Source organism: Diadema antillarum, unplaced genomic scaffold (assembly GCF_040938485.1).
Source record: "Diadema antillarum isolate AM-2024a unplaced genomic scaffold, OU_Dant_1.0 scf00000231, whole genome shotgun sequence".
Lineage (NCBI taxonomy): Eukaryota > Metazoa > Echinodermata > Echinoidea > Diadematoida > Diadematidae > Diadema > Diadema antillarum.
This window is the reverse complement of record NW_027271120.1, coordinates 1,048,520-1,120,608: the sequence shown is the minus strand read 5'-3', so window position 1 is coordinate 1,120,608 and position 72,089 is coordinate 1,048,520.

Here is a 72,089-nt window from a genome sequence, read left to right as displayed (position 1 = left end):
ACGATCTGTTACGTATCATTATGACCTCTTGCGTCACGCATTAAAAGTAGCATTTAATTGACCATGCATTAAAGGTCTCATTGTCCCATTTCAAAGCGAGATGAATTTGAACCGGTCAGAGCAACGGCTGTTTATGTCATTACGACAGCACGAGACATGACTAATTGCTACACCAATGAATTGACTCGGTGATTCACATACAGTCAAAGCCACACAAATGACGTAGTTGACAAATCCGCCAATCGCATCGAGTCACTGCAGGCCAGCCCAAAACTGACCTTTGCACCTGACGTGAATTCAGGCTTCTAAACTGAGTTTTTTTTTTTTTTTCAGTAGGATTTATTCCGCTCCGTTCAAGTAATAATGAACACAATAATGTGATATTGTAGCAGAGTACAAAGTAGAAAAGTGCATAATTTGGTCACGACAAGCAAAAACGGTACATGTATTTTACCTTGACACTGCTAAAACAAACACACAAACTCAAACACAAATAGCAAATGAGCGCATATACGTACAAGCATACACACATACCCACACACGTATTATGCATAAAGATGGATAATAATGTATGTAGATAGATAGATGGATAGATAGATAGAGGGATCGATAAATGAGATATCTGACATTATGTTCTACCACAAAAAAAAAGAATACTAAGTATCATTCAAACAATGCCCAGCAACCCTCACCAGAAGGAGACAAGCAAGACGAAACCATTCAGCACATTTCTTGTTTTCTTTCTCTCTTTACGGACACAAATTCAGAGGCACATCCTGCCTCCCTGAGAAAGACCAACAGTGGCGAACAGACGTTAATCTTGGTTACGTGTGGAGTAGTCGATATTACCCTGTGGTACCGGACCAAAAAAAAAAAAAAAAAAATGTAGAGACCCATGTTAAGATAAATCGTGCTACTGTTTCTGAAAAGACAGCACTATTTCCGCTAATTTGTTATAATAAGAGATTTAGAAGAAGGAGAGGATGAAGAAGGGAGAGAGATAGAGGGAAAAAGATTAAGTGAAGCAATATCATTTTCTCTCTTGTAGCTTTATCAGGTCAGAAGGCTTAGTCTTCATCCTATCGATATCAAAAATTAATCGCGCCATTCCCCCGCCACGATTTCCCCCGCGTGTGCACGGTGTATCTCATTCCACGCCGGGGAATTCCGTATAATATTGCTCCGTCAAGCAGAACACGGTGTGAACGGTGACGTGATGACATCGAAGCAAGGTCTGCATGCCTCCCCACGAGTCTGGCGGACTTCTCGTCCGCTTCTTGAGCCGATGACTGGTCGACTCGTTCTGCCAGCGCAGCGGGTCGCTGCTCTCTGTCCGTCCGAAGGCGCGTGCGCAATGTTATGACGTCACATAATTCATAGTTGACGTCTTCGCGTTCACTGGCCCTAAAACGTCCTTATATAGATTCATCAAACAATATTCCAAGGACAAGGTAACCGTAAACGTTTATAGTCATTTTCCCCAATGTGAATATGACAGAATGAAAATTGTGAGTAATAACGCTGATTGAGACTGTTCTCAAATTCATTCATTCCATGGTGTGAAATCACTCGAGATTCACAACTGAGTACAATTTTTATTGATAATGATGCTTTAATGGAAACCAACGTGAGTCGGCTGGTCAGTACTTTAACACGTACATTGATGGTGACTAAAGATCAAAGCGAAAGCTTGGAGCTAAACGTGCTCATTTTTGTGGAACCGCATTGTCGGGATGGCGTCGGGAAAAAACAACAACTGTAGTTATGTCCATGGTGCTAGCAACATCGGCATCACCTTGATAGATAACCTTATGTTGTTTGGTGAATGCAAAATAATGTCTAAGACGTCGATGGCAAATGAAATACTGATTACCTTTTTTTCATTTGTTTTGCTACAACTAAATCACCTTTCGATTTATATGTTATTGCATGCTGCAAGGTATCGTTATGATAGTTGAGTACACACCGTCAAAGGCATTTGTTTTATCATTTTAGAGTAATCTTATATTATCATTTTTATCGATGTAATAAGTTTAAACATCGTCACTGTTATCATCAAAAGTGAGCTTCGATTAACATGAAAATGATATTTTCTTATGAAGACATTATTGAAATGTTTGCTTAACACGAAAAGTGATGAATTATTACAATATATGTTGTATAGATATTGACACAGATATAAATAATTATGTGAAGTTTATACGCCACTTCGGGGTCTTGATTTTAAAGGTCATTTGAACCAACAGAGTACGTTGGTTTTTAAATTCACCCATGTAGAGATTATCTAAGCTTGGGTAAGCTTATTCACTGTGTAGCTTTGAAAACGAGTAATAGTGCAGCCTAAACAAATGAAAAAAGAAAGGTCATTACCAATGTACCCTTACAATAACTAACTCCTGAACGATTAAGAATGATACGAAAAGTACAGACAAAAACAGCATTGGATTGATTGTGACGTTGAAACTTGCTCAACCATGTGGTTGTGAAAGCGGAGAAAGAATTAGATATGACTAGATGGATGGAAAAGCCATGGGTAAAGCGATTTACGTTTGTCCTTTCTTTCATAAGTCAAATAAGTATGTGCATTTTTATTTTTTGCTCCGAAACATTCGCTCGATATTTTATCTCGTCATTTAGGCATGTTACCTATGGACGATCGATCGAATCATTGACCAATCAGCTATCACATTTGTGCATCTTAAAGAAAAAAATCATTGAGCAAGATTTATAGATGGTACATAAATGAACGACATGTCCTTGTCCAATAGATTTATTGTGTCGGTGCCTCTGCTTGACAGTAAAAATACATAATCATGAGAGACACCCATGACATACCCTGCCTGTGACGCAAGAGATTGTGACGTCATTAGTCTTACTCCTCTGTCAATGAAAAAAAAAATTGTCGCATCGTCACCTCTTGCCGCTGAGTATAAGGCTCGTCTCATTGGCTATTCCTCTCCCCTTTTCTCTCTCTCTCCTTTTCTCTCTCTTTTGTCTCCCCTCTCTTGCTGAGTATTCTCTCTATCTCGCTTTGATAAGAGTTTCTATTTTTGTGAGTGTCTAACGCGTTCTCCCCTTGTGCGTGCTTTGCCACTTCATCTATCAAAGTTTTTCTTAGCTCAGAGTCTGTCCTCTCGTTCGCCAGAATTGGTTGAGTCAGTGATCTCCAAGGGTGTTTTACTTTATCCTCTCTTCCCCTCCTCCCCCCCCCCCCCATCCCTCCCTCCCTCTCCCTCTCTTCTCTCTCCTCTTTTCTACCTGTTCTCTTCTCATACTTCTCTGCAAGACGACGAAGAGGGAAAAGGATTAGCGCCCGCTCTTGCCTTTAACGTACACCATAAAACATAAATTTTTCTTGAAGGCATTATTTACCCTTTGCAGATGAAACAAAACAAAAACAGCTTTTGTGCAGCAAAATAGTTCTAAACTGTGAGAGATAGAAACAACCAATATAAAATTGTTTATCAGTATAATCAATGTTAAGTATTGTTAAAATGTACAAAATGTGAGCAATGGTTATTATAGTTAATGGAGAAAAAGAGTCATATCTCCTTATATCTTAGACTTTACTGCGACATTTCTAATATGTGAAAGGATGTTTTGTGATACAACTGACCTACGCATATGTATCAATGTGATAATTCGAATATCTTTTTTTTAAATAACTCCTCCCAATAGTAAGTAGTACCTTTAAATGAGATGGATCTCATCCCCTGCGTCAATTCTTTCCCTTACATTTACCTACCTGCAGTGTACTGTGCTTTAATTGCACACAGAGGTAGGGATAGGAGAATGGGGGGGGGGGTAATACGAGAGAGAGAGAGAGAGAGGTTGGCCACAGTGGCTGAACATAATGCCCACCCCGTCCGCTACACAACCTTCTACAACCAAAAACAAAAACAAAAGCAAGAAAACACACAAACAAACAAAAGACATAAAAAACCCAAAAAATAAGCAAAGCAAAAACAAGAACAAGAAAGAAGAAAGAAACTAGATCGGCAGGATCAATTTCGGCCTATTTCACACATTCCGCGATACTTGAGCTTTTGGGGCATAATGTTTCTCCGCCCCCTGGAGGACAGCTGTCCTTACCATGAGTCAAATGTATGTGCCACGTAATCATGCCCTCTCCCGTGAGATAAAGATTATAGCACTAAGACAATAAAAAAGAGGGGAAACTACACTCCTATCATGTAGCCAGTAACCTTCAGCGTGACTAATGTAACGGAGCGTCTTCTGTCATTATAGGATGAGGAGAGTAAAATGCAATCATTGCACTCGGAGCGAACAGGCATGGAAGCGGGAAGCCGTCAAAAACACAGCGGAATTTCATATGAAACCCATCTTGCGGTGTGTATAATGTTCGGTTTCAACCACTGAATACTTTGACCAAGCAATAGAGAGGGAAATAAAAAAAAAGTTTAATGGCAGTAGTGAAAGGAAAGAATCCAATTTAAAGAGAGAAACTAGAATAGCAGTCGAAAATTGGGATAAAGACAAGAATAAGAGAAGGAAATAAGAATAGTATATAAGGAGGAGAAAAGGACGAAGATGGTGATGAAGAAGAAGACGATGAAGAAGTACAGCAGAAACAAAAAGAAGCAGATGTCCGTAGAACCAAGTAAGTAAATAAGAAGAGGAGGTAGAGTTAGTTCTTAGTTTGCTGACGTTATTCACGCAGTAGGCCTATTCATTTCTTGTATGTAGGTGGCGATTAACGACTTTATTTGACAGTCGTTATGTTGCTCCTATCCATCCGTCATCGTTTGAGAAGAAAGCACGTTGTACATGAATGGCGGGTCTCTGTCATTCATTCCACGATCATTTTTTGAGAACAAAAGCTTCAAACAGCTCGACTCTTCATCGTTGTAACCTCCCGGATGAGCCAACCCGCCAAACGTGTACCGCCAGAGCACTCTCGAAAACCAACTTACCCGCGCAAGCACAGGTTTAGAACGAGAGCGACAAAGCTTGACATTTTCGATAAACTGATCGATTTGTGCAACAACGCGTCCTTGCAATTTTCGCGCTTCCGAGAATGTGGCGCTATTTATTACGAATGATGTCTCTTTCTTTGATTTTGTTTCTTCGTTTCTTCGTTTTCCCTTTTCCGTTTCTGTTTTTATTCATTTCTTTCCTTTTTGCAAGATGGAAAGCCACGTTTTGCCTAGAACAGAACATGTTTCATCGAACAAGGGATATGGCAAGGAAAAAGTCAGCGTTGACTTTAATTATGTGCGCCTGCAATAATGCTACGATATAAATGTCAACGTGCTTTCTTTTATCCTCACTGTCTCCAAGAGGCAAAATGCTGACATTTCGCGCGTGTAAACGTAGCAGTACAAACATCTTTATATTTTGTGCTTGGTTGACGACAACTTCTCATGATACATCAATGAGGTGGGGGTGATGTTCGTTATTCTGAAGGTTCGTTAATCCAAAAGTGAAATAAGGTTCGTTATTCCGGAACACACAAACTCCCTATAGATGTTTGTCAATCGGAAAATGAAATACCTTTTTTTTTTTTTTTTTCATTCAAACATTTTGTATCATTATTCGTTATTTTGAAGGTTTGTTATTCCCAGTTTATTCCGTTCGTTAATAAAAAAAAAATGAAATAAGGTTCGTTGATTCGAAAATGAAAAGAAATTGCTGGCTTTAAACAAACCTTCGGAATAATGAACCGCATTTCATTTTCGGATCGGAATAACGAACCTTCGGTATAACGAATTGTAACCATGTGGTCGTGATACGTCCATTGTGTGCATGCGTTATGATGCTATCGCGACTGATCGGTAGTGACCCTCGAGTAAACCAATACAGTGCAATGAAAAGAAATAAAGTATTGATGTATTCCCGGGATTGACCGGCCACAATTTGACTTCGATAAAAACTCACCTGTTTAAAAGTTGATGCACAGTGTACATGTAATCACCATAGCCACCACTCAAAAGGCGAGATTTCCGTATCACAATAATGATAGATAAAGCTACTTGATAATCATGACTCGAGTATTTCGAAGATGATCTTTTCCTTGAAGTCGCAATGCTATCGTGCTAGGGCTGTAGTATATTGTATGCTTTATGAATAATGGTGCCATGCACTTTTGAAGAGTAGTTAGACAGAAACGATCTTACATTTCATTGAACAGGTACAGCTAATGTAGTATGATCTAATTTAATCTGATCTAATCGAATCGCATCTAACCTAATCTAACAATAAGATTTTCATTTTCCTTTCCTTTCTTTTGCGGCTGTGGTTATATGTGTGAAATCTTGTTTGTATGTTTGTTCCTGATGTTTTAGTTTTTGTTTTTTGTTTTTGGTGGGAGGTAATAATCCCAACAAAAAAAAGAAGAAAAAACCCAAACTTCTGCAATGAAAGCACGATAACACCAGTCAATCATAATACTGGCAATATAGGGGCCTACAGTATCGACCGTTTTCTCCCTTTTTTACTGATTTCCCAGCGGTATCATGTCGTTACAGCTCCCCTTTTCAGTATATTCGAGCGGTTTTCATTACTTAAACAAATGGAGAGCGCAATGATTATATAGCGTCAATTTAGTAAGAAAAATAAACTTTTCGCTGCAAACTTTGTTATCTTATATAAACATACATTGCTGGGTCATAATTTCAAAAACACTGTTGGTATAAAAATTTCGCATGTTTGAAAAATATGAGCTGTATAGAACCGTGCAGACCAATAAATAAACTAGTTATGAGTATGGTGATAATCAGTTCATAATTCTCTAGTCACACCATAATAATAAACACTATAGTGTATGCTTTCTTTTTTTAGTTTTGTTTTTCGCAAACATCTGCTACCTCAGCAAAGTTCAACAACATATTGAGCCACTACAATGCTAAAACATGTCCCTAACAGTGTGTCATTCTTTTATACTTATATTTTCCCATCGAGACACACACACACACACACACACAACACTTTTTTCAATAATCTTTATTTAAGTTCTGTCATTTTACACAACAAACATTCATATTGAATGTAGACAACAATATACAAACAACAGTGATTAATCAAACAAAAAAAAATACTTAATCGATACATAAACCTGAGAATTATAACATGTATAACATAAAATTTTATATACATCTCAGATCAATATACAAACTTTGTCGCATACCCCCCCCCAAAAAAAAAAAACTCCTGACCTTCCCCTCCCCCCTCCTCCGTATCTTAGTTCTAGGGTTCTCTCACACACACACACACACACACACACACACAACACATGCATACAAACAAACAAGTTCACACGTATACTGCCAGGGAATTTTAGTGAGGGAATAGTGAGTTCATATCTTTCGCTGAAAGTATACGTGCAGTAATCCATTCATCCTTGTTGTCACCTGACTGCTTTGTGATTGGCCAGAATTCCCGGGGGGGGGGGGGGGGGAGGGGGGTCACGCGGTGTTTTCCACCTTAGAATTGGCACCGCGCACTCACTGTTAATTCTCACATCGCGTGAGCAATTGATACCGAGATCCATTCATTTAGCTGACTGGACTGTGGATGGCCGCTGCATAAGGGCCTAACCAGTATAGGTCCTTTAATATATTCAATATTGCCAAGTGTTTGGTTACTTCGGTTACGCATTCGAATCGGATGACTGCCCTTACGAAAAAGTCCTGTGGTACTCCTGTGGTAATTACCACAGGACGGTACCACAGGACAGTACCACAGGAAAGTACCACAGGGCAGTACCACAGGAATTGTCCTGTGGTATTTTGGGACATACCACAGGACGGTACCACAGGAATTCCTGTGGTATTTTGGGACGTACCACAGGGCAGTACCACAGGAAAGTACCACAGAACCGGTACCACAGAACAGTACCACAGGAATTCCTGTGGTATTTTTGGACGTACCACAGGGCAGTACCACAGGAATTCCTGTGGTATTTTGGGACGTACCACAGGGCAGTACCACAGGACTAGTACCACAGAACAGTACCACAGGAACTGTCCTGTGGTATTTTGGGACAGTTCCACAGGTCGATCATTACCACACAGCATTACCACAGGGCAGTACCACACAGCCTTTCCATGGTACCACAGGAGAGTACCACACAGGATAGATCGAAAAAAAAAATCTGGGAGAATTTTAGCCACATATTAAGAAATATTCCTGATAGGTGAGTGATGGATTTCAGGACAAACATGGCCCTACTTAATAACCTGTCCTACTCCTAACATATAACCTCAAACGAGAGTCTAATGGCCAAGTGCCAATCTAGTCCTATAATAGATCTATATAGTCATATTCTACTCCTAGGTAGCCATCGACAGTATCAATACATATATATATGGCCGTCTATCCGTAAAGCATTAAGGCATGGTTACTAACTCGATTATACTAAATCAAGATATGAAATTACACTTAATAACAATATCTATGATATTGGGAATAACATAACATAATTAGACAATCTTTCATAAAGTTCAAAGTAAGTTCCATCATTAATATTTTGACTTTTTAAGTCATATATGTATTTTCTAAAATCTAGAGTGGTTTTTATGAATATTCATGAGCTATGTAAAAATTTGTACCACAGGAGTACCACAGGAGTACCACAGGAGTACCACAGAAGTCCTTATGAAATTTCTCATGCTTTACATCAGCACTTTCACTAAATAGGTAATACTGTAGGAGTATAGGACAGGATAAGTAATGGCAAATCAATTGCTATAATTCACAGCATAACTCATCTATCAATTAATTGAGGAATATTAATATGTGCTTTTTTGTTTGTATTTTTGTTATAAGTTTCAGTTGATTCTGCCTTACAATTTTCCTGTGTGGTACTCCTGTGTGGTAATGCTGTTTGATATTCTCCTGATGTGATAGTCCTCTAGTACAAAATGTTCAGAAAAAAAAAATATCCTGTAGCATTTTTCTATGGCACTTACGAATTTAATTTGCTGTGTGGTACTTCTGTGCGGAATAGCACCATATTATGATTTTCCTGTGGGATTTTGGACAGTTCCTATGGTACTCTCCTGTGGTATACATCGAAAATAACCACAGGAATTCCTGTCGTACTGTCCTGTGGTACGTCCCAAAATTCCACAGGAGAATTCGTGTGGTACTGTCCTGTGCTATGTCCCAAAATACCACAGGACAAGTCATGTGGTACTGTCCTGTGGTAATATCCTGTGGTACTTTCCTGTGGTACTGTCCTGTGGTACTGCCATGTGGTACTGTCCTGTGGTACTGCCCTGTGGTACTGTCCTGTGGTACTATCCTGTGGTACTGTCCTGTGGTACTGCCCTGTGGTACGTCCCAAAATACCACAGGACAAGTCGTTTGGTACTGTCCTGTGGTACTGCCCTGTGGTATTGTCCTGTGGTACTGCCCTGTGGTACTGTCCTGTGGTACGTCCCAAAATACCACAGGACAAGTCGTGAGGTACTGTCCTGTGGTAATATCCTGTGGTACTGTCCTGTGGTACATCCCAAAATACCGCAGGACAATTCCTGTGGTACTGTCCTGTGGTACTTTTCTGTGGTACTGCATTGTGGTACTGTCCTGTGGTACTTCCCAAAATACCACAGGACACGTCGTGTGGTACTTTCCTGTGGTACTATCCTGTGGTACTTTCCTGTGGTACTGCCCTGTGGTACGTCCCAAAATACCACAGGACAAGTCGTGTGGTACTGTCCTGTGGTACTGCCCTGTGGTACGTCCCAAAATACCACAGGACGAGTCGTGTGGTACTGTCCTGTGGTACTGCCCTGTGGTACTGTCCTGTGGTACGTCCCAAAATACCACAGGACAAGTCGTGTGGTACTTTCCTGTGGTACTATCCTGTGGTACTTTCCTGTGGTACTGCCCTGTGGTACGTCCCAAAATACCACAGGACAAGTCGTGTGGTACTGTCCTGTGGTACTGCACTGTGGTACGTCCCAAAATACCACAGGACAAGTCGTGTGGTACTGTCCTGTTGTACTATCCTGTGGTACTTTCCTGTGGTACTGTCCTGTGGTACTGCTCTGTGGTACTGTCCTGTGGTACTGTCCTGTGGTACTGTCCTATGGTATGTCCCAAAATACCACAGGACAATTCCTGTGGTACTGTCATGTGGTACTATCCTGTGGTACTTTCATGTGGTACTGTCCTGTGGAACTGCCCTGTGGTACTGTCCTGTGGTACGTCCTAAAATACCACAGAACAAGTCGTGTGGTACTGTTCTGTGGTACTATCGTGTGGTACTTTCCTGTTGTACTCTCCTGTGGTACGTCCCAAAATACCACAGGACAATTCATGTGGTACTGTCCTGTGGTACTGTCGTGTGGTATACGTCCCAAAATACCACAGGACAATTTGTGTGTATACTGTCTTGTGGTACTGTCCTGTGGTACTTTCCTGTGGCAATGTCCTGTGGTACTGGCCTGTGGTACATCCCCGAGTACCACACGAGCCTGTGACACAGTACCACACAGTTACTGTGTTAACATATATTTGTGTGGTACATTGTGTGGTACCAACCAGTACCACAGGGAGTACCACATGAGCCTGTAAAACAGTACCACACAGTTCCTGTGGTAACATTTATTTATGTGGTACATTGTGTGGTACTGACAAGTACTACAGGGAGTACCCTACAAGCCTGTGGTACAGTACCACACAGTTCCTGTGGTAACATTACAAGTGTGTGGTACATTGTGTGGTACCGACAAGTACCACAGGGAGTACCACAGGACTTTTTTGTTAGGGTGATCACGCAGACAGCTTTATTTATTACAAACAAAAACCACACTTACGGTTTCCTTCCTCCGTCTGTCTGGACGTTGTATCCGTCTAATGTCCAAATAATATTATCTCTGTATTCTGTCATTGACCTATCAAGCTAATCCTTGATTTTTACCTTTTTCCTTCTCCACTTCCTCAAAACATCATTTGTACAAAACGAGTTTTGTGCCAGCCCCGCTTTTCTTTGAATGTTCAAAAAATCTACGTGTATTTCCCCTCCCCCTCTCTCTATCTCTTTCAACCTCTCTTTCTTTCTCAATACCTATAAACAATCCTTTAATATTCTTTTGTATTAAAAAAAGAATAAATCATTACATTCATTTGTTACATTTTTTTCTTCGTACGACCAAGTCCCCGTGATATGAGACTGCGTCATAGCTATCATGGCTGTTGCTTATTAGAATAAAGAGTTGAATAAGTTGAATAATTCACTCCAATTCTAATTCAGTTTTTCCTTGTTTCCATCTAAGATTAAATGTATACATTTGAAAACTTGAAATGTTTTATCAATTTGTGAGAATTACAAGTCATAGAGTATGATACGAAATATAATTATACGAATAATATATAAGAGAAACAATGATATTTTGAAGGGATTACAAAGAGAGAGAGAATAGCACAAATGTCATTTAAAATCTTGTCTAAGATAAGAAAGACATGGATTTCTTAAAAGTTTTTTTTTTTCATTTTCACGAAACAGTCATTTCTCATTTTCGCGAATCGGTGATATAAGTTGTTACGACAATATGCTACTTAAGATGACGTAATACATTTTAACATAATGGTCTTCCAAGTCGCCAGTTAGCTCACACAAAATTCTACACTGAACTTCCCTTTTCACGTGCAACTAAAGGGGGAAAAGAGTTTCCTTTTCACTATTTTATTTTTCTGTGTTGCAATAATCTTGCAATTATCAATTTTTGGGGAAAGGTCGTATGTGGAATAGATTATATCAACCCCATAATACGGTTGTTATCAAATTCTTTTTCTTCGTGTATTTACGACAAGCTTTGGCAAATAAAGGGGACGTAATGCGGAATGTATTTGAACTTGTACAATTTCGAAATTTCCCTAAGAGTATATCTTTATGCCTTTATGCACCATTCATTTTATTCGGTAAAAGACTTTCAAGACAACTTTGTCCTTTAGAGGACATTATACGTCCTATATGGTAGTAATTGCAAAACGTGTGATAGCGGAGAAGTCAGTCTCTAGATATTACGCCATTTGGTCAGCGTATGGTCAGCAAAGCTCTGAATGAGACCCGTCTGGCCCGGCCGACTGGCCAGTCTGTTTTCATTAAACTAGCACTACATTCCAGCCACTCTCCGTTTGTAGATAGAATAATTATTCCAAAGTTTTGCTACGGTTGAACATTACAGAATCGTTCCTCTCTTACATTTCTCTGGCGCAGTCGCCCTATGCAAATGAACTATACTTCAACAGTTTATCCAACATGGCGTTTTTAGATGATGCGAAAAAGGAGAGGGTTAAAACGAGCCGACTACTATACTTTTTCCCCTTGAATACCCTCAACACTGGTTGCGACGTAGTGATTGATTGGACGTATTTATTCCACAAACGCCTGCCCTGCTGACTTCGACTCCTCATTGTCTAGACTGAAGGTAATTATCCCATGCAGGTCATTAATAATATCTTTATGACAAGCATATTAATACGGTCAACCACCCAAATCGTCTTGGGCGTTCCCCATAATCATCTTCGCATGTCTAATTAACTCATAAACACACTACAGTCAATTTTGTCTGTCACGTTGAGTGTTACCCGCGCTTAAAGCATGTGCCACGCCGCCTGACTGTTCAGTGACCCGCCAAATCTGTTTATGCGTGTCACGTGATTCCAAATTAAGTTTCGTTTTGGGTGTTGTAGGTTTCTTATTGTTTGTTTAAAGTGAGCAGTGATGACGTCACTCGCATGGGAATGCATCCCACGTGCCTCTGAATAATGTGCCTTAGCATTTTGACCTTCAATAATTTCATGTTTGCAATATGTAGTGTCGAGATGCTCGTCAAGATATACTTGTCAATACTTAGAAACGTCACTTAAGTTCCCGGATAAGAGAGACTTTTGGAGTAAGTAACACGAATGGTAAACGATGTCTAAGGACTAAACGATGATTATTTTTCCCCTTTTTTCAGCTCAACCGATAGAAATAAAAGTCATGTTCTGTGCAGTCTGCGCATAGTTTCTCCAGCATGCCTTTCCCATGCAGGCTTGAGTTGTCAATGATCAACTTAACCATTTGGGCATCTTATTGGTGTATACCAGTTGTTCCGACTTTTTCTTATTAGGTGATACGCTATCAGCGTATCACCTATTGTGATTGTCAAAATCTCTCTTTATTTAGGTGATACGCTATCAGCGTATCACCTATTGTGATTGTCAAAATCTCTCTTTATTAGGTGATACGCTATCAGCGTATCACCTATTGTGATTGTCAAAATCTCTCTTTATTAGGTGATACGCTATCAGCGTATCACCTATTGTGATTGTCAAAATCTCTCTTTATTTCTTTTTATTCTTCTTTCTTTCTGGACAATTTTGTGTCATCAATATCTCAAGAATGACATTACGGAATAACATGACATTTTCAGGGAACATGTCTCATGACAATATCTAGCCACAATAAGGTTTTCATGACAGTAACATATCTATGACGTCGTCTAGGCGCCATTTTGTGATTTTTGGACCATGTTACATGATCGATCATAACTTCATAACTAAAGGTCATTTCTGTATCATTTTTTGTGGACATAAAGTTCAGGTCACGTTCTATCTTACTTCTTTTGATGCTAATTACCTAGGACATCATTAAGTGCGCGTAAGCGCGCGTCAAAATTTTAAAAGGCTCAAAACAACTTTCCAATGGGAAATCTCGAAGTTTCAGACAATTTTATGCGTTTCAAACAATTTTGCGCGTGCGCGTCCGTCCGCGCATTTTCGCGCGCACAGCGCGTCAGCAACATGAAAATACACTTTTTTTGACAGATTTGGATTCCTGATACTTTGAGCAACAATATCCATTGATTTCTAATCGATTCCTACAAATAACAAAGCAATGCACTTGCGTCAAAGTTCAAATTTCGCCTGCGCGTCTATGTGCAAATATAGTGAAAAAACATGTCTTTGTTTATTTCGCCATAGCTCTTTAAAACGTCAGGTGACCCTATGTTTTTATTGCATATTACAAAAGCATATAAATTGGACATGACGTTTCAAGTATCATTATTTCCATAATTACATTATGACGTCATCATATCGTCATCTGAAATCAAAAAAGTGGAATTAATTTTTTTGAGGTACTGTTTCTGACATTCATTTGCTCGTATCTCTGTTGTTTAAGCTCAATATTATCCCAAATTCAGATATGTTGTACTTTGAACATTTGCCTTTCAAGTCCATGTCATGGTTTTGAAATTTGATGACGTCATCATGCTTTAAATTGTGTTTAAAGGTAAAGACGCAAAATCGGACAAGTTTACGTGTTATGTCTATGGGAGGTGATTTTTTTAGAAACCATGCATTGACTTGACAACGTTTAAGCACCTTTATCTCAGCTGATTTTGCTTCATTTCCTCTGAAACTTATTTATGTTGTAGCTGTGACAATAAGCTGCAGTAATCATGCATTTTATTCTTTGAAATCTCCTCATGAGGTTGACAATTTTGCAATTTAAAACTGAAAATGAGAATGGAATGCGGACCAAACGATTCGTGATTCATCTTTCACGTACATAAGCTTACGTTCCTCTAATTTTCTCGTCGAGACGTATGGCCGAGTGGTTAGAGGCGTCGTCTTAGAAACGTGAGGTTGCACACGTACGGGTTCGATCCTCACAAGAGCACGAAAGAAAATAATAATTTTTTTTTAACTTTTTGTCTTCAATGGAGTACTACACCTTCGTCCATGTAGAAATCACGTTTGCATGTAAACACACCTATACGCACACACTCACACAGTATACCTTTGTTTTGCGTTGGAGACTGCATTACTTCGTCTGCTGCAAAATTATAGTTTTGCAGGTTGGGCTTTTCAAACTGATACAGTATACTGTAACAAAATGAAATTTGTTCATATCAATTCAGTAACACAATGTAGTCGTGGTTACTTTGTGCTGATTTATACATGTAACAAGCTATACATTGTAAAAAAGGTATTCAGTCTTCTGTATTGATGATTATTTGTCAATTAGTGGTTTTTGTGGAGTTTCAGATAGTGATAAAAAGTATGGATGATAAGTGCAGCGATAATTCCTATAGTTAGTTCAAAGCTGTGTTACAGATGTTTGATACATACATTTAGCATTGTGTGTGTGTATATACGTGTGTATACAGGTTGGCCATATGACACATTCTAGACAATTACTCTTAATTGATTAGCAAACGTGATCAGCTATGGAACTGAATATGGTACTAATGTATGATGTTAATGATTCTAATTAAACTGTGACGAGTTTAAAGGGATAGCGTAACTGTGTGTAAAAATAAGGCAATTATAAGGATATTTTAGGGCAATTTGATAACCATGCCTATAATAATTTCATACAGGTACTAATGCCTCCCTCATATTCATGTGATAGATCGTCATGTCAATAGCAAACTGACAACGTATGATGAATGTGTTATATATCGAACAACTGTCTTTCAAGTCCATAACGTTCCCCATATTTTCCCGTCGAGACGTGTCGCCGAGTGGTTAAAGGCGACGTCTCAGAGACGTGAGGTTGCGGGTTCGAACCTCACAAGATCACGAAACAAAATACTTAGCTACTTTACTGTTTTTTTTTTCTTCAATTTTGTATTACATATTCGTCCATGTAGAAATCACGTTCGTATATAAACGCACCTATACACACACACAGACACACACACACGCCATATCCCTCTTTTTTGTGTGTTGGAGACCACATTGCTTCGACTGCAGCAAAATTTTGCAGGTTGACTTTGTCAAACCGATCATAGTATGTAATGACGACGACTGAGGTGTTGTACTTTGAACAATTTTCTTTCAAGACCATGTCATTGTTTTGTAATTTGATGACGTCATTACACTGAAAATTGTGATTAAAGGCAAGGTATCAAAACCAGCCGATTATAGGTTTTATGTCTGCGGGACGTATTTTTCCCAAGTTGCCAGAAATGGTATAGCGACCTCAGTCGTTACAAGGCCGCTTTTCCGTCTAGCAATGCAATAGATGTTCACACGGCCGCGTTAGTTGAGTGGGCATTGACTTTCCCCCCGTTATATCTATACATTGTTGTTGTTTTTCTGTCTTACCATTTCCGTGGATGACCCGTGGCCGAGTGGTTACAGAAACGGTTTCGCATGCACGCTCAATATAACTTCAAGGTGCCTATATCACATTCTTTTCTTTGTCGATCACAGATGACTGTCATCTGATGACCACAAGCGTATCACCTAACTCGTCCTCAATGTGACGAGTTTTCATGTCTCGTTATTAGGTGATACGCTTTTAGCGTATCACCTATTGTGTTTGTCAAAATCTTCCTTTCTTTTTTTTTATTCTTCTTTCTTTCTGGCACATTTTGTGTCGTGAATATCTCAACATTGACATGACGGAATAACATGACATTTTCAGTCAACATGTCTCATGACAATATCTAGCCACAATAAGGTTTTCATGACAGTAACATATCTATGACGTCATCTAGGCGCCATTTTGTGATTTTCGGACCATGTTACATGATCGATCATAACTTCATAACTAAAGGTCATTTCTGTATCATTTTCGTTGGACATAAAGTTCAGGTCACGCTCTATATTACTTTTTAATGTTAATTACCTAGGACATCATTACGCGCGCATTAGCGCGCGTCAAAGTTTTTAAATGCTTAAAACGACTTCCCAATGGGAAATCTCGAAGTTTCAGACAATTTTAAGCGTTTCGCGCGTTCACGTCCGTCCGCGCATTTCCGCGCGCAGTGCGCGTATGCAACATGAAAATGCACATTTTTTGACAGATTTGGATTCCTGATACATTAAGTAACAATATCCATTGATTTCCGATCAATTTGACCTATAACAAAGGAATGCACTGGCGTCAAAGTTGAAATTTCGTGTGCGCGTCTATGTGGAAATATAGCGAAAAACATGTCTTTGTTTATTTCGCCATAGCTCTCTAAAACGTCAGGTGACCCTATGTTTTTATTTCATATTGCAAAAGCATATGAATTGAAAATAACGTTTCAAGTATCAATATTTCCCTAAATACATTATGACGTCATCATATCATCATCTGAAATCAAAAAAGTGGAATTAATTTTTTTGAGGTACTGTTTCTGACATTCATTTGCTCGTATCTCTGTTGTTTAAGCTCAATATTATCCCAAATTCAGATATGTTGTACTTTGAACATTTGCCTTTGAAGTCAAAGTCATGGTTTTGAAATATGATGACGTCATCATACCTTAAATTGTGATTAAAGGTAAAGATGCAAAATCGGACAAGTTTACGTGTTATGTCTATGGGAGGTGATTTTTTTTTAAACGATGCATTGACTTGACAACGTTTAAGCACCTTTATCTCAGCTGATTTTGCTTCATTTCCTCTGAAACTTAAGTATGTTGTAGCTGAGACAATAAGCGTCAGTAATCATGCATTTTATTTTTTGAAATCTCATCATCAGGTTGACAATTTTGCAGTTTAAAACTGAAAATGAGAATGGAATGTGGACAAAACGATTCCCGATTCAGCTTTTACATACATAAGTTTACGTTCCTCATATTTTCTCGCCGAGACGTATGGCCGAGTGGTTAAAGGCGACGTCTCAGAGACGTGAGGTTGCGGGTTCGAACCCCATAAGATCACGAAACAAAATACTTAGCTATTTTACTTTTTTTCTTCAATTTTGTATTACATATTCGTCCATGTAGAAATCACGTTCGTATATAAACGCACCTATACACACACACAGACACACAGACACACACCATATCCCTCTTTTTTGTGTTGGAGACCATATTGCTTCGACTGCTGCAAAATTTTGCAGGGTGACTTTGTCAAACCGATCATAGTATGTAATGACGACGACGGAGGTGTTGTACTTTGAACAATTGTCTTTCAAGACCATGTCATTGTTTTGTACTTTGATGACGTCATCACACTGAAAACTGTGATTAAAGGCAAGGTATCAAAACCAGCCGATTATAGGCTTTATGTCTACGGCGCGTATTTTTCCCAAGTTGCCAGAAATGGCATAGCGACATCAGTCGTTACAAGGCCGCATTTCCGTCTAGCAATGCAATACATGTTCACGCGGCCAGGATTGAGTGGGCATTGACTTTTTCCCCCTGTAATATCTATACATTTCTTTTTTGCCTTACCATTTCCGGGGATGTCCCGTGGCCGAGTGGTTAGAGAAACGGTTTTGCATGCACGCTCAATACAACTTCAAGGTGCCTATATCACATTCTTTTCTTTGTCGATCACAGATGACCGACACCTGATGACCCCAAGCGTATCACCTAACTCGTCAGCGTGACGAGTTTCATATCTCGTTAGGTGATACGCTATCAGCGTATCACCTATTGTGATTGTCAAAATCTCTCTTTATTAGGTGATACGCTATCAGCGTATCACCTATTGTGATTGTCAAAATCTCTCTTTATTTCTTTTTATTCTTCTTTCTTTCTGGACAATTTTGTGTCATCAATATCTCAAGAATGACATTACGGAATAACATGACATTTTCAGGGAACATGTCTCATGACAAAATCTAGCCACAATAAGGTTTTCATGACAGTAACATATCTATGACGTCATCTAGGCGCCATTTTGTGATTTTCGGACCATGTTACATGATCGATCATAACTTCATATCTAAAGGTCATGTCTGTATCATTTTCGGCGGACATTAAGTTCAGGTCACGCTCTATCATACATTTTAATGCTAATTACCTAAGACATTATTACGCGCGCGTACGCGCGCGTCAAACTTTTAAAAGGCTCAAAACAACTTACCAATGGGAAATCTCGAAGTTTCAGACAATTTTAAGCGTTTCGCGCGTTCGCGTCCGTCCGCACATTTCCGCGCGTAGTGCGCGTAAGCAAACTGAAAATGCACATTTTTTGACAGATTTGGATTCCTGATACATTAAGTAACAATATCCATTGATTTCCGATCAATTTCGACCTATAACAAAGGAATGCGCTGGCGTCAAAGTTGAAATTTCGTGTTCGCGTCTATGTGGAAATATAGCGAAAAACATGTCTTTGTTTATTTCGCCATAGCTCTTTAAAACGTCAGGTGACCCTATGTTTTTATTGCATATTACAAAAGCATATGAATTGAAAATAACGTCTCAAGTATCAATATTTCCCTAAATACATTATGACGTCATCATATCATCATCTGAAATCAAAAAAGTGGAATTAATTTTTTTGAGGTACTGTTTCTGACATTCATTTGCTCGTATCTCTGTTGTTTAAGCTCAATATTATCCCAAATTCAGATATGTTGTACTTTGAACATTTGCCTTTTAAGTCCAAGTCATGGTTTTGAAATTTGATGACGTCATCATACCTTAAATTGTGATTAAAGGTAAAGATGCAAAATCGGACAAGTTTACGTGTATTGTCTATGGGAGGTGATTTTTTTTAAAACCATGCATTGACTTGACAACGTTTAAGCACCTTTATCTCAGCTGATTTTGCTTCATTTCCTCTGAAACTTAAGTATGTTGTAGCTGAGACAATAAGCTTCAGTAATCATGCATTTTATTTTTTGAAATCTCATCATCAGGTTGACAATTTTGCAGTTTAAAACTGAAAATGAGAATGGAATGTGGACAAAACGATTCCCGATTCAGCTTTCACATACATAAGTTTACGTTCCTCATATTTTCTCGCCGAGACGTATGGCCGAGTGGTTAAAGGCGACGTCTCAGAGACTTGAGGTTGCGGGTTCGAACCCCACAAGATCACGAAACAAAATACTTAGCTATTTTACTTTTTTTCTTCAATTTTGTATTACATATTCGTCCATGTAGAAATCACGTTCGTATATAAACGCACCTATACACACACACAGACACACAGACACACGCCATATCCCTCTTTTTTGTGTGTTGGAGACCACATTGCTTCGACTGCAGCAACATTTTGCAGGTTGACTTTGTCAAACCGATCATAGTATGTAATGACGACGACTGAGGTGTTGTACTTTGAACATTTGTCTTTCAAGACCATGTCATTGTTTTGTACTTTGATGACGTCATCACACTGAAAATTGTGATTAAAGGCAAGGTATCAAAACCAGCCGATTATAGGCTTTATGTCTACGGCGCGTATTTTTCCCAAGTTGCCAGAAATGGCATAGCGACATCAGTCGTTACAAGGCCGCATTTCCGTCTAGCAATGCAATACATGTTCACGCGGCCACGATTGTTGAGTGGGCATTGACTTTTTCCCCCTGTAATATCCATACATTTCTTTTTTGCCTTACCATTTCCGGGGATGTCCCGTGGCCGATTGGTTAGAGAAACGGTTTTGCATGCACGCTCAATATAACTTCAAGGTGCCTATATCACATTCTTTTCTTTGTCGATCACAGATGACCGACACCTGATGACCCCAAGCGTATCACCTAACTCGTCAGCGTGACGAGTTTCATATCTCGTTTCTTTTTATTCTTCTTTCTTTCTGGACAATTTTGTGTCATCAATATCTCAAGAATGACATTACGGAATAACATGACATTTTCAGGGAACATGTCTCATGACAATATCTAGCCACAATAAGGTTTTCATGACAGTAACATATCTATGACGTCGTCTAGGCGCCATTTTGTGATTTTTGGACCATGTTACATGATCGATCATAACTTCATAACTAAAGGTCATTTCTGTATCATTTTTTGTGGACATAAAGTTCAGGTCACGTTCTATCTTACTTCTTTTGATGCTAATTACCTAGGACATCATTAAGTGCGCGTAAGCGCGCGTCAAAATTTTAAAAGGCTCAAAACAACTTTCCAATGGGAAATCTCGAAGTTTCAGACAATTTTATGCGTTTCAAACAATTTTGCGCGTGCGCGTCCGTCCGCGCATTTTCGCGCGCACAGCGCGTCAGCAACATGAAAATACACTTTTTTTTGACAGATTTGGATTCCTGATACTTTGAGCAACAATATCCATTGATTTCTAATCGATTCCTACAAATAACAAAGCAATGCACTTGCGTCAAAGTTCAAATTTCGCGTGCGCGTCTATGTGCAAATATAGTGAAAAAACATGTCTTTGTTTATTTCGCCATAGCTCTTTAAAACGTCAGGTGACCCTATGTTTTTATTGCATATTACAAAAGCATATAAATTGGACATGACGTTTCAAGTATCAATATTTCCATAATTACATTATGACGTCATCATATCGTCATCTGAAATCAAAAAAGTGGAATTAATTTTTTTGAGGTACTGTTTCTGACATTCATTTGCTCGTATCTCTGTTGTTTAAGCTCAATATTATCCCAAATTCAGATATGTTGTACTTTGAACATTTGCCTTTCAAGTCCATGTCATGGTTTTGAAATTTGATGACGTCATCATGCTTTAAATTGTGTTTAAAGGTAAAGACGCAAAATCGGACAAGTTTACGTGTTATGTCTATGGGAGGTGATTTTTTTAGAAACCATGCATTGACTTGACAACGTTTAAGCACCTTTATCTCAGCTGATTTTGCTTCATTTCCTCTGAAACTTATTTATGTTGTAGCTGTGACAATAAGCTGCAGTAATCATGCATTTTATTCTTTGAAATCTCCTCATGAGGTTGACAATTTTGCAATTTAAAACTGAAAATGAGAATGGAATGCGGACCAAACGATTCCTGATTCATCTTTCACGTACATAAGCTTACGTTCCTCTAATTTTCTCGTCGAGACGTATGGTCGAGTGGTTAGAGGCGTCGTCTTAGAAACGTGAGGTTGCACACGTACGGGTTCGATCCTCACAAGAGCACGAAAGAAAATAATATATTTTTTTTACTTTTTTTCTTCAATAGAGTACTACACCTTCGTCCATGTAGAAATCACGTTTGCATGTAAACACACCTATACGCACACACTCACACAGTATACCTTTGTTTTGCGTTGGAGACTGCATTACTTCGACTGCTGCAAAATTATAGTTTTGCAGGTTGGGCTTTTCAAACTGATATAGTATACTGTCACAACATGAAATTTGTTCATATTAATTCAGTAACACAATGTAGTCGTGGTTACTTTGTGCTGATTTATACATGTAACAAGCTATACATTGTAAAAAAGGTATTCAGTCTTCTGTATTGATGATTATTTGTCAATTAGTGGTTTTTGTGGAGTTTCAGATAGTGATAAAAAGTATGGATGATAAGTGCAGCGATAATTCCTATAGTTAGTTCAAAGCTGTGTTACAGATGTTTGATACATACATTTAGCATTGTGTGTGTGTATATACGTGTGTATACAGGTTGGCCATATGACACATGCTAGACAATTACTCTTAATTGATTAGCAAACGTGATCAGCTATGGAACTGAATATGGTACTAATGTATGATGTTAATGATTCTGATTAAACTGTGACGAGTTTAAAGGGATAGCGTAACTGTGTGTAAAAATAAGGCAATTATAAGGATATTTTAGGGCAATTTGATAACCATGCCTATAATAATTTCATACAGGTACTAATGCCTGCCTCATATTCAAATGATAGATCGTCATGTCAATAGCAAACTGACAACGTACGATGAATGTGTTATATATTGAACAACTGTCTTTCAAGTCCATAACGTTCCCCATATTTTCCCGTCGAGACGTGTCGCCGAGTGGTTAAAGGCGACGTCTCAGAGACGTGAGGTTGCGGGTTCGAACCCCACAAGATCACGAAACAAAATAATTAGCTACTTTACTGTTTTTTTTTCTTCAATTTTGTATTACATATTCGTCCATGTAGAAATCACGTTCGTATATAAACGCACCTATACACACACACAGACACACACACACGCCATATCCCTCTTTTTTGTGTGTTGGAGACCACATTGCTTCGACTGCAGCAACATTTTGCAGGTTGACTTTGTCAAACCGATCATAGTATGTAATGACGACGACTGAGGTGTTGTACTTTGAACAATTTTCTTTCAAGACCATGTCATTGTTTTGTAATTTGATGACGTCATTACACTGAAAATTGTGATTAAAGGCAAGGTATCAAAACCAGCCGATTATAGGTTTTATGTCTGCGGGACGTATTTTTCCCAAGTTGCCAGAAATGGCATAGCGACCTCAGTCGTTACAAGGCCGCTTTTCCGTCTAGCAATGCAATAGATGTTCACACGGCCACGTTAGTTGAGTGGGCATTGACTTTCCCCCCGTTATATCTATACATTGTTGTTGTTTTTTTGTCTTACCATTTCCGTGGATGACCCGTGGTCGAGTGGTTACAGATACGGTTTCGCATGCACGCTCAATATAACTTCAAGGTGCCTATATCACATTCTTTTCTTTGTCGATCACAGATGACTGTCATCTCATGACCACAAGCGTATCACCTAACTCGTCCTCAATGTGACGAGTTTTCATGTCTCGTTCTTCTTTCTTTCTGGACAATTTTGTGTCATCAATATCTCAAGAATGACATTACGGAATAACATGACATTTTCAGGGAACATGTCTCATGACAATATCTAGCCACAATAAGGTTTTCATGACAGTAACATATCTATGACGTCGTCTAGGCGCCATTTTGTGATTTTTGGACCATGTTACATGATCGATCATAACTTCATAACTAAAGGTCATTTCTGTATCATTTTTTGTGGACATAAAGTTCAGGTCACGTTCTATCTTACTTCTTTTGATGCTAATTACCTAGGACATCATTAAGTGCGCGTAAGCGCGCGTCAAAATTTTAAAAGGCTCAAAACAACTTTCCAATGGGAAATCTCGAAGTTTCAGACAATTTTATGCGTTTCAAACAATTTTGCGCGTGCGCGTCCGTCCGCGCATTTTCGCGCGCACAGCGCGTCAGCAACATGAAAATACACTTTTTTTGACAGATTTGGATTCCTGATACTTTGAGCAACAATATCCATTGATTTCTAATCGATTCCTACAAATAACAAAGCAATGCACTTGCGTCAAAGTTCAAATTTCGCCTGCGCGTCTATGTGCAAATATAGTGAAAAAACATGTCTTTGTTTATTTCGCCATAGCTCTTTAAAACGTCAGGTGACCCTATGTTTTTATTGCATATTACAAAAGCATATAAATTGGACATGACGTTTCAAGTATCATTATTTCCATAATTACATTATGACGTCATCATATCGTCATCTGAAATCAAAAAAGTGGAATTAATTTTTTTGAGGTACTGTTTCTGACATTCATTTGCTCGTATCTCTGTTGTTTAAGCTCAATATTATCCCAAATTCAGATATGTTGTACTTTGAACATTTGCCTTTCAAGTCCATGTCATGGTTTTGAAATTTGATGACGTCATCATGCTTTAAATTGTGTTTAAAGGTAAAGACGCAAAATCGGACAAGTTTACGTGTTATGTCTATGGGAGGTGATTTTTTTAGAAACCATGCATTGACTTGACAACGTTTAAGCACCTTTATCTCAGCTGATTTTGCTTCATTTCCTCTGAAACTTATTTATGTTGTAGCTGTGACAATAAGCTGCAGTAATCATGCATTTTATTCTTTGAAATCTCCTCATGAGGTTGACAATTTTGCAATTTAAAACTGAAAATGAGAATGGAATGCGGACCAAACGATTCCTGATTCATCTTTCACGTACATAAGCTTACGTTCCTCTAATTTTCTCGTCGAGACGTATGGTCGAGTGGTTAGAGGCGTCGTCTTAGAAACGTGAGGTTGCACACGTACGGGTTCGATCCTCACAAGAGCACGAAAGAAAATAATATATTTTTTTTACTTTTTTTCTTCAATAGAGTACTACACCTTCGTCCATGTAGAAATCACGTTTGCATGTAAACACACCTATACGCACACACTCACACAGTATACCTTTGTTTTGCGTTGGAGACTGCATTACTTCGACTGCTGCAAAATTATAGTTTTGCAGGTTGGGCTTTTCAAACTGATATAGTATACTGTCACAACATGAAATTTGTTCATATTAATTCAGTAACACAATGTAGTCGTGGTTACTTTGTGCTGATTTATACATGTAACAAGCTATACATTGTAAAAAAGGTATTCAGTCTTCTGTATTGATGATTATTTGTCAATTAGTGGTTTTTGTGGAGTTTCAGATAGTGATAAAAAGTATGGATGATAAGTGCAGCGATAATTCCTATAGTTAGTTCAAAGCTGTGTTACAGATGTTTGATACATACATTTAGCATTGTGTGTGTGTATATACGTGTGTATACAGGTTGGCCATATGACACATTCTAGACAATTACTCTTAATTGATTAGCAAACGTGATCAGCTATGGAACTGAATATGGTACTAATGTATGATGTTAATGATTCTAATTAAACTGTGACGAGTTTAAAGGGATAGCGTAACTGTGTGTAAAAATAAGGCAATTATAAGGATATTTTAGGGCAATTTGATAACCATGCCTATAATAATTTCATACAGGTACTAATGCCTCCCTCATATTCATGTGATAGATCGTCATGTCAATAGCAAACTGACAACGTATGATGAATGTGTTATATATCGAACAACTGTCTTTCAAGTCCATAACGTTCCCCATATTTTCCCGTCGAGACGTGTCGCCGAGTGGTTAAAGGCGACGTCTCAGAGACGTGAGGTTGCGGGTTCGAACCTCACAAGATCACGAAACAAAATACTTAGCTACTTTACTGTTTTTTTTTTCTTCAATTTTGTATTACATATTCGTCCATGTAGAAATCACGTTCGTATATAAACGCACCTATACACACACACAGACACACACACACGCCATATCCCTCTTTTTTGTGTGTTGGAGACCACATTGCTTCGACTGCAGCAAAATTTTGCAGGTTGACTTTGTCAAACCGATCATAGTATGTAATGACGACGACTGAGGTGTTGTACTTTGAACAATTTTCTTTCAAGACCATGTCATTGTTTTGTAATTTGATGACGTCATTACACTGAAAATTGTGATTAAAGGCAAGGTATCAAAACCAGCCGATTATAGGTTTTATGTCTGCGGGACGTATTTTTCCCAAGTTGCCAGAAATGGTATAGCGACCTCAGTCGTTACAAGGCCGCTTTTCCGTCTAGCAATGCAATAGATGTTCACACGGCCGCGTTAGTTGAGTGGGCATTGACTTTCCCCCCGTTATATCTATACATTGTTGTTGTTTTTCTGTCTTACCATTTCCGTGGATGACCCGTGGCCGAGTGGTTACAGAAACGGTTTCGCATGCACGCTCAATATAACTTCAAGGTGCCTATATCACATTCTTTTCTTTGTCGATCACAGATGACTGTCATCTGATGACCACAAGCGTATCACCTAACTCGTCCTCAATGTGACGAGTTTTCATGTCTCGTTTCTTTTTATTCTTCTTTCTTTCTGGACAATTTTGTGTCATCAATATCTCAAGAATGACATTACGGAATAACATGACATTTTCAGGGAACATGTCTCATGACAATATCTAGCCACAATAAGGTTTTCATGACAGTAACATATCTATGACGTCATCTAGGCGCCATTTTGTGATTTTCGGACCATGTTACATGATCGATCATAACTTCATAACTAAAGGTCATTTCTGTATCATTTTTTGTGAACATAAAGTTCAGGTCACGCTCTATCTTTCTTTCTATGATGCTAATTACCTAGGACGTCATCTAGGACGCGTAAGCGCGCGTCAAACTTTTAAAAGGCTCAAAACAACTTTCCAATGGGAAATCTCGAAGTTTCAGACAATTTTAAGCGTTTCAAACGATTTTGCGCGTGCGCGTCCGTCCGCGCGTTTTCGCGCGCACAGCGCGTCAGTAACATGAAAATGCACTTTTTTTGACTGATTTGGATTCCTGATACTTTGAGTAACAATATCCATTGATTTCTGATCGATTCTGACAAATAACAAAGCATTGCACTTGCGTCAAAGTTCAAATTTCGCCTGCGCGTCTATGTGCAAATATAGTGAAAAAACATGTCTTTGTTTATTTTGCCATAGCTCTTTAAATCGTCTGGTTACCCTATGTTTTTATTGCATATTACAAAAGCATATAGATTGGACATAACGTTTCAAGTATCATTATTTCCATAAAACATTATGACGTCATCATATCGTCATCTGAAATCAAAAAAGTGGAATTAATTTTTTTAAGGTACTGTTTCTGAGATTCATTTGCTCGTATCTCTGTTGTTTAAGCTCAATATTATCCCAAATTCAGATATGTTGTACTTTGAACATTTGCCTTTCAAGTCCATGTCATAGTTTTGAAATTTGATGACGTCACCATGCTTTAAATTGTGTTTAAAGGTAAAGACGCAAAATCGGACAATTTTACGTGTTATGTCTATGGGAGGTGATTTTTTTAGAAACCATGCATTGACTTGACAACGTTTAAGCACCTTTATCTCAGCTGATTTTGCTTCATTTCCTTTGAAACTTAAGTATGTTGTAGCTGTGACAATAAGCTGCAGTAATCATGCATTTTATTCTTTGAAATCTCCTCATGAGGTTGACAATTTTGCAATTTAAAACTGAAAATGAGAATGGAATGCGGACCAAACGATTCCTGATTCATCTTTCACGTACATAAGTTTACGTTCCTCTAATTTTCTCGTCGAGACGTATGGCCGAGTGGTTAGAGGCGTCGTCTAAGAAACGTGAGGTTGCACACGTACGGGTTCGATCCTCACAAGAGCACGAAAGAATATAATTTTTATTTTTACTTTTTTTCTTCGATGGAGTACCACACCTTCGTCCATGTAGAAACCACGTTTGCATGTAAACACACCTATACGCACACACTCACACAGTATACCTTTGTTTTGCGTTGGAGACTGCATTACTTCGACTGCTGCAAAACTTAGTAGGCTGGGCTTTCAAACTGATATAGTATATTGTAACAAAATGAAATTTGTTCATATCAATTCAGTAACACAATGTAGTCGTGGTTACTTTGTGCTGATTTATACATGTAACAAGCTATACATTGTAAAAAAGGTATTCAGTCTTCTGTATTGATGATTATTTGTCAATTAGTGGTTTTTGTGGAGTTTCAGATAGTGATAAAAAGTATGGATGATAAGTGCAGCGATACTTCCCACAGTTAGTTCAAAGTTGTGTTACAGATGTTTGATACATACATTTAGCATTGTGTGTGTATATATACGTGTGTATACAGGTTGGCCATATGACACATTCTAGACAATTAATCTTAATTGATTAGCAAACGTTATCAGCTATGGAATTGAATATGGTACTAATGTATGATGCTAATGATTCTAATTAAACTGTGACGAGTTTAAAGGGATAGCATAACTGTGTGTAAAAACAAGGCAATTATAAGGAAATTTTAGGGAATTTGATAACCATGCCTATAATAATTTCATACAGGTACTAATGCCTGCCTCATATTCGTGTGATAGATTGTCATGTCAATAGCAAACTGACAACGTACGATGAATGTGTTATACATTGAACAACTGTCTTTCAAGTCCATAACGTTCCTCATATTTTCTCGTCGAGACGTGTGGCCGAGTAGTTAAAGGCGACATCTCAGAGACGTGAGGTTGTAGGTTCGAACCCCACAAGATCACGAAACAAAATACTTAGCTACTTCACTGTTTTTTTTTTCTTCAATTTTGTATTACATATTCGTCCATGTAGAAATCACGTTCGTATATAAACGCACCTATACACACACACAGACACACACACACGCCATATCCCTCTTTTTTGTGTGTTGGAGACCACATTGCTTCGACTGCAGCAAATTTTGCAGGTTGACTTTGTCAAACCGATCATAGTATGTAATGACGACGACTGAGGTGTTGTACTTTGAACAATTGTCTTTCAAGACGATGTCATTGTTTTGTAATTTGATGACGTCATTACACTGAAAATTGTGATTAAAGGCAAGGTATCAAAACCAGCCGATTATAGGTTTTATGTCTGCGGGACGTATTTTTCCCAAGTTGCCAGAAATGGCATAGCGACCTCAGTCGTTACAAGGCCGCTTTCCGTCTAGCAATGCAATACATGTTCACGCGGCCACGATTGTTGAGTGGGCATTGACTGTTTCCCCCTGTAATATCCATACATTTCTTTTTTGCCTTACCATTTCCGGGGATGTCCCGTGGCCGAGTGGTTAGAGAAACGGTTTTGCATGCACGCTCAATATAACTTCAAGGTGCCTATATCACATTCTTTTCTTTGTCGATCACAGATGACCGACACCTGATGACCCCAAGCGTATCACCTAACTCGTCAGCGTGACGAGTTTCATATCTCGTTTCTTTTTATTCTTCTTTCTTTCTGGACAATTTTGTGTCATCAATATCTCAAGAATGACATTACGGAATAACATGACATTTTCAGGGAACATGTCTCATGACAATATCTAGCCACAATAAGGTTTTCATGACAGTAACATATCTATGACGTCGTCTAGGCGCCATTTTGTGATTTTTGGACCATGTTACATGATCGATCATAACTTCATAACTAAAGGTCATTTCTGTATCATTTTTTGTGGACATAAAGTTCAGGTCACGTTCTATCTTACTTCTTTTGATGCTAATTACCTAGGACATCATTAAGTGCGCGTAAGCGCGCGTCAAAATTTTAAAAGGCTCAAAACAACTTTCCAATGGGAAATCTCGAAGTTTCAGACAATTTTATGCGTTTCAAACAATTTTGCGCGTGCGCGTCCGTCCGCGCATTTTCGCGCGCACAGCGCGTCAGCAACATGAAAATACACTTTTTTTGACAGATTTGGATTCCTGATACTTTGAGCAACAATATCCATTGATTTCTAATCGATTCCTACAAATAACAAAGCAATGCACTTGCGTCAAAGTTCAAATTTCGCGTGCGCGTCTATGTGCAAATATAGTGAAAAAACATGTCTTTGTTTATTTCGCCATAGCTCTTTAAAACGTCAGGTGACCCTATGTTTTTATTGCATATTACAAAAGCATATAAATTGGACATGACGTTTCAAGTATCATTATTTCCATAATTACATTATGACGTCATCATATCGTCATCTGAAATCAAAAAAGTGGAATTAATTTTTTTGAGGTACTGTTTCTGACATTCATTTGCTCGTATCTCTGTTGTTTAAGCTCAATATTATCCCAAATTCAGATATGTTGTACTTTGAACATTTGCCTTTCAAGTCCATGTCATGGTTTTGAAATTTGATGACGTCATCATGCTTTAAATTGTGTTTAAAGGTAAAGACGCAAAATCGGACAAGTTTACGTGTTATGTCTATGGGAGGTGATTTTTTTAGAAACCATGCATTGACTTGACAACGTTTAAGCACCTTTATCTCAGCTGATTTTGCTTCATTTCCTCTGAAACTTATTTATGTTGTAGCTGTGACAATAAGCTGCAGTAATCATGCATTTTATTCTTTGAAATCTCCTCATGAGGTTGACAATTTTGCAATTTAAAACTGAAAATGAGAATGGAATGCGGACCAAACGATTCCTGATTCATCTTTCACGTACATAAGCTTACGTTCCTCTAATTTTCTCGTCGAGACGTATGGTCGAGTGGTTAGAGGCGTCGTCTTAGAAACGTGAGGTTGCACACGTACGGGTTCGATCCTCACAAGAGCACGAAAGAAAATAATATATTTTTTTTACTTTTTTTCTTCAATAGAGTACTACACCTTCGTCCATGTAGAAATCACGTTTGCATGTAAACACACCTATACGCACACACTCACACAGTATACCTTTGTTTTGCGTTGGAGACTGCATTACTTCGACTGCTGCAAAATTATAGTTTTGCAGGTTGGGCTTTTCAAACTGATATAGTATACTGTCACAACATGAAATTTGTTCATATTAATTCAGTAACACAATGTAGTCGTGGTTACTTTGTGCTGATTTATACATGTAACAAGCTATACATTGTAAAAAAGGTATTCAGTCTTCTGTATTGATGATTATTTGTCAATTAGTGGTTTTTGTGGAGTTTCAGATAGTGATAAAAAGTATGGATGATAAGTGCAGCGATAATTCCTATAGTTAGTTCAAAGCTGTGTTACAGATGTTTGATACATACATTTAGCATTGTGTGTGTGTATATACGTGTGTATACAGGTTGGCCATATGACACATGCTAGACAATTACTCTTAATTGATTAGCAAACGTGATCAGCTATGGAACTGAATATGGTACTAATGTATGATGTTAATGATTCTGATTAAACTGTGACGAGTTTAAAGGGATAGCGTAACTGTGTGTAAAAATAAGGCAATTATAAGGATATTTTAGGGCAATTTGATAACCATGCCTATAATAATTTCATACAGGTACTAATGCCTGCCTCATATTCAAATGATAGATCGTCATGTCAATAGCAAACTGACAACGTACGATGAATGTGTTATATATTGAACAACTGTCTTTCAAGTCCATAACGTTCCCCATATTTTCCCGTCGAGACGTGTCGCCGAGTGGTTAAAGGCGACGTCTCAGAGACGTGAGGTTGCGGGTTCGAACCCCACAAGATCACGAAACAAAATAATTAGCTACTTTACTGTTTTTTTTTCTTCAATTTTGTATTACATATTCGTCCATGTAGAAATCACGTTCGTATATAAACGCACCTATACACACACACAGACACACACACACGCCATATCCCTCTTTTTTGTGTGTTGGAGACCACATTGCTTCGACTGCAGCAACATTTTGCAGGTTGACTTTGTCAAACCGATCATAGTATGTAATGACGACGACTGAGGTGTTGTACTTTGAACAATTTTCTTTCAAGACCATGTCATTGTTTTGTAATTTGATGACGTCATTACACTGAAAATTGTGATTAAAGGCAAGGTATCAAAACCAGCCGATTATAGGTTTTATGTCTGCGGGACGTATTTTTCCCAAGTTGCCAGAAATGGCATAGCGACCTCAGTCGTTACAAGGCCGCTTTTCCGTCTAGCAATGCAATAGATGTTCACACGGCCACGTTAGTTGAGTGGGCATTGACTTTCCCCCCGTTATATCTATACATTGTTGTTGTTTTTTTGTCTTACCATTTCCGTGGATGACCCGTGGTCGAGTGGTTACAGATACGGTTTCGCATGCACGCTCAATATAACTTCAAGGTGCCTATATCACATTCTTTTCTTTGTCGATCACAGATGACTGTCATCTCATGACCACAAGCGTATCACCTAACTCGTCCTCAATGTGACGAGTTTTCATGTCTCGTTTCTTTTTAGGTGATCCGAGAATCCTCTCGGATCACCTTCTGTATCTGTACTGATTCTTTGTTCTTCTTCTTCTTCTTCTTCTTCTTCTTTATTTCTCCGCAAAAGTTGTGTAGAGATGAGCTCAGAAAGTGCATTGCCTATGAATGTCAAACTTATACCATATGTGTATCATGTCCCAAAGACGACATGTCAAGTAAAATCGTAGTGATCAGTCGACCGTGACGTCACTATGACGTCATTATATGAAAACACATTTTCAATCATATCTCATTAATGGAGTGGAATTTCTCAATGAAATTTACGTCACATAAATTTCAATTCAAGGGAATTCTACCCATATTTTCAAAATTCCTCGCATCGTAAAGACGTGCGCGTACGCGCGCGTTGAAATATTTGTATGCTCCAATCAAGCTCAAATTTTTTTTGCATACGTTTCAGACCATTTGGAGCATTTTTTGAAAAATTGAAAAAATCGGACGGACGCGTACGCGCGCGCACATATACGCACGCACAGCTCATATGCAATGAAAATTTCCCGTTTTTTCACTTTGATCGGATGTGTGAAATGTCAAGGAATATTTCTACCAAGTTTCAAGTCAATCCGACTCAAGATGACGTCATACGGGTCCGTCAAAGTTGAAATTCCGCGCGCGCGTCAATGGCGATATACAGTGCAACAATGCCAAAAAACTGCCAATTTTAAATCCAATTTTACTCGTCAGGATGGACGGTGACCCCCCATTTTTTTTACATATTCTGAAAGCTGATGAGTTGTACATGTCATTTCATGGGTTGGCAATGCTGGAAAAATGATTAAAATATATCAAATTTCTTAATAAAATTAAAAAAGTAAATTTTCAAAATGACGTCATCAAATTTCAAGTTCATTCAAGCATATCTCACTTATTCTTTAGTTGATTTTCGTCCAAATTTCAATATGTTGTAGCTTATTAAATGGTCTTTCAGATATATAATAACAACAATTTGATTGGATGACGGCATCACCTCGTAAAAAGGGATTAAAAGTAACATTGTTAAATTTGACCAGTTTACGTGTTATCTCTATGGGAGTGCAGTTTTTCTGGAAATGAAAACTGACATGACTATCTTTATCGAGCACTAGCTCACTTATGCTTCGGTGAATTTCTCCCATATTTTAGTATGTTGTAGCTGAGACTTTGGGCTATCGTAAATGTGCCCTTTGTTTTTTCATACGGAGTCGGCATCATGCCCAAAAACTTGGTTGAAATTAAAGCTTATCTTCCATGTATTTTCATATTCCTTTCTTTCTGCAACTTTCTTTGCAATAACTCAAGAAAAACAAGCTCTATCAGCCCAATATTTTGCACATGTTTAGTTTATGTCACGTACATTATTTCATAAAATAACAACTACTTGATCGGGTACCTTCTTGGGTATGTAAATTAGGGTCAAAGGTCAAAAATGTTTCATCCTGTATCTTGGTGAATACATGTCTTATCTTTCCCATATTTTGCATACTTAAAGACCATGTTACAAGAATCATTTCACAAAGTAACTACTTTTTGCTCAGACGCCATCTTGTCTGTGCAAAGTAGGGTCAAAGGTCATATGTACTTCTTTCTTTATCTTCATTATGACGTGTTATCTCTATGGGAGGGAATTTGTCTAGATGTGAAAATTGACATGATTGTCTTTATCGACGACTAGCTCAATTACCCTTCGGTGAATTTCTTCCAGATTTCAGTATGTTGTAGCCAATGTAATACTCTTTAAGTTTTGTTCAATCAAAGTTTTAATCGGATGATGTCTTCACCTCGTGAAAATAGATATAATGTAACCTTGTCAAATTTAACCAGTTTACGTGTTATCTCTACGGGAGGGAATTTTTCTGGAAATGAAAATTGACATGACGGTCTTTATCGAACACTAGCTCACTTACTCTTTCGTGAATTTCTCCCAGATTTTAATATGTTGTAGCTCAGACTTTGGGCTATCGCGACTATACCCTCCATTTTTTCATACGGCGCCGATATCACGTCAAAAAACTTGGTTGAAATTATACTTATCTTCGATGTATTGAGATATTTCTTTCTTTATGCCACTTTCTTTGCAATAAGTTAAAAAAACCAGCCCCTATCACGCCCATATTTTGCACATGTTTAGGTCATGTCACGTACTTTATTTCATAAAATAACAACTACTTGATCAGACACCATCTTGGGTATGTAAATTAGGGTCAAAGGTCATAAATGTTTCAACCTGTATCTTGGTGAATACATGTCCTATCTTTCCCGTATTTTCCACACGCAAAGACCATGTTACAAGAATCATTTCACAAAATAACCACTTTTTGCTCAGATGCCATCTTGGCTGCGCAAAGTTGGGTCAATGGTCAAATATACTTCATTCTGTATCTTCGTTATAGTGTATACCGAATTTGGTACCAAAGATGGCAGACCTGACTCTCTTTTCTAAATGGGAATCCAAACATCACACGGCCAATGTCTCTAAACACAGATGAAACCTATATGGTCATGCCTATTGCGATCAGGACTCGAATCATCGATTAAAACAAATCGGATCACCTAATTTGTCAGTCTTGACAAATTCCAAGTCTAGTTATTCTTCTTTCTTTCTGGACAATTTTGTGTCATCAATATCTCAAGAATGACATTACGGAATAACATGACATTTTCAGGGAACATGTCTCATGACAATATCTAGCCACAATAAGGTTTTCATGACAGTAACATATCTATGACGTCGTCTAGGCGCCATTTTGTGATTTTTGGACCATGTTACATGATCGATCATAACTTCATAACTAAAGGTCATTTCTGTATCATTTTTTGTGGACATAAAGTTCAGGTCACGTTCTATCTTACTTCTTTTGATGCTAATTACCTAGGACATCATTAAGTGCGCGTAAGCGCGCGTCAAAATTTTAAAAGGCTCAAAACAACTTTCCAATGGGAAATCTCGAAGTTTCAGACAATTTTATGCGTTTCAAACAATTTTGCGCGTGCGCGTCCGTCCGCGCATTTTCGCGCGCACAGCGCGTCAGCAACATGAAAATACACTTTTTTTGACAGATTTGGATTCCTGATACTTTGAGCAACAATATCCATTGATTTCTAATCGATTCCTACAAATAACAAAGCAATGCACTTGCGTCAAAGTTCAAATTTCGCGTGCGCGTCTATGTGCAAATATAGTGAAAAAACATGTCTTTGTTTATTTCGCCATAGCTCTTTAAAACGTCAGGTGACCCTATGTTTTTATTGCATATTACAAAAGCATATAAATTGGACATGACGTTTCAAGTATCATTATTTCCATAATTACATTATGACGTCATCATATCGTCATCTGAAATCAAAAAAGTGGAATTAATTTTTTTGAGGTACTGTTTCTGACATTCATTTGCTCGTATCTCTGTTGTTTAAGCTCAATATTATCCCAAATTCAGATATGTTGTACTTTGAACATTTGCCTTTCAAGTCCATGTCATGGTTTTGAAATTTGATGACGTCATCATGCTTTAAATTGTGTTTAAAGGTAAAGACGCAAAATCGGACAAGTTTACGTGTTATGTCTATGGGAGGTGATTTTTTTAGAAACCATGCATTGACTTGACAACGTTTAAGCACCTTTATCTCAGCTGATTTTGCTTCATTTCCTCTGAAACTTATTTATGTTGTAGCTGTGACAATAAGCTGCAGTAATCATGCATTTTATTCTTTGAAATCTCCTCATGAGGTTGACAATTTTGCAATTTAAAACTGAAAATGAGAATGGAATGCGGACCAAACGATTCCTGATTCATCTTTCACGTACATAAGCTTACGTTCCTCTAATTTTCTCGTCGAGACGTATGGTCGAGTGGTTAGAGGCGTCGTCTTAGAAACGTGAGGTTGCACACGTACGGGTTCGATCCTCACAAGAGCACGAAAGAAAATAATATATTTTTTTTACTTTTTTTCTTCAATAGAGTACTACACCTTCGTCCATGTAGAAATCACGTTTGCATGTAAACACACCTATACGCACACACTCACACAGTATACCTTTGTTTTGCGTTGGAGACTGCATTACTTCGACTGCTGCAAAATTATAGTTTTGCAGGTTGGGCTTTTCAAACTGATATAGTATACTGTCACAACATGAAATTTGTTCATATTAATTCAGTAACACAATGTAGTCGTGGTTACTTTGTGCTGATTTATACATGTAACAAGCTATACATTGTAAAAAAGGTATTCAGTCTTCTGTATTGATGATTATTTGTCAATTAGTGGTTTTTGTGGAGTTTCAGATAGTGATAAAAAGTATGGATGATAAGTGCAGCGATAATTCCTATAGTTAGTTCAAAGCTGTGTTACAGATGTTTGATACATACATTTAGCATTGTGTGTGTGTATATACGTGTGTATACAGGTTGGCCATATGACACATGCTAGACAATTACTCTTAATTGATTAGCAAACGTGATCAGCTATGGAACTGAATATGGTACTAATGTATGATGTTAATGATTCTGATTAAACTGTGACGAGTTTAAAGGGATAGCGTAACTGTGTGTAAAAATAAGGCAATTATAAGGATATTTTAGGGCAATTTGATAACCATGCCTATAATAATTTCATACAGGTACTAATGCCTGCCTCATATTCAAATGATAGATCGTCATGTCAATAGCAAACTGACAACGTACGATGAATGTGTTATATATTGAACAACTGTCTTTCAAGTCCATAACGTTCCCCATATTTTCCCGTCGAGACGTGTCGCCGAGTGGTTAAAGGCGACGTCTCAGAGACGTGAGGTTGCGGGTTCGAACCCCACAAGATCACGAAACAAAATAATTAGCTACTTTACTGTTTTTTTTTCTTCAATTTTGTATTACATATTCGTCCATGTAGAAATCACGTTCGTATATAAACGCACCTATACACACACACAGACACACACACACGCCATATCCCTCTTTTTTGTGTGTTGGAGACCACATTGCTTCGACTGCAGCAACATTTTGCAGGTTGACTTTGTCAAACCGATCATAGTATGTAATGACGACGACTGAGGTGTTGTACTTTGAACAATTTTCTTTCAAGACCATGTCATTGTTTTGTAATTTGATGACGTCATTACACTGAAAATTGTGATTAAAGGCAAGGTATCAAAACCAGCCGATTATAGGTTTTATGTCTGCGGGACGTATTTTTCCCAAGTTGCCAGAAATGGCATAGCGACCTCAGTCGTTACAAGGCCGCTTTTCCGTCTAGCAATGCAATAGATGTTCACACGGCCACGTTAGTTGAGTGGGCATTGACTTTCCCCCCGTTATATCTATACATTGTTGTTGTTTTTTTGTCTTACCATTTCCGTGGATGACCCGTGGTCGAGTGGTTACAGATACGGTTTCGCATGCACGCTCAATATAACTTCAAGGTGCCTATATCACATTCTTTTCTTTGTCGATCACAGATGACTGTCATCTCATGACCACAAGCGTATCACCTAACTCGTCCTCAATGTGACGAGTTTTCATGTCTCGTTATTAGGTGATACGCTATCAGCGTATCACCTATTGTGATTGTCAAAATCTCTCTTTATTTAGGTGATACGCTTTTAGCGTATCACCTATTGTGTTTGTCAAAATCTTCCTTTCTTTCTTTTTATTCTTCTTTCTTTCTGGCACATTTTGTGTCGTGAATATCTCAACATTGACATGACGGAATAACATGACATTTTCAGTCAACATGTCTCATGACAATATCTAGCCACAATAAGGTTTTCATGACAGTAACATATCTATGACGTCATCTAGGCGCCATTTTGTGATTTTCGGACCATGTTACATGATCGATCATAACTTCATAACTAAAGGTTATTTCTGTATCATTTTCGTTGGACATAAAGTTCAGGTCACGCTCTATCTTACTTTTTAATGCTAATTACCCAGGACATCATTACGCGCGCATTAGCGCGCGTCAAAGTTTTTAAATGCTTAAAACGACTTCCCAATGGGAAATCTCGAAGTTTCAGACAATTTTAAGAGTTCCGCGCGTTCGCGTCCGTCCGCGCATTTCCACGCGCAGTGCGCGTAAGCAACATGAAAATGCACATTTTTTGACAGATTTGGATTCCTGATACATTCAGTAACAATATCCATTGATTTCCGATCAATTTCGACCTATAACAAAGGAATGCGCTGGCGTCAAAGTTGAAATTTCGTGTGCGCGTCTATGTGGAAATATAGCGAAAAACATGTCTTTGTTTATTTCGCCATAGCTCTTTAAAACGTCAGGTGACCCTATGTTTTTATTGCATATTACAAAAGCATATGAATTGAAAATGACGTTTCAAGTATCAATATTTCCTTAAATACATTATGACGTCATCATATCATCATCTGAAATCAAAAAAGTGGAATTAATTTTTTTGAGGTACTGTTTCTGACATTCATTTGCTCGTATCTCTGTTGTTTAAGCTCAATATTATTCCAAATTCAGATATGTTATACTTTGAACATTTGCCTTTTAAGTCCAAGTCATGGTTTAGAAATTTGATGACGTCATCATACCTTAAATTGTGATTAAAGGTAAAGATGCAAAATCGGACAAGTTTACGTGTTATGTCTATGGGAGGTGATTTTTTTAAAAACCATGCATTGACTTGACAACGTTTAAGCACATTTATCTCAGCTGATTTTGCTTCATTTCCTCTGAAACTTAAGTATGTTGTAGCTGAGACAATAAGCTTCAGTAATCATGCATTTTATTTTTTGAAATCTCATCATCAGGTTGACAATTTTGCAGTTTAAAACTGAAAATGAGAATGGAATGTGGACAAAACGATTCCCGATTCAGCTTTCACATACATAAGTTTACGTTCCTCATATTTTCTCGCCGAGACGTATGGCCGAGTGGTTAAAGGCGACGTCTCAGAGACGTGAGGTTGCGGGTTCGAACCCCACAAGATCACGAAACAAAATACTTAGCTATTTTACTTTTTTCTTCAATTTTGTATTACATATTCGTCCATGTAGAAATCATGTTCGTATATAAACGCACCTATACACACACACAGACACACAGACACACACCATATCCCTCTTTTTTGTGTTGGAGACCACATTGCTTCGACTGCTGCAAAATTTTGCAGGCTCACTTTGTCTAACCGATCATAGTATGTAATGACGACGACGGAGGTGTTGTACTTTGAACATTTGTCTTTCAAGACCATGTCATTGTTTTGTACTTTGATGACGTCATCACACTGAAAATTGTGATTAAAGGCAAGGTATCAAAACCAGCCGATTATAGGCTTTATGTCTACGGCGCGTATTTTTCCCAAGTTGCCAGAAATGGCATAGCGACATCAGTCGTTACAAGGCCGCATTTCCGTCTAGCAATGCAATACATGTTCACGCGGCCACGATTGTTGAGTGGGCATTGACTTTTTCCCCCTGGAATATCCATACATTTCTTTTTTGCCTTACCATTTCCGGGGATGTCCCGTGGCCGAGTGGTTAGAGAAACGGTTTTGCATGCACGCTCAATATAACTTCAAGGTGCCTATATCACATTCTTTTCTTTGTCGATCACAGATGACCGACACCTGATGACCCCAAGCGTATCACCTAACTCGTCAGCGTGACGAGTTTCATATCTCGTTCTTTTTATTCTTCTTTCTTTCTGGACAATTTTGTGTCATCAATATCTCAAGAATGACATTACGGAATAACATGACATTTTCAGGGAACATGTCTCATGACAAAATCTAGCCACAATAAGGTTTTCATGACAGTAACATATCTATGACGTCATCTAGGCGCCATTTTGTGATTTTCGGACCATGTTACATGATCGATCATAACTTCATATCTAAAGGTCATGTCTGTATCATTTTCGGCGGACATTAAGTTCAGGTCACGCTCTATCATACATTTTAATGCTAATTACCTAAGACATTATTACGCGCGCGTACGCGCGCGTCAAACTTTTAAAAGGCTCAAAACAACTTACCAATGGGAAATCTCGAAGTTTCAGACAATTTTAAGCGTTTCGCGCGTTCGCGTCCGTCCGCACATTTTCGCGCGTAGTGCGCGTAAGCAAACTGAAAATGCACATTTTTTGACAGATTTGGATTCCTGATACATTAAGTAACAATATCCATTGATTTCCGATCAATTTTGACCTATAACAAAGGAATGCGTTGGCGTCAAAGTTGAAATTTCGTGTGCGCGTCTTTGTGCAAATATAGCGAAAAACATGTCTTTGTTTATTTCGCCATAGCTCTTTAAAACGTCTGGTTACCCTATGTTTTTATTGCATATTACAAAAACATATGAATTGGAAATAACGTTTCAAGTATTAATATTTCCATAATTACATTATGACGTCATCATATCATCATCTGAAATCAAAAAAGTGGAATTAATTTTTTTGAGGTACTGTTTCTGACATTCATTTGCTCGTATCTCTGTTGTTTAAGCTCAATATTATCCCAAATTCAGATATGTTGTACTTTGAACATTTGCCTTTCAGGTCCATGTCATGGTTTTGAAATTTAATGACGTCATCATACTTTAAATTGTGATTAAAGGTAAAGACGCAAAATCGGACAAGTTTACGTGTTATGTCTATGGGAGGGGATCTTTTTTAAAACCATGCATTGACTTGACAACGTTTAAGCACCTTTATCTCAGCTGATTTTGCTTCATTTCCTCTGAAACTTTAGTATGTTGTAGCTGAGACAATAAGCTGCAGTAATCATGCATTTTATTTTTTGAAATCTCATCATCAGGTTGACAATTTTGCAGTTTAAAACTGAAAATGAGAATGGAATGTGGACAAAACGATTCCCGATTCAGCTTTCACATACATAAGTTTACGTTCCTCATATTTTCTCGCCGAGACGTATGGCCGAGCGGTTAAAGGCGACGTCTCAGAGACGTGAGGTTGCGGGTTCGAACCCCGCAAGATCACGAAACAAAATACTTAGCTATTTTACTTTTTTTCTTCAATTTTGTATTACATATTCGTCCATGTAGAAATCACGTTCGTATATAAACGCACCTATACACACACACAGACACACAGACACACACCATATCCCTCTTTTTTGTGTTGGAGACCACATTGCTTCGACTGCTGCAAAACTTTGCAGGCTGACTTTGTCAAACCGATCATAGTATGTAATGACGACGACTGAGGTGTTGTACTTTGAAAAAATGTCTTTCAAGACCATGTCATTGTTTTGTACTTTGATGACGTCATCACACTGAAAATTGTGATTAAAGACAAGGTATCAAAACCAGCCGATTATAGGCTTTATGTCTACGGCGCGTATTTTTCCCAAGTTGCCAGAAATGGCATAGCGACATCAGTCGTTACAAGGCCTCATTTCCGTCTAGCAATGCAATACATGTTCACGCGGCCACGATTGTTGAGTGGGCATTGACTTTTTCTCCCTGTCATATCTATACATTTCTTTTTTGCCTTACCATTTCCGGGGATGTCCCGTGGCCGAGTGGTTAGAGAAACGGTTTTGCATGCACGCTCAATATAACTTCAAGGTGCCTATATCACATTCTTTTCTTTGTCGATCACAGATGACCGACACCTGATGACCCCAAGCGTATCACCTAACTCGTCAGCGTGACGAGTTTCATATCTCGTTCTTCTTTCTTTCTGGACAATTTTGTGTCATCAATATCTCAAGAATGACATTACGGAATAACATGACATTTTCAGGGAACATGTCTCATGACAATATCTAGCCACAATAAGGTTTTCATGACAGTAACATATCTATGACGTCGTCTAGGCGCCATTTTGTGATTTTTGGACCATGTTACATGATCGATCATAACTTCATAACTAAAGGTCATTTCTGTATCATTTTTTGTGGACATAAAGTTCAGGTCACGTTCTATCTTACTTCTTTTGATGCTAATTACCTAGGACATCATTAAGTGCGCGTAAGCGCGCGTCAAAATTTTAAAAGGCTCAAAACAACTTTCCAATGGGAAATCTCGAAGTTTCAGACAATTTTATGCGTTTCAAACAATTTTGCGCGTGCGCGTCCGTCCGCGCATTTTCGCGCGCACAGCGCGTCAGCAACATGAAAATACACTTTTTTTGACAGATTTGGATTCCTGATACTTTGAGCAACAATATCCATTGATTTCTAATCGATTCCTACAAATAACAAAGCAATGCACTTGCGTCAAAGTTCAAATTTCGCCTGCGCGTCTATGTGCAAATATAGTGAAAAAACATGTCTTTGTTTATTTCGCCATAGCTCTTTAAAACGTCAGGTGACCCTATGTTTTTATTGCATATTACAAAAGCATATAAATTGGACTTGACGTTTCAAGTATCATTATTTCCATAATTACATTATGACGTCATCATATCGTCATCTGAAATCAAAAAAGTGGAATTAATTTTTTTGAGGTACTGTTTCTGACATTCATTTGCTCGTATCTCTGTTGTTTAAGCTCAATATTATCCCAAATTCAGATATGTTGTACTTTGAACATTTGCCTTTCAAGTCCATGTCATGGTTTTGAAATTTGATGACGTCATCATGCTTTAAATTGTGTTTAAAGGTAAAGACGCAAAATCGGACAAGTTTACGTGTATTGTCTATGGGAGGTGATTTTTTTAGAAACCATGCATTGACTTGACAACGTTTAAGCACCTTTATCTCAGCTGATTTTGCTTCATTTCCTCTGAAACTTATTTATGTTGTAGATGTGACAATAAGCTGCAGTAATCATGCATTTTATTCTTTGAAATCTCCTCATGAGGTTGACAATTTTGCAATTTAAAACTGAAAACGAGATATGAAACTCGTCACGCTGACGAGTTAGGTGATACGCTTGGGGTCATCAGGTGTCGGTCATCTGTGATCGACAAAGAAAAGAATGCGATATAGGCACCTTGAAGTTATATTGAGCGTGCATGCAAAACCGTTTCTCTAACCACTCGGCCACGGGACATCCCCGGAAATGGTAAGGGAAAAAAGAAATGTATAGATATTACAGGGGGAAAAGTCAATGCCCACTCAACAATCGTGGCCGCGTGAACATGTATTGCATTGCTAGACGGAAATGCGGCCTTGTAACGACTGATGTCGCTATGCCATTTCTGGCAACTTGGGAAAAATACGCGCCGTAGACATAAAGCCTATAATCGGCTGGTTTTGATACCTTGCCTTTAATCACAATTTTCAATGTGATGACGTCATCAAAGTACAAAACAATGACATGGTCTTGAAAGACAATTGTTCAAAGTACAACACCTCAGTCGTCGTCATTACATACTATGATCGGTTTGACAAAGTCAGCCTGCAAAATTTTGCAGCAGTCGAAGCAATGTGGTCTCCAACACAAAAAAGAGGGATATGGTGTGTGTCTGTGTGTCTGTGTGTGTGTATAGGTGCGTTTATATACGAACGTGATTTCTACATGGACGAATATGTAATACAAAATTGAAAAAAAAAGTAAAATAGCTAAGTATTTTGTTTCGTGATCTTGTGGGGTTCGAACCCGCAACTTCACGTCTCTGAGACGTCGCCTTTAACCACTCGGCCATACGTCTCGGCGAGAAAATATGAGGAACGTAAACTTATGTATGTGAAAGCTGAATCGGGAATCGTTTTGTCCACATTCCATTCTCATTTTCAGTTTTAAACTGCAAAATTGTCAACCTGATGATGAGATTTCAAAAAATAAAATGCATGATTACTGAAGCTTATTGTCTCAGCTACAACATACTTAAGTTTCAGAGGAAATGAAGCAAAATCAGCTGAGATAAATGTGCTTAAACGTTGTCAAGTCAATGCATGGTTTAAAAAAAATCACCTCCCATAGACATTACACGTAAACTTGTCCGATTTTGCATCTTTACCTTTAATCACAATTTAAGGTATGATGACGTCATCAAATTTCAAAACCATGACTTGGACTTGAAAGGCAATTGTTCAAAGTACAACATATCTGAATTTGGGATAATATTGAGCTTAAACAACAGAGATACGAGCAAATGAATGTCAGAAACAGTACCTCAAAAAAATTAATTCCACTTTTTTGATTTCAGATGATGATATGATGACGTCATAATGTAATTATGGAAATATTAATACTTGAAACGTTATTTCCAATTCATATGTTTTTGTAATATGCAATAAAAACATAGGGTAACCAGACGTTTTAAAGAGCTATGGCGAAATAAACAAAGACATGTTTTTCGCTATATTTGCACAAAGACGCGCACACGAAATTTCAACTTTGACGCCAACGCATTCCTTTGTTATAGGTCAAAATTGATCGGAAATCAATGGATATTGTTACTTAATGTATCAGGAATCCAAATCTGTCAAAAAATGTGCATTTTCAGTTTGCTTACGCGCACTACGCGCGAAAATGTGCGGACGGACGCGAACGCGCGAAACGCTTAAAATTGTCTGAAACTTCGAGATTTCCCATTGGTAAGTTGTTTTGAGCCTTTTAAAAGTTTGACGCGCGCGTACGCGCGCGTAATAATGTCTTAGGTAATTAGCATTAAAATGTATGATAGAGCGTGACCTGAACTTAATGTCCGCCGAAAATGATACAGACATGACCTTTAGATATGAAGTTATGATCGATCATGTAACATGGTCCGAAAATCACAAAATGGCGCCTAGATGACGTCATAGATATGTTACTGTCATGAAAACCTTATTGTGGCTAGATTTTGTCATGAGACATGTTCCCTGAAAATGTCATGTTATTCCGTAATGTCATTCTTGAGATATTGATGACACAAAATTGTCCAGAAAGAAAGAAGAATAAAAAGAAACGAGACATGAAAACTCGTCACATTGAGGACGAGTTAGGTGATACGCTTGTGGTCATCAGATGACAGTCATCTGTGATCGACAAAGAAAAGAATGTGATATAGGCACCTTGAAGTTATATTGAGCGTGCATGCGAAACCGTTTCTGTAACCACTCGGCCACGGGTCATCCACGGAAATGGTAAGACAAAAAAAAAAAAACAATGTATAGATATAACAGGGGGAAAGTCAATGCCCACTCAACTAACGTGGCCGTGTGAACATCTATTGCATTGCTAGACGGAAAAGCGGCCATGTAACGACTGAGGTCGCTATGCCATTTCTGGCAACTTGGGAAAAATACGTCCCGCAGACATAAAACCTATAATCGGCTGGTTTTGATACCTTGCCTTTAATCACAATTTTCAGTGTAATGACGTCATCAAATTACAAAACAATGACATCGTCTTGAAAGACAATTGTTCAAAGTACAACACCTCAGTCGTCGTCATTACATACTATGATCGGTTTGACAAAGTCAACCTGCAAAATGTTGCTGCAGTCGAAGCAATGTGGTCTCCAACACACAAAAAAGAGGGATATGGCGTGTGTGTGTGTCTGTGTGTGTGTATAGGTGCGTTTATATACGAACGTGATTTCTACATGGACGAATATATAATACAAATTGAAGAAAAAAAAGTAAAATAAAAAAAAATTGTTTCGTGATCTTGTGGGGTTCGAACCCGCAACCTCACGTCTCTGAGACGGCGCCTTTAACCACTCGGCCATACGTCTCGACGAGAAAATATGGGGAACGTAAACTTATGTATATGAAAGATACATGAGGAATCGTTTTGTCCACATTCCATTTTCATTTTCAGTTTTAAACTGCAAAATTGTCAATCTGATGAGGAGATTTCAAAGAATAAAATGCATGATTACTGCAGCTTATTGTCTCAGCTACAACATACTAAAGTTTCAGAGGAAATGAAGCAAAATCAGCTGAGATAAAGGTGCTTAAACGTTGTTAAGTCAATGCATGCTTTTAAAAAAAATCACCTCCCATAGACATAACACGTAAACTTGTCCGATTTTGCATCTTTACTTTTAATCACAATTTAAAGTATGATGACGTCATCAAATTTCAAAACCATGACATGGACTTGAAAGGCAAATGTTTAAAGGACAACATATGTGAATTTGGGATAATATTGAGCTTAAACAACAGAGATACGAGCAAATGAATGTCAGAAACAGTACCTCAAAAAAATCAATTCCACTTTTTTTATTCAAAATGACGATATGATCACTTCATCGCGTTTTCCTGGCAATATTGATACTAGGAATGTTATTTACAATTCATATGCTTTTGTAATATGCAATAGAAATATCGGGTCAACGGACGATTTAAAGAGCTATGGCGAAATAAACAAAGACATGTTTTTTCACTATATTTGCAGAAAGACGCGCGCGCGGAATTTCAACTTTGACGCCAGTGCATTCCTTTGTTATAGGTCAACATCGATCGGAAATCAGTGGATATTGTTACTCAAAGTATCAGGAATCCAAATCAGTCAAAAAAATTGCATTTTCATGTTGGTTACGCCCTCTGCGCGTGAAATTGCGCGGACGGACGCGCACGCGAGAAAATGTTTGAAACGCTTAAAATTGTCTGAAACTTCGAGATTTCCCATTGGGAAGTCGTTTTGAGCCTTTTAAAATTTTGACGCGCGCGTAGGCGCGCGTAATGAAGACCTGGGTAACTAGCGTTAAAAAGTAAGATAGAGCGTGACCTGAACTTTATGTCCACCGAAAATGATGCAGAAATGACATCTAGTTATGAAGTTATGATCGATCATGTGACAAGGTCCGAAAATCACAAAATGGCGCCTAGATGACGTCATAGATATGTTACTGTCATGAAAACCTTATTGTGGCTAGATATTGTTATGAGACATGTTGACTGAAAATTTCATGTCATTCCGTAATGTCATTGTTGAGATATTGACGACACAAAATTGTCCAGAAAGAAAGAAGAATAAAAAAAAATAAAGAGAGATTTTGACAATCACAATAGGTGATACGCTGATAGCGTATCACCTAATAAAGAGAGATTTTGACAATCACAATAGGTGATACGCTGATAGCGTATCACCTAATAAAGAGAGATTTTGACAATCACAATAGGTGATACGCTGATAGCGTATCACCTAATAAAGAGAGATTTTGACAATCACAATAGGTGATACGCTGATAGCGTATCACCTAATAAAAAGAAATAAAGAGAGATTTTGACAATCACAATAGGTGATACGCTGATAGCGTATCACCTAAAAAGTAAAAAAAAAAAATTGTTTCGTGATCTTGTGGGGTTCGAACCTGCAACCTCACGTCTCTGAGACGGCGCCTTTAACCACTCGGCCATACGTCTCGACGAGAAAATATGGGGAACGTAAACTTATGTATGTGAAAGATACATGAGGAATCGTTTTGTCCACATTCCATTTTCATTTTCAGTTTTAAACTGCAAAATTGTCAATCTGATGAGATTTCAAAAAATAAAATGCATGATTACTGCAGCTTATTGTCTCAGCTACAACATACTAAAGTTTCAGAGGAAATGAAGCAAAATCAGCTGAGATAAAGGTGCTTAAACGTTGTCAAGTCAATGCATGGTTTCTAAAAAAATCACCTCCCATAGACATAACACGTAAACTTGTCCGATTTTGCGTCTTTACCTTTAAACACAATTTAAAGCATGATGACGTCATCAAATTTCAAAACCATGACATGGACTTGAAAGGCAAATGTTCAAAGTACAACATATCTGGATTTGGGATAATATTGAGCTTAAACAACAGAGATACGAGCAAATGAATGTCACAAACAGTACCTTAAAAAAATTAATTCCACTTTTTTGATTTCAGATGATGATATGATGACGTCATAATGTATTTATGGAGATATTGATACTTGACACGTTATTTCCAATTCATATGTTTTTGTAATATGCAATAAAAACATAGGGTAACCAGACGTTTTAAAGAGCTATGGCGAAATAAACAAAGACATGTTTTTCGCTATATTTGCACATAGACGCGCACACGAAATTTCAACTTTGACGCCAACGCATTCCTTTGATATAGGTCAAAATTGATCAGAAATCAATGGATATTGTTACTTAATGTATCAGGAATCCAAATCAGTCAAAAAATGTGCATTTTCATTTTGCTTACGCGCACTACGCGCGAAAATGTGCGGACGGACGCGAATGCGCGAAACGCTTAAAATTGTCTGAAACTTCGAGATTTCCCATTGGTAAGTTGTTTTGAGCCTTTTAAAAGTTTGACGCGCGCGTACGCGCGCGTAATAATGTCCTAGGTAATTAGCATTAAAATGTAAGATAGAGCGTGACCTGAACTTAATGTCCACCGAAAATGATACAGAAATGACCTTTATTTATGAAGTTATGATCGATCATGTAACATGGTCCGAAAATCACAAAATGGCGCCTAGATGACGTCATAGATATGTTACTGTCATGAAAACCTTATTGTGGCTAGATATTGTCATGAGACATGTTCCCTGAAAATGTCATGTTATTCCGTAATGTCATTCTTGAGATATTGATGACACAAAATTGTCCAGAAAGAAAGAAGAATAACGAGACATGAAAACTCGTCACATTGAGGACGAGTTAGGTGATACGCTTGTGGTCATCAGATGACAGTCATCTGTGATCGACAAAGAAAAGAATGTGATATAGGCACCTTGAAGTTATATTGAGCGTGCATGCGAAACCGTTTCTGTAACCACTCGGCCACGGATCATCCACGGAAATGGTAAGACAGAAAAACAACAACAATGTATAGATATAACGGGGGGAAAGTCAATGCCCACTCAACTAACGCGGCCGTGTGAACATCTATTGCATTGCTAGACGGAAAAGCGGCCTTGTAACGACTGAGGTCGCTATACCATTTCTGGCAACTTGGGAAAAATACGTCCCGCAGACATAAAACCTATAATCGGCTGGTTTTGATACCTTGCCTTTAATCACAATTTTCAGTGTAATGACGTCATCAAATTACAAAACAATGACATGGTCTTGAAAGAAAATTGTTCAAAGTACAACACCTCAGTCGTCGTCATTACATACTATGATCGGTTTGACAAAGTCAACCTGCAAAATTTTGCTGCAGTCGAAGCAATGTGGTCTCCAACACACAAAAAAGAGGGATATGGCGTGTGTGTGTGTCTGTGTGTGTGTATAGGTGCGTTTATATACGAACGTGATTTCTACATGGACGAATATGTAATACAAAATTGAAGAAAAAAAAACAGTAAAGTAGCTAAGTATTTTGTTTCGTGATCTTGTGAGGTTCGAACCCGCAACCTCACGTCTCTGAGACGTCGCCTTTAACCACTCGGCGACACGTCTCGACGGGAAAATATGGGGAACGTTATGGACTTGAAAGACAGTTGTTCAATATATAACACATTCATCATACGTTGTCAGTTTGCTATTGACATGACGATCTATCACATGAATATGAGGGAGGCATTAGTACCTGTATGAAATTATTATAGGCATGGTTATCAAATTGCCCTAAAATATCCTTATAATTGCCTTATTTTTACACACAGTTACGCTATCCCTTTAAACTCGTCACAGTTTAATTAGAATCATTAACATCATACATTAGTACCATATTCAGTTCCATAGCTGATCACGTTTGCTAATCAATTAAGAGTAATTGTCTAGAATGTGTCATATGGCCAACCTGTATACACACGTATATACACACACACAATGCTAAATGTATGTATCAAACATCTGTAACACAGCTTTGAACTAACTATAGGAATTATCGCTGCACTTATCATCCATACTTTTTATCACTATCTGAAACTCCACAAAAACCACTAATTGACAAATAATCATCAATACAGAAGACTGAATACCTTTTTTACAATGTATAGCTTGTTACATGTATAAATCAGCACAAAGTAACCACGACTACATTGTGTTACTGAATTGATATGAACAAATTTCATTTTGTTACAGTATACTGTATCAGTTTGAAAAGCCCAACCTGCAAAACTATAATTTTGCAGCAGACGAAGTAATGCAGTCTCCAACGCAAAACAAAGGTATACTGTGTGAGTGTGTGCGTATAGGTGTGTTTACATGCAAACGTGATTTCTACATGGACGAAGGTGTAGTACTCCATTGAAGAAAAAAAGTTAAAAAAAAAATTATTATTTTCTTTCGTGCTCTTGTGAGGATCGAACCCGTACGTGTGCAACCTCACGTTTCTAAGACGACGCCTCTAACCACTCGGCCATACGTCTCGACGAGAAAATTAGAGGAACGTAAGCTTATGTACGTGAAAGATGAATCACGAATCGTTTGGTCCGCATTCCATTCTCATTTTCAGTTTTAAATTGCAAAATTGTCAACCTCATGAGGAGATTTCAAAGAATAAAATGCATGATTACTGCAGCTTATTGTCACATCTACAACATAAATAAGTTTCAGAGGAAATGAAGCAAAATCAGCTGAGATAAAGGTGCTTAAACGTTGTCAAGTCAATGCATGGTTTCTAAAAAAATCACCTCCCATAGACAATACACGTAAACTTGTCCGATTTTGCGTCTTTACCTTTAAACACAATTTAAAGCATGATGACGTCATCAAATTTCAAAACCATGACATGGACTTGAAAGGCAAATGTTCAAAGTACAACATATCTGAATTTGGGATAATATTGAGCTTAAACAACAGAGATACGAGCAAATGAATGTCAGAAACAGTACCTCAAAAAAATTAATTCCACTTTTTTGATTTCAGATGACGATATGATGACGTCATAATGTAATTATGGAAATAATGATACTTGAAACGTCAAGTCCAATTTATATGCTTTTGTAATATGCAATAAAAACATAGGGTCACCTGACGTTTTAAAGAGCTATGGCGAAATAAACAAAGACATGTTTTTTCACTATATTTGCACATAGACGCGCAGGCGAAATTTGAACTTTGACGCAAGTGCATTGCTTTGTTATTTGTAGGAATCGATTAGAAATCAATGGATATTGTTGCTCAAAGTATCAGGAATCCAAATCTGTCAAAAAAAGTGTATTTTCATGTTGCTGACGCGCTGTGCGCGCGAAAATGCGCGGACGGACGCGCACGCGCAAAATTGTTTGAAACGCATAAAATTGTCTGAAACTTCGAGATTTCCCATTGGAAAGTTGTTTTGAGCCTTTTAAAATTTTGACGCGCGCTTACGCGCACTTAATGATGTCCTAGGTAATTAGCATCAAAAGAAGTAAGATAGAACGTGACCTGGACTTTATGTCCACAAAAAATGATACAGAAATGACCTTTAGTTATGAAGTTATGATCGATCATGTAACATGGTCCAAAAATCACAAAATGGCGCCTAGACGACGTCATAGATATGTTACTGTCATGAAAACCTTATTGTGGCTAGATATTGTCATGAGACATGTTCCCTGAAAATGTCATGTTATTCCGTAATGTCATTCTTGAGATATTGATGACACAAAATTGTCCAGAAAGAAAGAAGAATAAAAAGAAACGAGATATGAAACTCGTCACGCTGACGAGTTAGGTGATACGCTTGGGGTCATCAGGTGTCGGTCATCAGAGTCTGTGATCGACAAAGAAAAGAATGTGATATAGGCACCTTGAAGTTATATTGAGCGTGCATGCAAAACCGTTTCTCTAACCACTCGGCCACGGGACATCCCCGGAAATGGTAAGGGAAAAAAGAAATGTATAGATATTACAGGGGGAAAAGTCAATGCCCACTCAACAATCGTGGCCGCGTGAACATGTATTGCATTGCTAGACAGAAATGCGGCCTTGTAACGACTGATGTCGCTATGCCATTTCTGGCAACTTGGGAAAAATACGCGCCGTAGACATAAAGCCTATAATCGGCTGGTTTTGATACCTTGCCTTTAATCACAATTTTCAATGTGATGACGTCATCAAAGTACAAAACAATGACATGGTCTTGAAAGACAATTGTTCAAAGTACAACACCTCCGTCGTCGTCATTACATACTATGATCGGTTTGACAAAGTCAGCCTGCAAAATTTTGCAGCAGTCGAAGCAATGTGGTCTCCAACACAAAAAAGAGGGATATGGTGTGTGTCTGTGTGTCTGTGTGTGTGTATAGGTGCGTTTATATACGAACGTGATTTCTACATGGACGAATATGTGATACAAAATTGAAAAAAAAAAGTAAAATAGGTAAGTATTTTGTTTCGTGATCTTGTGGGGTTCGAACCCGCAACTTCACGTCTCTGAGACGTCGCCTTTAACCACTCGGCCATACGTCTCGGCGAGAAAATATGAGGAACGTAAACTTATGTATGTGAAAGCTGAATCGGGAATCGTTTTGTCCACATTCCATTCTCATTTTCAGTTTTAAACTGCAAAATTGTCAACCTGATGATGAGATTTCAAAAAATAAAATGCATGATTACTGAAGCTTATTGTCTCAGCTACAACATACTTAAGTTTCAGAGGAAATGAAGCAAAATCAGCTGAGATAAATGTGCTTAAACGTCGTCAAGTCAATGCATGGTTTAAAAAAAAAATCACCTCCCATAGACATTACACGTAAACTTGTCCGATTTTGCATCTTTACCTTTAATCACAATTTAAGGTATGATGACGTCATCAAATTTCAAAACCATGACTTGGACTTGAAAGGCAATTGTTCAAAGTACAACATATCTGAATTTGGGATAATATTGAGCTTAAACAACAGAGATACGAGCAAATGAATGTCAGAAACAGTACCTCAAAAAAATCAATTCCACTTTTTTGATTTCAGATGATGATATGATGACGTCATAATGTATTTAGGGAAATATTGATACTTGAAACGTTATTTTCAATTCATATGCTTTTGTAATATGCAATAAAAACATAGGGTCACCTGACGTTTTAAAGAGCTATGGCGAAATAAACAAAGACATGTTTTTCGCTATATTTCCACATAGACGCGCACAAGAAATTTCAACTTTGACGCCAGCGCATTCCTTTGTTATAGGTCGAATTTGATCGGAAATCAATGGATATTGTTACTTAATGTATCAGGAATCCAAATCTGTCAAAAAATGTGCATTTTCATGTTGCTTACGCGCACTGCGCGCGGAAATGCGCGGACGGACGCGAACGCGCGGAACGCTTAAAATTGTCTGAAACTTCGAGATTTCCCATTGGGAAGTCGTTTTAAGCATTTAAAAACTTTGACGCGCGCTTACGCGCGCGTAATGATGTCCTAGGTAATTAGCATTAAAAAGTAAGATAGAGCGTGACCTGAACTTTATGTCCACCGAATATGATACAGAAATGTCCTTTAGTTATGAAGTTATGATCGATCATGTAACATGTCCGAAAATCACAAAATGGCGCCTAGATGACGTCATAGATACGTTACTGTCATGAAAACCTTATTGTGGCTAGATATTGACATGAGACATGTTGACTGAAAATGTCATGTTATTCCGTCATGTCAATGTTGAGATATTCACGACACAAAATGTGCCAGAAAGAAAGAAGAATAAAAAGAAAGAAAGGAAGATTTTGACAAACACAATAGGTGATACGCTAAAAGCGTATCACCTAATAAAGAGAGATTTTGACAATCACAATAGGTGATACGCTGATAGCGTATCACCTAATAAAGAGAGATTTTGACAATCACAATAGGTGATACGCTGATAGCGTATCACCTAAAAAGAAATAAAGAGAGATTTTGACAATCACAATAGGTGATACGCTGATAGCGTATCACCTAAAAAGAGAAATTTTGGCAATCACAATAGGTGATACGCTGATAGCGTATCACCTAATAAAAAAAAAGAGAAATTTTGGCAATCACAATAGGTGATACGCTGATAGCGTATCACCTAATAAGAAACTCGTCACGCTGACGAGTTAGGTGATACGCTTGGGGTCATCAGGTGTCGGTCATCTGTGATCGACAAAGAAAAGAATGTGATATGGGCACCTTGAAGTTATATTGAGCGTGCATGCAAAACCGTTTCTCTAACCACTCGGCCACGGGACATCCCCGGAAATGGTAAGGCAAAAAAGAAATGTATGGATATTACAGGGGGAAAAAGTCAATGCCCACTCAAGAATCGTGGCCGCGTGTACATGTATTGCATTGCTAGACGGAAATGCGGCCTTGTAACGACTGATGTCGCTATGCCATTTCTGGCAACTTGGGAAAAATACGCGCCGTAGACATAAAGCCTATAATCGGCTGGTTTTGATACCTTGCCTTTAATCACAATTTTCAGTGTGATGACGTCATCAAATTACAAAACAATGACATCGTCTTGAAAGACAATTGTTCAAAGTACAACACCTCCGTCGTCGTCATTACATACTATGATCGGTTTGACAAAGTCAGCCTGCAAAATTTTGCAGCAGTCGAAGCAATGTGGTCTCCAACACAAAAAAGAGGGATATGGTGTGTGTCTGTGTGTATAGGTGCGTTTATATACGAACGTGATTTCTACATGGACGAATATGTAATACAAAATTGAAGAAAAAAAGTAAAATAATTAAGTATTTTGTTTCGTGATCTTGTGGGGTTCGAACCCGCAACCTCACGTCTCCGAGACGTCGCCTTTAACCACTCGGCCATACGTCTCGGCAAGAAAATATGAGGAACGTAAACTTATGTATGTGAAAGCTGAATCGGGAATCGTTTTGTCCACATTCCATTCTCATTTTCAGTTTTAAACTGCAAAATTGTCAACCTGATGATGCGATTCCAAAACATAAAATGCATGATTACTGAAGCTTATTGTCTCAGCTACAACATACTTAAGTTTCAGAGGAAATGAAGCAAAATCAGCTGAGATAAAGGTGCTTAAACGTTGTCAAGTCAATGCATGGTTTAAACAAAAATCACCTCCCGTAGACATAACACGTAAACTTGTCCGATTTTGCATCTTTACCTTTAATCACAATTTAAGGTATGATGACATCATCAAATTTCAAAAGCATGACATGGACTTAAAAGGCAAATGTTCAAAGTACAACATATTTGAATTTGGGATAATATTGATCTTAAACAACAGAGATACGAGCAAATGAATGTCAGAAACAGTACCTCAAAAAATTAATTCCACTTTTTTGATTTCAGATGATGATATGATGACGTCATAATGTATTTAGGGAAATATTGATACTTGAAACGTTATTTTCAATTCATATGCTTTTGTAATATGCAATAAAAACATAGGGTCACCTGACGTTTTAAAGAGCTATGGCGAAATAAACAAAGACATCTTTTTCGCTATATTTCCACACAGACGCGCACACGAAATTTCAACTTTGACGCCAGCGCATTCCTTTGTTATAGGTCGAAATTGATCGGAAATCAATGGATATTGTTACGTAATGTATCAGGAATCCAAATCTGTCAAAAAATGTGCATTTTCATGTTGCTTACGCGCACTACGCGCGAAAATACGCGGACAGACGCCTACGCGCGGAACGCTTAAAATTGTCTGAAACTTCGAGATTTCCCATTGGGAAGTTGTTTTGAGCCTTTAAAAAGTTTGACGCGCTCGTACTCTCGCGTAAAGATGTCCTTGGTAATTAGCATTACAAAGTAAGATAGAGCGTGACCTGAACTATATGTCCACCGAAAATGATACAGAAATGTCCTTTAGTTATGAAGTTATGATCGATCATGTAACATGTCCGAAAATCACAAAATGGCGCCTAGATGACGTCATAGATACGTTACTGTCATGAAAACCTTATTGTGGCTAGATATTGTCATGAGACATGTTGACTGAAAATGTCATGTTATCCCGTCATGTCAATGTTGAGATATTCACGACACAAAATGTGCCAGAAAGAAAGAAGAATAAAAAGAAAGAAAGGAAGATTTTGACAAACACAATAGGTGATACGCTAAAAGCGTATCACCTAATAAAGAGAGATTTTGACAATCACAATAGGTGATACGCTGATAGCGTATCACCTAATGAGAATGGAATGCGGACCAAACGATTCGTGATTCATCTTTCACGTACATAAGCTTACGTTCCTCTAATTTTCTCGTCGAGACGTATGGCCGAGTGGTTAGAGGCGTCGTCTTAGAAACGTGAGGTTGCACACGTACGGGTTCGATCCTCACAAGAGCACGAAAGAAAATAATATTTTTTTTTAAACTTTTTTTCTTCAATGGAGTACTACACCTTCGTCCATGTAGAAATCACGTTTGCATGTAAACACACCTATACGCACACACTCACACAGTATACCTTTGTTTTGCGTTGGAGACTGCATTACTTCGTCTGCTGCAAAATTATAGTTTTGCAGGTTGGGCTTTTCAAACTGATACAGTATACTGTAACAAAATGAAATTTGTTCATATCAATTCAGTAACACAATGTAGTCGTGGTTACTTTGTGCTGATTTATACATGTAACAAGCTATACATTGTAAAAAAGGTATTCAGTCTTCTGTATTGATGATTATTTGTCAATTAGTGGTTTTTGTGGAGTTTCAGATAGTGATAAAAAGTATGGATGATAAGTGCAGCGATAATTCCTATAGTTAGTTCAAAGCTGTGTTACAGATGTTTGATACATACATTTAGCATTGTGTGTGTGTATATACGTGTGTATACAGGTTGGCCATATGACACATTCTAGACAATTACTCTTAATTGATTAGCAAACGTGATCAGCTATGGAACTGAATATGGTACTAATGTATGATGTTAATGATTCTAATTAAACTGTGACGAGTTTAAAGGGATAGCGTAACTGTGTGTAAAAATAAGGCAATTATAAGGATATTTTAGGGCAATTTGATAACCATGCCTATAATAATTTCATACAGGTACTAATGCCTCCCTCATATTCATGTGATAGATCGTCATGTCAATAGCAAACTGACAACGTATGATGAATGTGTTATATATTGAACAACTGTCTTTCAAGTCCATAACGTTCCCCATATTTTCCCGTCGAGACGTGTCGCCGAGTGGTTAAAGGCGACGTCTCAGAGACGTGAGGTTGCGGGTTCGAACCTCACAAGATCACGAAACAAAATACTTAGCTACTTTACTGTTTTTTTTTCTTCAATTTTGTATTACATATTCGTCCATGTAGAAATCACGTTCGTATATAAACGCACCTATACACACACACAGACACACACACACGCCATATCCCTCTTTTTTGTGTGTTGGAGACCACATTGCTTCGACTGCAGCAAAATTTTGCAGGTTGACTTTGTCAAACCGATCATAGTATGTAATGACGACGACTGAGGTGTTGTACTTTGAACAATTTTCTTTCAAGACCATGTCATTGTTTTGTAATTTGATGACGTCATTACACTGAAAATTGTGATTAAAGGCAAGGTATCAAAACCAGCCGATTATAGGTTTTATGTCTGCGGGACGTATTTTTCCCAAGTTGCCAGAAATGGTATAGCGACCTCAGTCGTTACAAGGCCGCTTTTCCGTCTAGCAATGCAATAGATGTTCACACGGCCGCGTTAGTTGAGTGGGCATTGACTTTCCCCCCGTTATATCTATACATTGTTGTTGTTTTTCTGTCTTACCATTTCCGTGGATGACCCGTGGCCGAGTGGTTACAGAAACGGTTTCGCATGCACGCTCAATATAACTTCAAGGTGCCTATATCACATTCTTTTCTTTGTCGATCACAGATGACTGTCATCTGATGACCACAAGCGTATCACCTAACTCGTCCTCAATGTGACGAGTTTTCATGTCTCGTTATCATTTGTATTTTTTCTCTATACCTGGTCTGGAATTGCTAGGCTTCTTTACTACTTGTATTGTGAAGACTCTGTCTCGTCGCATTTTGGTTGTAGCGGCACTATATTATGCAGAATATAATGTCGTTTGCAATTCTCTTCCCGGATGCCTGGTACAAATGAATAGAGAATCATCTCCTAGTTCGAAGGGAAAGATATATCACATAAATTTACATAATGATCCCTCCCCCCCCCCCCCTCCCCCAAGGAAAAAAAAAATGGAATGTCGTCTCGGGCAAATGATAAACTTGACATGATGCTTATTTGGGGGGAGGGGCTTGGTTGCAATTCCTACTTGCTTCTTGCAGAAAGAAATGAATTTCTTGTCCTTTCTTTTTTGTCTATGGATATCCCACGAGCATCGTCAGAATACTCACAGACAATACAGACTCCTCTTAATATGTCATTGTTCTCTTTACTTTTATAGGAAATATGAAGCGAATGGTGCAACGTTAATGGAAGCACCTGCATCCCTCTTCCTCACTCTCTCTTTTCAGTATACGCTAATCAATTTACTCAAGAACATTAGAGCTTGCTCGCTAAAGTTTACGACCTCATTGAACACACAATATTCATCGCACCAAATTCTATCTGCAATATACGTGATAACGGTGGCACTCGGCACTCTGAGACTCTTGTTGTAATTTGCACTTTGCAAAATATTGAGTTGCAGCATTATCATCTTAAAGGGATGGTGTCGTTTCGGTTGAGATGCGGCTTCAGGTTTCCAACATTTAGTGTGTATGGGATAATGAAAAACGAAACTTTTTGTGAAATATGACAGAGCATTATGATTATAAGAGGAATTTAAAGTTTATTTGATGAAAATGGGTTTTGAAATGGCTGATATAAAAGATTGAGCCTAATAAAAGGTGTAACCCATCTTTTATTAGTATCGCCTTGTTTCACATTATTTTTGGATATCTCAGTCATTTCAAAATTGATTTTCATCAAATAAACTTTGAATTCCTGATAGAATTGCATCCTCTTTCAAGTAATCATGAAATGGTTTCTAAGTATCTCGCAAAAAGATCGAATCTGAATCCTCATCCCAACCAATACTTATCCATCCCTTTAACTGCTTTAAAGCAGATGATTCCATATAAAATCCTCACGACGGCACTGCAGGGGAACGTAATTTGCCGATGGTATAAAGGTTACTGACATTAGCGCGATCATCTCGCTCCTTTGATGTTTTTATCGTCGCCCAAAGATAGAATATCTAATGGGCCAAAAAATAAATATGCTCAAACTATGAAAACCACATTACATTCAATGTCCAGAAACGGTTTATTGACGAATAAGCACATGACATGTGTAGAATAGAATGCTTGCTACCTATGTACCTTTGTGTTTCGCTTTCCTCATAATAGTATAGCTTATTTAAGTTTATTGCTCACATGTCTACAAACTTCCATGCTTATGCACGCGAACATAACGTCCACGATTACGTTTACTTGAAGATGATTTGAAAGAACAGTTAAAGTTCTCCAGATTAATTCCAATAACAGGGCCTCACACCTCTTTTGCACGCACTTCTCACAAAAATCTAATTCACCCAAACTTTGCGTCTGCATAGATTTACTAATAATCTGCAGGTAAGCATAATAGTTAATGTATACTCACGAACAAAACTCCTGCCGAAGCAAATATAACCTATTTGATATAAAACATCAGTCAAAGGCACTTATATGGTATAGCTATCGTTTTATCAAAAATTTCATCAGTGATGATTTGTATTGCTATCTCCCCGGTGTAGATCAGAGTATAGTCTAATTTTACCTCAAGAGATATATGAATGTCATCCAAGACATATACCGTCTATTGTTAATCAATCAATCCAACAAAATCGATTCTCATCAGGAGTATATACTTTGTTTTTGAAGTTCTATCATTTCTTGAATTGAACATGTTTTTCATTTCATTTAACTCGTTCAGGATTGTCCAATTTCACACATCATATATATATATATATATATATATATATATATATATATATCTTCTTTTTCATAAAGCAGGTTGCCAATAGGTATGACGTAGTTTTAAAAACCGATCGTTTCGGAATCCAAGCCTGGTCTACGAGCAACCCCATCGACTTGTCTTCCATTCAGATGAATACATGATTAGAAGAATGGAGTGAAATCCAACGCTCTACTTTTCTACCTCAAATCAGTCATGTACTCTTCTGTCAAAAATGCTTCCCGGCTTCTTTAAATGAGAAACATTATTTGTATTGATTACAGCGAACTAAATGCAGTAAGAGCAGGATCTCATATCGGCTTTGATTTGTGAAAACAAAAAAAAGACAAGCACGGAATTGACGTGAAGAAAAATCCTCGAGATCACTATCGATCCAATAAGCATCACTAAATAAATCTGCCAGATAGACATGAGCGCGGAAACAAAAGAAGATGCGGTCGGAAGAGAGGAGGAGGAAGAGGTTACGCAGAGAGGAAGAGGAGGCTGAAAAAAATGGAGAAAAGATGGAAAAGGAAAAAAGGAAGCTAGGAGGGAGGGAGGAGGAGAACAAGGAGAGGTATTCCTGCATCGATCTAAGGATGCGGAGCGAGAGTTTGATGCCAGAATTGTCACGCAGAGCAATATAATTCCTAAAGACCAGCGGCTAAAAAAGAAGAAAAAGAAAAGGACGTTAACTCTTCTTTTTTTATTTCCGCATATACTGTCAAGACTGCATGAAATCAATATATAATTTACCTGGCAGACCCACTGACAAAGCTCTGCAAACATGCAGGTTTTTTATACTTATTTTTCTCAATTTTGTTGCAGGGAGATGGATATGATCCAAGCTTTAAACACAGGTGAGAGAGAGAGAGAGAGAGAGAGAGAGAGAGAGAGAGGGAGAACGAGGGAGAGGGAGGGAGAGGGAGGGAGAGGGAGAGAGGGGGTGATCTTCGTCATTGAGGGAAAAACAAAGAAAACAAAATAAAACGGACTTCGTGGGTCCTAGGGGAAATCTTTTGGCTTTCGGGCAAATTTCTCGCGTTTCAAACCACGTATTAAGCCTGTTTATAAATCTTTAAAGTCCTGTAATCAACCGGTCTTGCACTGTTGGGACAAGCTTTTGCATACTGAGGTCTTTATCAGCCACAGTATAAGGTCCCAGACCATCAATTCTTTTAACGCTTTATCTGTTATTTGATATCTTCTTTAATTCACAAGACCACCTTTCAAAATCGTGGGGGAATATCAATTTGAACAAAGTTTGTTGTACTCGGTCAACATGCTGCAGACGCTGGCATATCTGTGGGCCTTTCCGGTGCAGTTTGGTAATCATTTATACTACGCAACTATGAACAGACACTATTTGCTGATAGCCATACAAGCGAGAAATGTAGGACATTGTAGGCGCACATTGTATTTTCTCTAGAAAATAATAGTTTCTTCACAATATTCTGTAGCCGTATACGCGAAGTGAATTATGCATTCTATCTTGGACGAGCTCGTTAATTGATCAGTGCATGTATGCATGCATAACTAAAATCCCGCAGACATTACACACACACACACACACACACACACACACACACACACACACACACACACACACGTACACACACACACACACTCGATTCTTCGATTAGGAGAGAGCGCTTGTCGGTTCGACGTGAACACTGAATACGTTATCCCAGATACAAATCCTTGCAATGCATTATGGGAGTCGTAGGAAAGAAAATGTAGGCTGATTATTGCCTACAACGAAAACTTGATAAGTACACTCATATCAGATGATTTCTTTTCAGTTGAAGCTTTAGCGGTTGATTACTTGAAACCTCACATTACTAAAAAAAAAAGCACACACACACAACAACAATAACAACACAAGCTATCGAAGTCTTCTGTATCTCACTTACCAAATCGGCAGATTCTTTCAAAAGTTTGAGACACTCCTTGTGGCGCCAAATAAGATCTGCATAATCATTATGGTCGACATTTCGTACCGTTTAGAAAAACTTGCAAAAAAGGCTTTGACATAAGGATTGTCAATGTGTTATTGGCTTCTAATCAGCTGGACGTAACGCAAATAGACATATCTATGCTAGTAGGTTTATTGATCTATATAGGCCTACTAAATCCTAATTTTGTTCTTGTTGTTGTTATTCGTATGTACGTAATGCTGTATTTTAACTTGATGTTTTTTCTGTATTCATGCGCATAGAAACGTCAGTACTAACGCTATTGACATAAGTGTTATTTATCATCAGTAGTAGTAATAGGCACGCACACATGCACACACACACACACACACACACACACACACACACACACACACACATGCACATGCACTAAAGACATCCCCTCTTCTTCCCTACAAGTATTGTCTTTATAGTATGTCCCTTTCTACCTCTTTTCCCCTCGATCATCTCTTCATTTTTCCTGTTCACACCACGAGCGTCTGTTTTTTCTATACCTTCCTTACTTTATCAATTCACCTTTTCTCTCCTTTTCTTCCTCATTAAGTCCCATCCCCTCTCCCTCCCTCTCTCCTCTCTCTCAATCTCTTCTCAGCTTTACTCCTTTCCTCTCCGTCTTTTGGTCATTTCTTTCTTTCACAAATGCCAACTTCATTTTCTTCTGCGCCCGGTCGTACGACGCTTTTTTTTTCTCGCCCGAGTCAGTTCGCCTCGGGTTCGTAGGCTCACCGAAGCGGCAAATTAGCGGAGACGTAACTGGGGGGAAAAAGTTGGCGGAGGAGCTACAATTACCCGTCAAATTTGGCGTAACTAACCACGGACTCTGTCACGTGACAAGCTGACTCGGGAGACACTCGCATAGTAATGCTCATCCCTCTATCCAATGTTTGCATCATAGTATGGATACCGCGCCGTTTGCACGACACTTGTCTTGCCCATATTTTTTTCCTCTTGTCACAGGCACGAGTTGATTTTCAGTCACTCGGCTCAGTCAACTGTTAGGTTTCATTCTCCTCCCCCCTTCTCTCTCAATCTCTTTCTATCTCTCTCTTTAACTACCTTCCTCTCTTTCAATCTCGCAACATCATATAGGCAATGATGTGAAATGATAAGAGGATCGCGCGTTTAGCACGACGGAAAACAGCGCACATCGTTATACATGACGTCACTCTTTGCGTCACCGACAGTTGTGACAATTTCAGCAGTTTAGTGGTGTGGTATTTTTTTTCACCACCCCTATATCAAGGGATTGTTCACATGCCTTGGATTTAACCCATTTCATTTCATGCAGGGACCTGAGGGTTCTGCATTACGGTTGTGGGGTTGCTATACAATTTCGTCAGTCATGGATTAACCCGTTGAGGACGAGTCCCGAGTATACTCGGGCAAGTGTCTATAACCAGATGGAAAATGTGCGTCGTGTCAAAATCAGCCCATCCTCAACGGAAGTGTATTCCTAATAGATAGGCCAATTCATTATACTAATCTAAGTTCAAAGGTTGGTACAATTCAGTCACTGTGTTCTGGCCATCTCGGATGATGTATTGGAAGAATGAAAAATGATTTGAAGATGGAGGTAGAGTAAAAATTCCAAAATTATGACCAATTATGGTCAATTCGATTCCTAATTCTGTTTGAAAACCATCCCATCTCAAATGTTAATCATGGTAGAAAATGCCTAGAAAGAATAACAATCATTTGATCTTCTTTATAGGAACAATATTTTATATATAACCTGACTGTATAGGTGAATGCATGACGTTGTCAAAGTTCGCAGGAATCACAAATGCGTGAAATGGAATACAGGGCCTACAAACAAGGCATTGTCCGATAGACAACGTGAACAAAGAAAATCTCCACTGCTCAGAAATAATTATCATTAGTTGGAGTGGGTAAAATATAAGCAAAAGCGAGTGAATTGAATTCTTATTATTTCACCAAGAATATTCTTATCCCACGAAATGCTCCTTCCAGAATGTTCATGGTCAGGAATTTAAAAAAAAAGAAGAAAATCCTCAATTTCAGATCTCATTTAAAATCATATTCATTCCACACCTTCAGCCAGCATTGTGCGGGATGCATAATATATGAAGAACTGTTTTGATAGAGATAGACCCAGGGATCCCTTTAGAGCTCTTGTGAGACATAAACCACGTGGAATACCAGTAGTCTTTTCGACAAACTCCTGGAATAATTGATGCTTGAAAAGAACATTCAATTTAATGGATCCTTATTGTAAACATTCTTGTCACGGTTTATTGAATATCTCCAAGGAATGAAACATATAGCAGCCAATAATTGATTTGAATATCGTCTATGTGATTACCTTAAAAAAATACAGGTGGTACTATGAACGCCTTGAAGCGAATCCAATTAAAGTCAAATTACATAATCTGTTAAGCTAAATGAATGAAAGACCAAAACACTATCATAACTCAGCAGTAATACTTATCTGTGTTAAAAAGGTATGTGTGCCATTTTAACCTTTTTGTTTATCAATTCATTAATTAATAACACACTCGATGACAAATCATATTTTGTATTTCCCAATAAGTTTGGATATTAGTGACACTATCGCTTAAAAAAAATCCAGATCGCCAGATCATAGGTTTAATAATGGACACGCAGTTCTGAGTATAGAAACGTGACGCCTTTTACTCGTGCAGAATGTCCCTCTCCTGCTCCGAAGCCGGGTTGTAATCATTGTACTGTAAAAAGGAGTGGGTGGACACGTTAATTTGAATGAATAATGACTTAAGCAGGTGCCCTCATCCCTTTCCGTATGTACAGGGTATATTTACATCCTCTACTTTAAATAAATCTAAGGGTTTTTGTGTATTTGTTTCTTTATGGATGGCACACATAATAGTTTACGTATCAAATTCTACACCGCCGAAAATAATTTTTTTGCCCAGCCCTCTCAGGAGTTCCTGTGTAAATTGTTAACATGTCGCCTCACTGTCCACCCCCGTCTTATAACACTTACACCCTTCCCACTCTGCCTCTCCCCCACTTTTTCATCTGCTGATGATATATAAATTAAGAACATAAAAACAAGCAAGCAAACAAACAAACAAATAAACACGCCTGTCTAACTAAATGGGAAAGCTTCAGCTTCAGTATGAAACCTAAAATCAACCATAAATTTCGAGTAAGCCTACGACCACGCCCCTTCGATCCCTCATCTCCTGCCCCCTCAAGAATGGTTTGTCTGGTTTATAGATAGGATGCCTAATATCATCCGCTCCCTCCTTCAACCCTCCCCCCTTTCTCTCTCGAACATCTGTGAGACTTTTGTAAATTGTTGCCATAGTATTGAAATATTATCGCCATCTCCAACAACAGCCGGAGTACTAGTATTAGCTCCTCCACTTGCCCGTAGCTATCTCTAGACACACTACACAGCTATCTTCAATTCAATTCAATCTGATTCAGTTCAATTCAATTCAATTCGATTCGATTCAATTCAATATTCAATTCAATTCGATTCAATTCAATTCAATTCAATTCAATTCAAACATAATGTCAAGTCTATCTTCATTTTTTTTCCGACAAGAAATATGCATTTTGCTTTCTTTTTTTAATAGATAATGAGGTAAACAAGACAATGTGAAATGAACCGAGTATACAACGACAGCGAAACTTTATGATAATGATACCTCTTTGTGAATGCTTAAGTGATCAAAGTGAAGTACACAATATGGAATGTGCGAAAATTGGAGGAACTCCCCTGAAAAAGTATAATGCTTGTACAAAGAGTGTGAGCCCCTCTGGGTAGGGAGATCAACAGAATGATACCTTAAAACTTTCTCTCTCTTCTTTCCTTATTGTCATCCTTAACTGGGAAAGGATTGTTTAGATTTGACTCAACTTGATTAATTGTTTCAGCTAGGTAAGATGAATTTAAAAAAAAAAACATTGGATGCATGACCCGTAGTTTATGGACTACAACATAAATGACATTTATCTTGTCATGGTACTCAGTTATCAGTAATGGAGGAATGATGCTGTACTTGGTGGATTGAACGTGTAGTGTCCTGTTGTTGTTGTAGTTGTTGTTAACTAACATTGTCACGTGAAGACGAAAAACAAATATGACTTGTAAACAAAATAGGTGTCAGGTAAAATGATTCCCAGGAAGCAAAGCTCGAGGCGTTGAACCTCTCGATCATCTATAAAAAGGAATATCATACATAAATGTGGAATACGGAAGGAGGGAGGGTAAACGGGGTAATCAAACAGACTTTGCAGGGGAGAGCTGAAGACAATATGGCGGATGAGAGAGAAGACAGAAAAAAAAAGGCTTTTCCAAAGGCGGATGAAGAGAGAAGTGAGTGGGAAGGAACAAAGAAGATGACATTATAGAGGAGGGATAGATTACAGGAGAAGAAACAAGGGAGAATAGAGAGAGAGACACCTCGTTCGTAACATACAGTGCAGTGACATCTCCATCACGGTGAACTCGAACAGGTGCCCGATACAACTTCACTTGAGCAGCGCTTGTTTTGTTATAATGGTGGATCATTGTGATTGGCTGGATCCGCGATTCGGTGCGGGCATGCGCAGTATTACGTCTTAAGAGACTCTAGTTTGCACGCTACTCTGCTGCTATATGGACTGCCCAGAAAAACTGTGCGGTTCGCTATCTGCACCATCTGGATAGTTCTCAATAATAATGTCACACCCCTAGTTAGATTTTTTTGTGTGAGATGATTTTTGCTACTGGTGATACTAAAACAAGGCAGTATTTTTGCATACTTTTTTCATATAATTCCTTTTATTTTCATATGTTTTACATTGAATTTGGCGTTCTATTGGAAAGTGGACTATTTGTTTCAGCATGCATATATTTTTTGTGTGTACAATTTAATTTTGTTTTAACTGAGAAATGTTATATAATATATGTTTGTATATATATCATGTATATAGGCTGCATACACACTGGCACACACGCACGCACAAACACACACAAACACACACACTAAATTTATACCTAGCGATGATAGAACTGCAAAATGATAATGTGTGTTGAGTGTCTGTTGTCGTAACCAGCAACCAACATAATTGCTGAATTAATGATCATTGCGTAGAGTTGTTTTTATTGCAACAGATTGACAAATTGCCCCTCATCGACGTAAATACACGCCGATTATTCAGCATGTTGACTAAACGGCCATGATAAAAATCATGACCATACATCATACTCGGATGGGATTTAAATTGTAATTGGTGAATGATAAGCCCAATTGCTTGGGCAAAGAGACTGTGTAAACCATGCCGCAGTGTCTACTTTAAGCCAGTCATTTTATGAAATCTGTCACCTTGAGCTTTATATGTCGGGGATGGGGGGGGGGGGGAGACAAGAAATGTGTATATTGACATATATTCTGTGACTCTGTTTCAATGGAGCGCAATGCTGCAAGCCTTTCCGCTTACGAGTTACGCAACTCTGAACACAAAAATTCACAAGCATGTCGGATTGTTACTGTGTACTATTATGGGTAGGTTAACTAAAGACATATTTTGTGCTTCAATATGATATGTTAATCATATCATCATCATTACGCCATCATGTGAGGTGATATCCTTGTAAGAGATTGTGTGTGTGTGTGTGTATGTGTGTATGTAGGTTAGTTAGTATGGTAGTAGGAATGCGGTTTGTTTTGGTAAATGCTGTAAGAATACGCACATGTGATTATTCTGATTTGTATAACAAACTTGATATGGGAGGGGGTAGTGTGATAGGTAAAGGAAAATGATGAATTCCGTTCGATTAATCTAATTATGAGATTTCAGTTTACTTCAGGTTTTGGTGAAATGCTGTATGCGGTTTATGTAATGAAGCAGATATTGATTTTTTTTTTTGTATAATGAGATGCATGCAGAATAATTTTTTTTAATACATGGTATGATTTGCATAGAATATTTCATAGTATGTTAAAGAAAGAATGTGATTCAGCAGCACAAGTGAGAAGAATACAGCTGCTTAGTGTTGTTCATGCTAGTTTCATTGTGAACATGATACTGAATGAAATTCAAATAAAGGATATCATTAAAAAAATGTACGGATAGGTGTGGGTATACGTATAATGGTACACTAGCAATAAGTACAGAAAAAAGGTGTCGTTACTATACTTCCCTTTTCCCAGCGTGTAGTCCAATTCGACCGCAGCGTTGTCATTTCAATTTCCTCTTCTTTTGTTGGCGTCATTGCGCTTTCCACCTTTAGTGAAAAGGACGCCAATCCCAGGTAATTTGTGGGTGCGTGTGTGTGCACGTGTAATTGGGAGGGCAAGGGTATACACACACACACACACACACACACACACACACACACACACATACATACACACACACACACACACACACACACACACACATATATATATATATATATATATATATATATATATATATATATATATAAAGAGAGATAAAAAGAGGGAGAGGGAGAGAGAGATTGAAAACGTCACTTCATCTTGCTTTTCATTAAGTTGGCGTGAGGGCGTTTTCCATTAATTGGCGCTCCCAGGTACCAGGTACTCTTTGTGGTGTGGGTTTATGTGTGTGTGTCTGTGTGTGTCTCTGTATCTATATCAGTGTCTGTGACTTCGTGCATTTAATATCTTAGAACGCTCCTTTTCTTGCCTTGCGGCTTTCATTGTTCCAGATAATAGGGGGCATGTGCTTAATTTCACATAATCATCTGCTCGCTAAACAAAACCGATTACTTAATGACGTGCTCTATTGCAAGGGACAATCACTTTAATTCTCTTTCTACTGGGTAGTCACGCTTAATCAAAAGTTGGTCTCGTGAGTTAAGCATTTCTGACAGTAATCGGCGTTGTTTCACGCGCTTTTTTAGGTTAATGTGTCGAATATCTCTTCTGGCTACTCCGCCCTGATGTAGGCATTACGGCGCGACATTTTATAACCACTAAACACAGGGTGAGTTACGGATTAACCCGGTCCCGTCGGATTTCCCCCAAGTAGTGGTTTAAAAAGAAAAAAAAAGCGATCTGTGATGAAAACATATCGGATAATTTTTACTCTTTCTTTTATTCACTGCAATAAACGCCTCCGGTTTCGTATCATGACGTACGAAACCGACCCCCTCGCTTCCGGCGTTCGTGCCAAGGTGACGCTGGTTAAGCACATCAGCATCCGCGTAAAGATTCGTTGGGGAGAAAAAAAAAATGGATCAGATGATTTTTATGGCAAATATTTCCCACGCTACATTACGAGAAGACGATAATGACGTTCGGGAAAAAAGTGTGTGTGTGTTTTTTTCCTCAGAAACCGATGTCTACTCACAACGCCCCATTTAAAAAAGAAAGAAAGAAAGAAAATTATAGAAAGGATGGCGAAACGTGAAAAATGATAATATATCTTTAACCTTAACCTCAACTTAATTGCTCCATGTAACATTCATGTGGCAGCAATTATCATAAAACAAAGATAATTACTTTCATTCCAATTTTTCCCAATTTTCTTGTCACAAGGCATGGTTCCATTACACATTTATTGACAATTTGCCCACCATCCTTTAATATTGAAGAGGTTCGTATAATTCTTTGATTGGGTAAAAGCATTTTGCTTGAATGGAGAACAACAGACAGGGTTACCTCACACTGAATAGTTCTATGTAACACTCATGAGGGAGTAATCAACTGGAAAATAAAGAAAATTACTTCCGAGCAGTCCCATTCCAATTTTCACAAAATGTTCGGCTCTACGGCATGGTTCCATTACGCATTCGTCGACAGTTTACACAATGTCCTATAATGATAATAATATGAAATAATATTGAAAAGGTTCGTTATTCTTTGATTGCGTGAAAGTGCATTTGGATTGAATGGTGAACAGCAGTCAGGGTTACCTTATAATACGTTTTGTTAATAATTTTCACGTGACAATCTTTGCAACAACACTCCGGAGGGAAACTATTGTCTGAAGCTCACTCATACTGGAAACTTACAATTAGTCATACTTTACAGGAAGTGGGAAACATCACGCGGGTTCATGAAATTGCCTTAAAGTTTATAACGTAATGAATGCTTTCAAAGCCATTATAATGTCTTTTGATAATCAAAAATGTACCAGGCATCTCCCATAATAGCGAGCTTTATGCTCGCGATGCGAATTCCAAGACTTTGCAGCCTCCCGGGTTAGACCAAAAAAATAAAAGATAGATAAATAAAACAGCTGTCTCGCGCATGCGCAAAACACCTAAAGCTCGCTAATATAGCGATGGGGGGGGGGGGGGGAGTCCTAAATTCAGACGATCAGCATCGGGAACTTTACTCCTAACAATGCCTAAGGCCAATATGGTTGATCTCTACGTCCAAACAGCTGGTGCTCCTCGGGGTCATCCCACAAGGTCAACACCAAAGAGTCATACAGCCCATGAGTTCGACACTAGGCAAATAAGGCCCACGACTTCGACACCAGGTAAAAAAAAAAACAGCCCATGAATTCGACATTACGGGAATTAGAATGTCGGTCATGGGCCTTGGCTGTATTCATGAATCGTGGCCTGTGTGGTTCGTAGGTGTCGAACTCTCGTTTGTGATTGCATTTCTTACAGAAATCACCACCTGTTATTTTCAATTCATGTCATGTCATTTCATTTCCCTCTTCCCTTGTTTGGTATAATTAAATCACCTGGTCTTACCCTTTATCCATTATCCGTTTTTCTTTCACAAACACCGATTACTCGGGGCTTACAGCCAAAAAAGCATGCCTTCATGTAGGTCCCATTGTACTTCTATTTGAACAACCCGAACCTAGATTTCGACCAGATATCATTATAACTACTGTATATTCCATGTATGTACATTGTATATAATATATTTTTTGTTTTGTATATCATTGACAAGTACGAGAGAACTTGTGCTACTACTTTTGATGTATTGATATACACGAAAAGTATGAAATCAATTGAAATTGAAATTTCATTTCATTTCATTCAAAACATGGCAGTGCCCTTTCTGTCCCATGTTGTACGTAGTCTTTGGGAATTTAACTTTTCAGTTTCAATCTTTATTGTCTCTTTTGAAAAGTCTTGCGCATAAATGAATCATTAAGAAAAAGGATGATTATAAACCACAATTTATGCATCATAAATATAAATTTGACATATATGACGTACAACATAACTGCCAAAAAATCAGACGCACCTGTATCACATGGATGATTATATTCCATCTAAAGTGAAAGTAAAGAAAATGATCTCATCTGGATGGTAGTGGATAAATGGCTAATATTTAACCCAATTCTTGTGGGAAGGGGGACAGCCATCTGATCCTTATTTGTTGATTTTATATATATATCATTCTAACCAAATCTTGGTCATAAATCTTCCCTCTAAAAACTATGTTAAAACAACCGTAACAACTACAGCAACAACGACACGCGTGTCGGCCAAATTCACAAAGTAAGTTCAAATCTTACTGGATTATGCAAATTTCGTGTGGGTATAAACAGAGATCGCATACGCCAACAGACATGCATGCGATAATGCACGCGATGAGTCGTGTATGTGAAAAGTAAGACTATGTCGCATTTGCTTCGGTCCGTTGACTAGATTAAACCCGTTCCTTACGGGAACCTGGTGGCCTGCGTATTAAGTATATGGGCATTTCAGAGTTCAGTATGGAATGAGTTAACTACCTTTCTGTGTATTCAGACCAAGGGATCATTGCAAGAGTGATGCTGCCGCGACGAGTGTGCTTACATGTCCCGTATAATATTCTTGAGGCTATCTCTAGCCCGGTAACAGCTGCGGAAATCTGCCAGACACTCTTATGATGTATGATTCCAATCCTCGATAATCTCTTCGGTATCCCTTAAGATTTATGTGGATCGGATGATCGAGTAAAGCCTTATTGAAATTCATCGAACCGTATTATCAATTAGTCTTTCTATTTTGTTGCTGTTTTTGCTGCATATCTCAACTTTACTGCTTTCGAATGAATATTGCAGTCTCGTTACAAGACGGAGACGACTTGATATATCGACGTGCAGTGCCAAGTCCAGTGCTTTGCCAGACTCTGTTCAAGCTCGTTTGCTGATGCCATTTACTTCGAAATTTGTGAAACAGTCAACAGGCCAAAAATATCAATTTTAGATAGATTCTCACAGAATTCGATTTCTAATTGCATTCTTTCTTTTTTTCAAATAAGGCCAAATTCCCTGTCCAGTGAGTCTAATTAACTGATGGCAAAATACTGTACATGAAAACCACGGGGTCGAAACTCGAATTCCTGCTGAATACTAATA